At 36.5% G+C, this 61,634-nt stretch overlaps 5 protein-coding genes across 7 annotated transcripts; 2 read left to right on the top strand and 3 right to left on the bottom strand.

Moving 5' to 3' along the window:
* Positions 1 to 2,750: 2,750 nt before the first annotated feature.
* LOC137947916 (heat shock protein 83) lies at positions 2,751 to 5,819 on the bottom strand. The gene is made up of 4 exons (XM_068793757.1): positions 5,460 to 5,819; positions 5,218 to 5,359; positions 4,555 to 4,835; positions 2,751 to 4,443 (listed from the first exon to the last, which is right to left on the bottom strand). Exons 1-4 carry the CDS (start codon positions 5,598 to 5,600, stop codon positions 2,902 to 2,904), a joined length of 2,106 nt encoding a protein of 701 aa, XP_068649858.1. The 5' UTR covers positions 5,601 to 5,819; the 3' UTR covers positions 2,751 to 2,901.
* Positions 5,820 to 16,517: 10,698 nt separating this feature from the next.
* On the bottom strand, positions 16,518 to 20,587 carry LOC137949112 (uncharacterized). The gene is given in 8 exon segments (XM_068795386.1): positions 16,518 to 16,796; positions 16,902 to 17,021; positions 17,103 to 17,222; positions 17,526 to 17,951; positions 17,954 to 18,085; positions 18,172 to 18,231; positions 20,367 to 20,434; positions 20,534 to 20,587. Coding segments are annotated over 7 exon segments (927 nt in total). The 5' UTR covers positions 20,370 to 20,434; positions 20,534 to 20,587; the 3' UTR covers positions 16,518 to 16,730.
* A 1,687-nt stretch (positions 20,588 to 22,274) lies between these two features.
* On the top strand, positions 22,275 to 24,086 carry LOC137948594 (probable xyloglucan galactosyltransferase GT20). The gene has a single exon (XM_068794691.1). The coding sequence runs from the start codon at positions 22,275 to 22,277 to the stop codon at positions 24,084 to 24,086; it is 1,812 nt and encodes a 603-aa protein (XP_068650792.1).
* Positions 24,087 to 27,080: 2,994 nt separating this feature from the next.
* LOC137948765 (eukaryotic translation initiation factor 5B-like) lies at positions 27,081 to 36,052 on the bottom strand. Its single transcript, XM_068794927.1, has 12 exons — positions 35,937 to 36,052; positions 32,462 to 35,688; positions 32,255 to 32,362; positions 32,032 to 32,132; positions 31,853 to 31,943; positions 31,533 to 31,643; positions 31,371 to 31,436; positions 28,852 to 28,911; positions 28,208 to 28,765; positions 27,870 to 27,989; positions 27,669 to 27,788; positions 27,081 to 27,571 (listed from the first exon to the last, which is right to left on the bottom strand). The coding sequence occupies exons 2-12, from the start codon at positions 35,630 to 35,632 to the stop codon at positions 27,506 to 27,508; spliced, it is 4,572 nt and encodes a 1,523-aa protein (XP_068651028.1). The 5' UTR covers positions 35,633 to 35,688; positions 35,937 to 36,052; the 3' UTR covers positions 27,081 to 27,505.
* A 1,221-nt stretch (positions 36,053 to 37,273) lies between these two features.
* On the top strand, positions 37,274 to 59,814 carry LOC137948683 (uncharacterized). 3 transcript variants are annotated; one of them, XM_068794811.1, is made up of 14 exons: positions 37,274 to 37,755; positions 38,909 to 39,114; positions 39,519 to 39,589; positions 40,673 to 40,761; positions 40,977 to 41,027; positions 41,216 to 41,311; positions 41,620 to 41,696; positions 50,037 to 50,223; positions 50,755 to 50,829; positions 52,644 to 52,894; positions 53,156 to 53,225; positions 53,310 to 53,405; positions 59,086 to 59,157; positions 59,480 to 59,814. In XM_068794811.1, the coding sequence occupies exons 1-13, from the start codon at positions 37,459 to 37,461 to the stop codon at positions 59,143 to 59,145; spliced, it is 1,626 nt and encodes a 541-aa protein (XP_068650912.1). In that variant the 5' UTR covers positions 37,274 to 37,458; the 3' UTR covers positions 59,146 to 59,157; positions 59,480 to 59,814. The 3 variants fall into 3 exon arrangements, with proteins under 3 accessions (XP_068650912.1, XP_068650911.1, XP_068650913.1); XM_068794810.1 differs by having other exon boundaries at positions 59,082 to 59,157; XM_068794812.1 differs by lacking the exon at positions 37,274 to 37,755 and having other exon boundaries at positions 38,397 to 39,118; positions 59,082 to 59,157.
* Positions 59,815 to 61,634: the final 1,820 nt, after the last annotated feature.

The raw sequence follows: 61,634 nt of genomic DNA, 5'->3' as shown, positions 1-61,634 counted from the left end.
TATGACATCTAGGTCTTTTGGAAAAAAAGAGACCACCAGCTTGAGGGAAAATATTGGAAGATATAATGGACTACATCTAGGTCTTTTGGAAAAAAAGAGACCACCAGCTTGAGGGAAAGTATTGGAAGATATAATGGACTGCCATTTTATATGGGAAGATCTTATACACTCTTTTCTTCAAGCTGGGCATTTATGATGTTTTCTCACTCCCACCTTGAGGGGGAAAGTTGGAAGATGGGTGCAAGCCCACACGACTAAGGAAGGCCCACACGTCCAAGTGTGTGGAAGGCTCAAGCCCATAGGTCCACACAGTGGTGGCATGATGGTAAATAAAGAGTCATCTCATAAAGATGGCACTGATGTAATTAGTATATGATTTATGTCTCTTATTCACTCTTATTAGGATGAAGGGTATTTTTGTAATATTAATATTTTTGATATCTATAAATACAACTTAAGGGGGAGGGTTTGGACAAGTCCATTACCCTAATCTTCCTCTTCTTTTCTCCAAATTCGTTACTCTTCCTTTTATCCTCCTAAAAGCTTTTCTCCACAACTCTTATTATTTTTCTTCTTCTTCTCACCCCTTAATCCTTTTCTAGTGTGATTATACATCATAAAATCATGAGTTTCAATATTAAAAGAGCTTCATCTGTGCTAGAAGGGTGCCAACTCAGCCAGAAGGTCTAGAAGGATTTAGAGAAAATTTAGATGATTGCTTGCCTCTCAAGCAAGGCCACACCAACTCTTAGTCCCACGTAGGAGAGTTTGTAGTATTTGCTCCTCTCTCCTATCTATAAATTGAGAGCTTCAAGTCTCGTAATCATCTTTTATCAATACAATCATCTTTATTGGAGTGATCCAACCCAAGGTGTCTTAGCTGACAATTTAAAGGTCACTTAGGTGGCTAGCCCTCGATCAAAGGGTATCTATCTTCACCGAGGACATTCTACCCTTGACAAAGGTAAGCAAATTCAGTTTTCTATTCCTTCATCTTTATTTTAGCTTTAGTCTTGTAGAGTAACTTGTGACTATATTAGTTAGATAGAAAGTAGCTTTAATGAGTTCAGGTGCAACAAGTTTTACTCACTAAGTAAAGCCTATCTTGACTAATTAATTTCAATTGTCTTCATGGTTAGCTTGGGATACTATCTAATGTCCTAGTTAAGTACCTTATTGTCTACTTCAGTGAGTGATGTTCATCTTGAGATTTACACATTAATGAAGGATTTCTCAGAGTGAGTCTATCACACAAGTTATTTGTTAAGAGTACTTAGTCTCCCAACGTTCAAACCTATTATCACAAAACCCATTAAAAGAGTCAAAAGTCTTTTCTACCATAGTGTCCACGAGTTTAGTATGAACTAAAAGACTACCATTTTCATGAAACTTGGCGAACTTCCTGCAAATTGATTAATTCGTTATTTAAATGAAACTCTTGAGTCTAACCCTACTTGCCTAAGCACTAATCAAATAATGCTTAGTTCTCATACTTCCAATCCTCAAATTTTCCCAAAACCCATACCATTGTTGTTCTAAGCCGTCCCTCTATCTACCCATAGTTTTTTTCTTCCAATTTGAGTCCAATAACTGGATAGTTGTTTTCTAAGTCAAGTCCTTAACTTACGTCATGATCTCAAAATGTTTAACTTTCAGCCTTCTACCATTCAAACCCCAAAGGTGTAAGTGACCTAACATTGTGTTAAACAAAAAAAATAAAAAATTAATGCATAACTTTCAGTATTATGGACCTATTTTTTCCCTAGTTTTGTAAAATAATAAACTTCATTTTCTAGCTCTAATGGCTAGTTTTTTGAATGTTGAATAGACTTATTTTTAAGAAGATCTCGAGTATCTAGGAGTATTTTTAAAAAACTCTCCTCATTCATTTTAGTATTTCTAGGAGTATTTTGAAATCTTGAAATCTTTATCTAGTTAGTATCTCTTGTCCAATAAGCATTAATTTCATACTTTGAAATCATAGTATGTACTCTAACATTCAAAATTGAAGAGATTTTTGTGTAGTAGGAATTTGGGGGATAGTGTTTCAAAAATTCATCTATATGCTTTTACTTTGAAACTGATTGATTAGCTCATAGGCTTTCCCCTTCATCTAAGATTTACTTAGAGCTTATATTTAAGTCGTCAAAGGCTCTTTTGAGTTGTTATTACATAGATAGACACATAGGACTGGTTTTGCTTATCATTTGCACTTGAATTTTAAAATCGGCCTAATTTATTTGATATTATAGAGGTTGTAATGTAAGCAAATAACTCTTAAAACACTTTCGTCAAGCCTTTTGTGTAAATAAAATCGTCATCATCTCAAATTGATTCAAAAAAGTCTTAGTCTTAGTTGAGGAGTAAAGACTGAGAAATCATATTTAGTGCCATGTGAGCCAAGGTCTTCTATAACTTATGGGGAAATCCCTTTGTCCTTGTAAATCTATGTAAGGGAGTAGATTGTAAATCCTAATAACGAAATAACATCTTAAAAGAAGAAAAAACAGAAACAAGGAAAGAATGATTGCAACTTTTGGCAAATCGGACTCTCACTTTCCATAGCTACCATCGAAACTGATTTTTTGCTTATTTCTCCCACCAGAGCAACAGTTGCTTAATAGTTATTTTCATTCTGTCAAAAAGACAACAATGTTGTTTCACTCTACATTCAAGCGTCAAAAGATTCACAGTACCCACAATGTACAAAACACCAAGGAAACTGATTTTATACTCCGAGACTACTAAAATCATCACCGAGACTACAACCTTTCCATTACATTGTAAACAACGGCACTAAATAGACAAGGACGACCTTTGTATGACACCACAACCCACACTACCTTCGTTGTCCTGCAGGAAATATCACTCAACCACAAAGAAATCCAGGCAAATCCCAGATTAGTCCACTTCCTCCATTTTGCTCTCTTCGTTGTTGTCTTCTTCAAGCGGTGGCATGTCAACATCATCAGCATCCGCCTCCTCGTCAATGTTCAGACCCAGTTTCAGCATTCTGTGAATCCTGCCTGCGAAGGTGTTGGGATCTTCCAGATTGAACCCAGAAGTCAGTAGAGCAGTCTCAAATAGTAGCAGTACAAGATCCTTCACAGATTTATCGTTCTTATCTGCCTCGGCTCTTTTCCTGAGCTCCTCAATAATGCCGTTGTCAGGATTGATCTCCATTGTCTTCTTAGAAGACATGTAAGAGCCCATGCTGTTGTCCCTAAGCGCTTGGGCCTTCATAATTCTTTCCATGTTCGCAGTCCAGCCGTACTCACCGGTCACCAAGCAGCAGGGTGAATCGACGATTCTGTCAGAGACCACAACTTTCTCAACCTTGTCACCCAGAATGTCCTTCATCACTTTGCAAAGGCTTTCAAATGCAGCCTTTTTTTCTTCTCTCTTCTTTTTCTCCTCCTCATCCTCGTCGAGTTTCAATCCCTCCTTGGTCGCTGAAACAAGCTTCTTCCCATCGTACTCCTTCAGTTGCCCAACAGCGTACTCATCAATAGCATCGACCATGAAGAGGACTTCGTAGCCTTTCTTCTTCAGCTTCTCCAAGAAAGGAGAATTCTCGACAGCCTTCTTACTTTCTCCGCTAATGTAGTATATGTCCTTCTGACCCTCCTTCATCCTTGTGACGTAGTCCTTCAAACTGGTCATCTCCTCTCCACTCTTAGTTGAGTAGTAACGAAGCAATTCCGCCAGCTTGGCCCTGTTCTGACTGTCCTCGTGGATACCCAATTTCAAATTCTTTGAGAAGGCATCATAAAACTTGGCATAATCTTCCTTATTTTCTGCGATCTCCATGAACATCTCAATGCATTTCTTGACAAGGTTCTTCCTAATCACCTTCAAAATCTTGTTCTGCTGAAGAGTTTCTCGGGAGATGTTGAGCGGAAGATCGTCAGAGTCAACAACACCTTTGATGAATCCGAGGTACTCAGGAATTAGCTCCTCGCAATTGTCCATAATGAAGACCCTGCGCACATAGAGCTTGATGTTGTTCATCTTCTTCCTTGTGTCAAAGAGATCAAAAGGAGCCCTTTTTGGGACAAACAGGATAGCCTTGAATTCCAGCTGCCCCTCAACAGAGAAGTGCTTCACAGCAAGATGGTCCTCCCAGTCATTTGTCAGGCTCTTGTAGAAGGAGGCATACTCCTCCTTGGTAATTTCTTCAGGTTTCCGCAGCCAGATGGGTTTCTGCTTGTTAATGAGAGCCCATTCGTGAGACACTTCCTTCACCTTCTTCTTCTTTGATTTGGACTCTTTGGCTTCATCTACGTCTTCCACTTCGCCTTCCTCTTCTTTCTTTTCCTCCTCTTCGTCATCGCTGACCTCCTTCTCTGTGGTCTTCTCGGTCCAGAGGTAAATTGGATAGCTGATGAACTCAGAGTGTTTCTTTACCAGATCCTTAATTCTCCTTTCCTCTAAATATTCCAACTGCAGCGAAGGGGAAAAAAAATGGGTCAGTTTCACTCCTTTTCTGCTGTTTTCCACAGAAAAGTTAGACACGTTAACTCAATTGTAAGGTACATTAAAACCGCATCTTACCTGATCTTCTTTGAGAAAGAGAGTAATCTTCGTTCCCCTGCCAAGAGGCTCACCATTGACATCCCTAGTAACTGTGAATGAACCTCCCGCCTGAGATTCCCAGATGTACTGCTCGTCATCGTTGTGCTTTGTGGTCACAATAACTTTCTCTGCCACCAAATAAGAGGAGTAGAAACCAACACCGAACTGTCCAATCATGCTAACATCGGCACCGGCCTGAAGAGCCTCCATGAACTCTTTCGTTCCGGACCTAGCAATGGTTCCCAAATTGTTCACCAAGTCTGCATCGAGGAATCCCAACTCAGAGCCATTTCTAATTAGAAAAATTCGGAACAACTCCCGATATGAAACCACAATCTACAATGATTTCGCGGATACAACAGCACTCTTTTAACTCTTCTTGTCCTACCTTCGAATATCGATCCGCATTCATGCTATGCAAAGCAGAGCAAATCAGAAGCAACGAAGAAAAGTACAACAGACAAAACATAGATAGCTAACGACAGATCTCCCTGCCCCTTCGAATTCGAAACTCGATGCTTGGCATTCTTCTTATTCTATGAACGGTCGACCTTCCTTGAAGGTCTTAAAGGATTTGAAGAGTAATGGAAACTGTCCCGACTTAAAAACACCAAAACGAACATATAGTGATCGACGACTTACCCGCCTTAGTCATCCCAATTCCGCTGTCAATGATAGAAAGCGTCTTGTTCGCTTTATCGGGAACGATCCTAATGAAGAGCTCCGGCTGGGCATCCAACTTGCTCTTGTCCGTCAAGCTCTCAAAGCGAATCTTATCTAAAGCCTGAAAACAACCAGAAGAGAGAAACGCTTTAGTATCTCACAAAAGCCTGGCAAACCATCACAACAGATGTCGTCCCAGGGTAGGCCTAGATGGTACTCACATCAGACGAGTTGCTGATGAGCTCCCGAAGGAAAATCTCCTTGTTGCTGTAAAAAGTGTTGATAATCAAACTGAGAAGCTGGTTGATCTCCGCCTGGAAGGCGAAGGTCTCCATTTCTCCAGCCATCTGAGCGTCCGCCATTCCTCGCTCCAACCTACGGAAACCGAATCAACAGAGACAGAAAGAGTGCCTGCACAGGAAAACTGATTTGCTCGGATTTCTCTCTTCGAATTATAAGCAGAGTTGTTTGCACTAAATGGGATGCGCACGAGGGGAGGAAGAGTATTTATACAGGAGAGGGGGTAGTGGCGTTTCGAGTTGCTTCGGGCAGCCAAATTGGGATGAAAAGGATCCTTGGAGGTGCTCGGGGCTTCTGGAGAGTTCTCACATGCGGCTTTACATTTTTCCGTTTTTTTTGTTTTCTGATCGAGTAGTTTAATGGACGAAATCCAGAAACTTCTGTGGTGGCGAGGGGTCCAGAAGGTTCTCCGCTTCAATGGTTGACGGCCGGAATCAGAGAGGCCGTCCGATACCAATAAATAATATTTGAAAATAAGAAGATGTCGACTGGTTCGACATTAAAAATTATTTTATGTTAAATATGCAAAATTATTATCTCAGCCATAATCAATGGCTATCTTAACCATCCAAGGATAATTAGATGGCTGAGATAACATGTCTCACACCAAATTGAGGTCATGTTTTTTGTTTGAATTCATTTTTATCACTTCCTAGCCTAGGTGCTCCATAGGGTTAAACTCGGAATAATAAGTTAAATAATTTTAATTAGAAAAATTTAAGTTTTACTAAAAATTGATTCTTTAGAATATTAATAAAATCTTGAGTTAACATTTTAATCTTCAACTTCTCATACTGAACATTTTTGTCATAGATAACTCAAGGACATGTTCAAATGTAAGTGTCTAATAAAACTGACAAAATCGTTAGTAACACAATTTTAAATTATTTTTTAATTAAAATCAAATAATAGAGTCCAATATGATTTGAACCCTTGTCGATATGTACTACCTGCAAACCTCTAAAATAAGCATAATTGCTCCTTAAAATTTCTATTTATACTTGTATAACATTGTTATAGTAAATTGATTGCTTTTTTTTTCTCTTGAAGGTTATCAAATTATTCTCATCTCATTATTTTTTTAAAATAATATAAAATATTACTTTTAATATTTAAATATGTGACCCACATGAATTTCGTTTGTTATTAGGGTATGGGGAGCCTCCTTCCTTGTTAGGTGGGTCAATGCCCCATGACTTCCCCCCAACACTTCTCTAATGTTGAATAGTAGATATGAAATAGTCTTACATGACTCTTATAGTAAGAAGTCTCATGAAACTAAAATTAATATGATGAAGTCTCATGGAAAAAGGTCTCCTAGAAGAATCTCATATATTTTAGTTATGTTACTCTTCTATTTATTTTTAATTATTCTAAGATTTATCTTTTAGTGTTTTAACTTTGGATATAACAAGGATAAAGGTAGTTTAATTATAATTAGATTCCATTTGTTTCTTCTATTATAAATAGAGACTCATTTTACTCAAATTACATATGGTTAATGAAAGTTTTTTTTTTTTTTTTCCAGAAATTCAACATAGTATTAGAGTGGGTTTTGTGATCCTTTTCTGTCTCTAATAGTTTATGTTCGTATTTTACCTTTTTCTTTTTTCTTGTTCCAATATCCATTGTTTCATTGGCATTCTTACCTTTATACTGAACTTTACATATATTTAAAATTATATATTAACGGAAATATATTTAAGTATACTTCCCAATGCAAAAAAGTTTTTGGTAATCAGAGTTTTGAAGCAATAAAGGTCAGATTGTAAGAGAGGTTCAAGCAGTAGCTGAAAGCTTCAACTTTCGAGACAATTTATACCATAAAAAATGAAATTTTATATGAAGAATTATATATCAAAATAAAAATATGTAAGTTTATTTTTTTACTTATCCAGCCAATACTCAAACAATGTTTACTAGAGGGATATATCAATCTTGGAAGAGTCAATGGTCATGTTGGCCAAAGAATAAAGAATACTTAATTCGACCTGATTAAAGAGTCCAAAATATATAAGATATTTCTCTCAAAATAAATATATTTTATGAATAAAAGCTAAATAAGGATGAAAGGTATTAAAGTCTAGTTTTAGAAAGAAAAAACTTCATGTCAATCTCATCTGTATTTAAAGAGATATTTGTATTGGAGTCGACAAGGTCAAACTACAAAACAAAGGAAATCAATAGGTCATAAAAGATTCAAGAACGAAACTTTTTATATCAAATTAGGTATCAATTTAAAGCCCTTTGAATTTAGTTTCTTAACTAACAAATTTTTTGAGATTTGAGTTATATTTTTTGAGATATTGATATCAAAAGTACCAAAGGTCAGTTCTGCCAAAAATCTCTTATTTTTTCCTATTTTCTCTCCCATTATCTCTCCATGCATTGACACGAATCAAATTTCCTTTTCTCCTAAAATCCAAAATTTAAGCCAAATTTCTCTTATAATCTGACAATTTTGGCCAAACCTAATCACTCCATGATGTTCTTATTCAATGTATGCAAATTTTTTTTCGCTTTTATGTTGTTTTTAAGTTTTGTGTTTTTATTACTTGGTGTGTTTCTTACGCATTGTCCTCCGAAAATTATGGTCACCTAAAAAAAAATTATACTTGGTTAAACTTATTATGTTCTGCCATTATGATTGCCCCTAGTTTTTTTTTTAAAAAGTACATTCTAGAATTCATTTGGCAGTATGGGTGTTGCATAATCACCTCTTTCTAGTTAAAATTGTTTTCCTATAGTATTTCCTCAATTTATCTTCTTGTGTTTTTCATCACTTCAAAACAATGCCTAGACCCATTACCTAAAAAGTATAGTTGTGTGTCCCAATATCCAATTTGAGTCAAGTCTTTTATTCTTTACCAAACAAGTAATTTGTGTTTGAGCTACCTTAAAAAGTGAGTCATCTTTTTGTTATAGCCTAAGGTTGGGCCGTTTTTCTGACTTTAAAATTCAGTGGAGTGTATTTCAAACTATGACCGTTTTAATTGTTGTATAGAGCTTTGTCGTAAGACTGAGTAATTTTCTTCTCCCATGTTGTGTTTTGTCCAAGTTGGGTCTCTTCGTTATTTTTATCCCCAATTTGAGGGGGAGAAGTAGAAGAAGAAGTAAAAGAAGAAGTAAAAGAAAAAAGTATTTTGTTCCACATATTGTAGTAATTTTAATGTAACAAAAAATATTCAAAAAAATGGGAGAATAAATTATGAAAATTTAACATCTATAAAAAAATTAGTCAATGAAAATTGAAGACTAAGGGGGGGTTAGTGCACAATGTAAGTTCAGGGGGAAAGTGAGAGGGAATGTAAAATACTTGTTTGTATTAGTGTGCTCAATGGAATGTGCAGTGTAAAGTACTTGTTTGTGTTAATGTGCACAATGGAAAGTGTGGTGTAAAGTGCAGATAAATTATGTATTAAATAAAATATTTTGATATATTTGACTTTCAAAAAATTAAATTAATATTAGTTAATAAATAAAATATATTAAATATAACAATTAAATAAATGCTTATTTTTATATTATTAAAATTATAATTTTATAATATCTAAATATGAAATAATTATACAAACATCGTACTACACAAACATCATAATAATAAAAATAAAAATAATATAAATATAACTCAATCACTTATTTAATATAAAAAAATTACAATTGTATATATAAAAATACAACACACAAAATATTTGTCAAATTAGGGCGGGGAAACAAGGTGGATCTAGTTCTTTTTTAAGCCTTTTTTTTTTTTTCAAATTAGAAGTAGGGGTTTAAGGTTAAGGGTAAAGTTGAGTTCTTAAAAATATAGCTCGAGGTTAGGTTGAGTATTTAAAAACTCCACTTGACCCAAACATTAAACAAAGTTAAAATTATTTCAAAAGGAACAAAAGAAAATAAAAATAAATTATTAGTTTTAATTATACTTTATAATTAAAAAATAAAATTGGGAAGTAATTAAATACTAAGTATTGCATAATAAAAAGTCCAAAATATGAATATAAAATAAAAAACAGAAAAATGAGATTATAAAAAAATAAAACAGAACATAAATAACAACAATGGTTATTTAAAATAAAAAAATTAATAATAATAATTATTTCTGTAACTCGTCTTCCTTGCTCAACGAGTGGAACGAATAACAGTAACGAAGGTAGCAGAGAGGGGAGAGAAGTCGTCGGTGCAGGGGACGACGAGAGGAAGGCAGAGGGGGCGACTCAAATCACCAAAGGTCGCGAGCGAGAGCAGAGCCGGAGAGGTTGCAGAGAGGGGAGAGAAGTCGCCGAGGTCGTCGATGCTAGGGACGGTGAGAGGAAAGGAGTCAAGCGCCGGAGATAGGTCGCACAAAGGGCGATTGAAATCGCCGAAGGTCGGTCGCGAGCAAGAGAGAAATTTTTTTTTTCTGAAACCCTCGTTCTACATAGCCCTCCCGACAACCCCAGCCCGAGCCCGGTGTAATTGAGAGAGGGAAAGTGAATTCAGAGCTCGACCCCTCTAAATCCACTTTCCCTCCCATAATGCCTAAAACAAGGGAAAGTGAAATACAATTGTATTTTACTTTCCCCTTGCATTTACATTGCACACTAATAGTTTTTGGCATGTTTTACCCAGCGTAAGTGAAATACATTTCACTTACGTTGCACACTAACAAGGCCTAAGAATCATTTTTTTTGCAAGATGAAGTTATAAACTCCAGTTTGAGGGAAAGTGTTAAAGAGTAAATATAGAAAAATCTTACATGAGTCTCACAATAAGAAATCTCACAAAGCCAGAATTAACATGGTAGAGTCTTCTTGTTATGTTCAATTGTTCAACTATTCTATGACCTATCTTTTAATGTTTACTTTGGGTGTAATTGAGATAGGGTAATTTAACTGTAATTGAATTATACTTGTTTATGTTATTATAAATAGATGTTCATTGTACTCAAATTACATTAAATTAGTAAAAATAAATAAAATTTCAGTAATTCAACATATAAGCATTATTGACAATGTTGGAGAAGGCAAAGGGTGTGCACATGGTAAGAAAAGAGACATTGCTACCACACTATCCATTGATGGAGGAGGATTAGGATAGGCATAGCCTACTTCACTATGGGTCCTATGCCCCTATTACGAAAATATGAAAGAGAAGTATATATAATATTAGAAGACGATAATAGGTAAGAGAAAATAAAGTTTGAAATCAAGGGAACAAGAGAAATTAATCATTTCCAATGGGGGCTAAAGCAGTTTAAATCATGGTTAACCCGGATTTTTTAGAAGGCACGTTGGGTTAGACTCAAGCTCAACCATTTGACCAACCCAGCTTTTAAAGAATCGAGGTTGTTATATCAAGTTTATAAACCTTGATTTAACCACTTTTGAGTGCATGCAAGGGATATAAACCCGAACGGTTTTCTTTAATGCCATACTTGCATCTTTTGGGAAGCACTGAGAAAGAGACGTTGCCATCCTGCAAATACAAAATGTTGTGAATGACAAGAAGAAAACAGCTTTTAATGTTTATTGTTTAGTTAATAAAGTAACAAATTCTGCTGAAACCATGAATTCATGAAGGCTAATGAACGAATAAAACGAACCACCAAAGGCTGGTTTGGAGATCTCAGAACTTTGATTTTCCCACCTCGCCCATCTGCCCCAACAGCTATAAGATCCCCACTAAATCCTGACGAAGACACTTTGTTCTGGCCAAGTATCTATTAGCACCTGCAGGGCCCAGAAGAGCAGGAGAAAAATAATTCTCACCTGCAGATCATAAATGGGCAAGAAGAAACAAAGAAACATGTCACCAAGTTGTAACTGAACTCGTAAATCAAGAGCACATAGGTAAAGACTTTTCATGGGAAAGGAAGAAATGATCTACCTAAAGAGGTCACATATACTGCACAGGCCATTTGATTCAAATTAAGCTATCTTATAATAGTCTAAAAAATATTCACCTGGCTCAATGACAGGTTCATGATTTTCCATCTTAATTCCAAGAGGTGTTTTACTTGTAAATCCCAGAATTTTAAAAACATCCGCTCCACCATGGATGAAGGGAGAAGCTATGTTACATGTTCAGATTCCAGTTTTAGTAATTGATTTTTTAGCAACAATAAAATTTCACATGTGACAAACCAACAAATATACTGCTATTAAACTTATAAAAAAAAATCCTTCCAATCCTAAAATATAATACCAATACTAGTAACCTTTAGTATGGACAATAGAAAATATTTTAAATTTTGAGGAACCACTGACTAAAAATCCATTATTTCTTGATGCTACAGTTAAAGCTTCTAGGACTATAGTTTTCCTGGGTTCTCTTCTCCACAAATTCATGACACATTCTCACCATATTTTCCATTTGCTAAAGAAAATTATTAAAACTGCTAATGAGATCAATAGGTTAAGAAGTAGATTACCCCAGCCAGCCTGAATAACTAAAAGTGGAGAACAAACAAAATCATATGGCAGAAAAGCTGATGAGTCCCATGCTTTCTTCATTATCACCATCTATACAAAAGAATTGCATTTTTTTTTAAATGAAAGAATTGCATCCCTTTTGTTGAAGAGCAACTTACATAACTATCACAATAAGAAGTCTTATAGAGTCAAAATTATTATAGAAGGAGATCTCACAAAAGAGTTTCAGTTTAAAGGTGTTTTAGTTATTATGCTAGGACTTATCTTTAAGTGTTAAATTTTGGGTATAATTAGGCAAAGGATAGTTTAATTGTAATTGAACTTTATTACTTTCCTCTATTATAAATAGGGGCTCATGTACTCTAATTACAAAAAGTTAATAAAATATTTCTCTTTTCCAAAAATTCAACATGGTATCAGAGCAGGTTCAGTGATTTGACTCGGTTAACCCACAAAGATAATGTAATCTTTTTATAATATAGTATTTCTAGTGGTTTAGATTCGTATCTATTTTTTCTCTCTTTTCAATCCCTATACTATTTGTTTGCTTTGCATTTTCACCTTTATACTGAACTTTTAATATTGCATATTCTATATTGGAGAAAAGATATTTGAATCTACTTTCAAAGAAAAATAAATTGTTTTTTAAGTCAAGTCCTTAAGTTACGTCATGATCTCAAAATGTTTAACTTTCAACCTTCTACCATTCAAAACCCCGAAGGTGTAAGTGACCTAACATTGTGTTAAACAAAAAAAATAAAAAATTAATGCATAACTTTCAGTATTTTGGACCTATTCTTTCCCTAGTTTTGTAAAATAATAAACTTCATTTTCTAGCTCTAATGGCTAGTTTTTTGAATGTCGAATAGACTTATTTTTAAGAAGATCTCGAGTATCTAGGAGTATTTTTAAAAAGCTTTCCTCCTTCATTTTAGTATTTCTAGGAGTATTTTGATATCTTGAAATATTTATCTAGTTAGCATCTCTTGTCCAAGAAGCATTGATTTCATACTTTGAAATCATAGTTTTGCACTCTAACATTCGAAATTGAAGAGATTTTTGCGTAGTATTGGAATTTGAGGGATAGAGTTTCAAAAATCCATCTATATGCTTTTACTTTGAATTGACTGATTATACATGTACATTAAGCTCATACTACTACACTTTGAAATTATTCATTGAAGTTTAGCTCATAGGCTTTCCCCTTGATTAAGAAAACCAATCTAAGATTTACTTAGAGCTTATATTTAAGTCGTCAAAGATTCTTTGAGTTGTTATTACATAGATAGACACATAGGATTGGTTTTGCTTATCATTTGCACTTGAATTTTAAAATCGGCCTAATTTATTTGATATTATAGAGGTTGTAATGAAAACAAATAACTCTTAAAAAGCTTTTGTCAAGCCTTTTGTGTAAACAAAATCGTTATCATCTCAAATTGATTAAAAAAAGTCATAGTTGAGTGCTCGCCCGCATCTATCGTCGTCGACAGTTGCTCGCCCGCCGCCTCTATGGCCGTCCGTTAGAATTCTTCCTCTCCTCGCCGTCGCCTTTGTTTCCGTAGCCGCCGCTTTTGTTGCCGTCGTCGCAGTCGTCATCCCCAACGACAGGTCCTCCCCGGCACCGTAACCCCCTTCCCTCCGCGTCGTCACGGCAGAAAACCAGAACCAATAAGTAGGGAGAAATTAGGGGAGAAATAATCTCCCCCCTCCCCTGCGCAAAGATGATTTCGCACGTGCGAGATCATAAAGTAAACAAAAAAAAAACTTTTCCTTAAACTCTCCACATTTTATAGAAATAAGTTTCAATGAACTATTAGTATCTCATGTTTTTTTTGTAAATATTTTTCTAGTTGAAAATTCTTATTAAAAAATCATATAATTTTCTAAGTAAGATTTTCCTACCAAGATGGGAAAGAAACCTGTATAAAAAATTTTTAAATAAGTATTTAACAGTCGATGCTGTAATACTTTTAACATGAAATAATTTTCATTGTAATTTTGTGTTTGACATTTTATTTGATTAAAAATGTATCGATAAGTATAAAATATATTAGATTGATTATTAATTTTTATTTATTTCCCTAGAAGAGGCAATAAGAGGTCTATTTAACTTTCCTAAGAAAAATTTAAAATATTTCTTGTAATTTTCTAATAAGTCACTAATAGTAATAAGATTTTATTTAAAAGATTTATAATTTTTACTTGGGTGATTGTAAATTGATATTGATATTTCATTTAATTTTGTTGTGTTTGATTATTGTATGGAATTTATTCATAATGTTATGCAATGTATGAAGTGTTTAGACTATTTTATGAAATTTATAAATAATTTCATGGAGTGTTTATGAAATATAAATACAATTTTATGGAGTGTTTATAGAATATTTATGGAGTGTTTATATAAATATTATGTATATAAACTAAACCCAATTTTAAGTAGAGATCATGCCGAATTTTATATAGGTATTATATACATAGACTATGTTCAATTTTAAGTAGAAGTCATGCCCAATCTTATACATGTATTATATATATAGGTTATGCCCAGTTTATGTAGAGGTCATGCCCAATTTTAAGTAAAATGTATACATAATTTTATAACCAATTTATTTTATATATATGTTTTGAAAAATTTTAAACGTATGTTGAAGCTCGAGCTCAGCTCGAACTAGGTTAAAATTTTTGGGCTCAAGCTCGATAACAATTTTAGGTTCGAGAGGAGGTTAGGCTCGGAGCTCGGCTCGAACATAGGTAGGTTCGGGCTCGGCTCGGCTCGATGCCACCCCTACTTACAACTTCCTTTTGGAGAGATAGTCCTTCTCCAAGTGAGATCCAAACCCCCACATCTTTAAGCACATGATACAAATTGTTTGGAGTTTGATGGATCTATGTATACAAAGAAATTTGAGAGAAGATGGGGGATTTGATAAAATGCAACATTTTTCTCTCAAAAAGGGTAGAATGGAAATTTCAAACACAAAATAATTTAATTAATGTTTGATATGCTAATATCAACTCAATTCTTAATCCTCTACAAGTTTGAAGGCCTATTTATAAGTTTCTCATCCAAACTAGTCATTTTTTGGCCTTCACCAAGAAGCAAACATATACATTGATCAATCAATGAAAAATATGATCGATCAACCATGCGCACCAATTGTATTTTTATGAAACCTAAGGTTTATTAATCAATCAATACATTTTCAAGTTCTCAAAATATTAAGTTAATCAATCAATGATGCTTGATTAATTGATCAAGCATTGAATCCCTGGTTATGCAAAAGTTCAAAATGATCGATTAAGACAGTGGGTATGATCGGTCATACCTTACATTACTTGCCAGGCTGCTCTTTGGATTATCAATCATAACAATAGTATGATCAATCATGTCAATTACAAAGTATTCTAAAATAGCTTCTAAGCAGAATAAAAATTGTCATCAAATGTTCTATCAAGTTTAAATCTTTAGTATACAATGACTAAACATAAATTTGAAAACATTTATACCCTAAAACTTCATAACATAAATGTGCTTAAAAATTAAAATTTGAATTCCTATCTATTTACATTCTAGAGTAATCAAGATGTTCTATTTGACTTTGATTCTAATCTTCAATTTTACATTATTCTTTTTTTTAATTTTTCTTCCGAACAACAATCTTCAATATATTTTTGCTTCGGATCTTGAATTGTAATTTCAATGATCGTTCTTTTGTCTTCAACTTTTGGGATAAACCTCATAATATATGTGTTAGAAGGCATGTGTTTAAAACACCTACCCATTTTGTTATCATCAAAATAAAAGAGACCAACATGATTTTACTATTTAGTCAATTAAGCCTTCTTCTTAATTAGAAATTGCACATTGCATTGTTCACCTCCTCCAATTTGAAGTATAGGTATTGCTATTATTTGAGACAACAAAAAAAACAATCTACTTTGAAGAATTTCTAAAATAGCAATAATTAATACAACAAAATCTCACAAGTCTCATAGGAGTTTCAAGTATTTTAATTTTCTATTTAAGTTCAATTATTTAATCATTCTAGGATTTATCTTTAGGAATTAAGACTTGAGTGTTTTAAAAATTAACAGTGGAGAGCCGCCCACATTTGACACACATTCTTAAAAGCTCTCATATTTTGTGCCATCTTTCCCTTCCTTCAAGCCTGGCCAACTAGTTCAAGGAGGCTTTCCGGCTTCAATTCAGGATTTCTCCTTGTGCGAAGATAAGTGTTTGAAAAATCTCATTAGTTTTAACCATCTTCTGCTTGTATAACTCAGCTCATCAGATATGCAAAGTCACTTTTGTCACAACATCACAACGCATCCAAGGTCTGCAGCACTCACAAGGCAAATAAAAAAACACGGCACCACTGGGCATCTTTCCATGTTGAAAATTCTTCAAATAGCTCCGGAAGCTATCTCAATGTCACTATACCCAGTTACCGACCAATTAAAAAAAAAAAGAAACAGAATAACTTACTGCATATTTAAAAAAGAAGAAGCAAACGAAGAGAACTCATCCACTTGCATCCGAAATGCAGCAATCTGGCGAACAGTCCTTGGTCACAGTGGAAATGTGATGCATCCTCCAGAGCCAGCTGAAAACTTACCCTACCAGAAAAGAACTCATCTACTTACAACAAAATCTCGCCCACTGGCCAGATAACATGGGGTACCATGGAGAGAAACTGCACCAGATCAATCTTGATGTCATTTCCAAAATTGAGCAGTTGCTAAAATGATGGCTTCATTAGCACTGTGTCGGGTTCATCATTGTATCTTGAACAGATTCTTCAATTTCACTACCAACCTCCATTCATCATTAGACAAATCTTCCTGTACCAAAAGAAATTAAAGACGAAACACTTAGATAGGAACTGCATCGATTACTCAAGATGAGACAATAATGCTTTGGCATCTGTTTGAGCATGGTTGAGTTACCCGATAATTGGTTTTCAGTACGTCAATTGACCGCCTCGAGATATGACTAACAAGTTCATCATCTATCTCAAAATGCCGGCCAAACATCTTTTGCTGTTCTTCAGGTGTGGCACCAACAATCTGTGGAAGAAATACAGCATGTGGGAAAAACACAAGAAATTTTAGGCGAAGCAGGAAAAAAAGCTTTTGTAAGTTAAGTACCTTTAGGGCAACCTTCTGCCCTTTTTTGGCAATATCAACCTGTTTGTGATTAATTTCTATGGATACTATGCGTCCAATGTCAATGAAATCTCTGGAAGGCACACATACTGGAGTGCCCACCTGCATTCCAAACTCAATTTTTTGAGAGAGCATTCCAAATTCATTCAATAAACAAATCATTCAAAACACAATTACAGTCAATAGTTAATCCCAAATAAAACAAGTAAAGAGCAGCTAAAAATAATAATTCAAATTAATTGATCTGACAAAAAAGCCACACTAAATTTTTTATTTTTTTTTGCAAGTCATCCGAGGTAAGCCGTAGACATATATATTGGATGTCAATGATGCAGATTTTACCATGCATCCATCAAAAAACCACAATAACATATAGCAAGGTAAATCAAGAGGAGCAGAGACAACCTTAGCAAGGTCTTCAAGAACATCAACTCCCAAAACAATTGGGTCTTTCTTGTTGAAAATACAGTTAGGCATAATTTTTAGCACACAGGGGAAGACTGCTTCCTCAGCAGCTTCCTTCTTCTTCTCTTCCTTGAGATTGTCAATATATACCTTAAATTGGTCAAACAAATGATAGATAATATCTGCACAAAATATCTTCACACCCATCTCATCAGCTAGTTCCCTAGCCTTGGGCGTTACTTTAACATCAAAGGCCAAAATGGTAGCATACTCTTTATTTTTTTGACGCATAACGCTGGCATGCATTATATCTTTCTTATGGACAGGCCCAATGCTTATCCCACTAACTGGAATTCTCACATCCGGATTCTTCAAGAACTCCAGTAGTGCTTCAAGTGAACCAAGGGTAGAGGCTTGGACACACACACACCCTCCCCACTCCTGTCAATCCTGCTCATGACAGACTTCATGTCTTGCATTGCAGTGTCCTTGATGTCTTCAACATCGTCACCAGGTCCCACTACATACAAACCTGTTCCAGCAATTGCATGTTCAAGGCCCTGCAGAAGATGAAAGCACAGAAGCGCCTCAACAATACTGTCCCAGACAAATAAAGCCTATAAATGAGATCAGAATCCAAAATTACCTGTGCACTTATCTTCACACCCTGGGCAGCCTTGAATTCCTTATGATGCTGATAAGTTCCCTATGTCAGAAAACCAGAAAATTAATCACAGAAGATGGACCATGTCAAGTTTTGAGGGACTCCTAGCCTAAATTATCAAATTATTTCTTAAGGGTCTCCAGTCACTTAAACAAACTCAATCCACGCATTTGCATCAGATGAATTACAACTTTTTTGAGAAATAAGAAGAATTATACTTCTTAAAGTATTAAATAATTGTATTATGTATTTGCCAGACAGCATTCTTATGCCTAAGATGAATTAAAACTTTTTTGAGAAATAAGAAGAATTATACTTCTTAAAGTATATTACATAATATACTTTAAGAAGTATAATTACTTTAAGAAGAATTTGAAGCCTCCCAGAAATCTCTCATTGTTTGGGACAGTTTCCCCTTCCTATATAATCTTGCTCTTCTGAGCCTATTAATATAACTCGGCATCATTTCAAAAAAAAAAAAAAAAAAGTACATTACATAATTATATTATGTATTTGCCTGCAGCATGTGTCAAGATCTGCAAACAGTGTCTCAGATATGTTAGCTAGAGAAGAGGTAACCCAGTGTCCGTTGTTGTTCCCTTCTCTTGTAACTTAGGAAGGGTTTTCACCTCCCTTTGGCTAGTACTTGAATAAAACCACTAATACAAAGCTTTCAATGTTTCAAGAAAATAGATTATGAAAGTTACTTAATACTTCTCTAATAAAATAGTCACAGGGGAAACATATCTCTTTTTATATTTCCTGCATCACTTATCTATCCTGTTGTGGTACATTTCTTTGGACTATGAATGATTATCAAGAAGGATATGATATCTATTTCCCATCTACTATCTGGACCATTCATTTATCTTCAAGAAAACATGTTATTAATCGACCACAAGGGAAAGGGATATTTTTTACTATTACTATAAAGGAAAGAGATGCTTGGTTAGAAACATGGACACTCCATTGGGTTTAAACCCTAAACTGATATCCACATAAGACAGTCTCAATAATCTCAGCTAACCCAGGAGATAAGAATAGAAGTTGACTTATTTGCCTATAACTCATCTTTTTTTTTTTTTTTTTTTTGAGATAGTAACTTAGCTAGAAATTACTTTCCAGTTAGTGTGGTAAGCTAGTTAAAGCAAGACCTATAGTTTCACACACATTAAAATTGATGATATGCTCCATTTAAAAATAAAATAAAATGGAGCAGATATCAAAATACTTGAAGAGAAATCAAGTTAGGGCAACATTAGAAAATTATAGGATTTCCAAATGCAGAATGAGCTAATTCAACAGATGATAGGAAGTCCTCAAAAGATATTCTTTTGTTGGAGGAAACCTGGTAACTTGGAAAGTAAGAATAAAAGCATGGTAGCAATGTTGAGTGAAGAAGCACAATAGAAGGCCACAAACAATTGGTTTTCATTAACTTGGGTATGTTTCTTATTGACATCTTTAGGATTGTTGAATCAAAGATCCATTGTCATCTATTGCAAGGATCAATCAGCTAACCATACAGCCACAAGTCCAACTTCTCATGAGATGACCAAACATATAAATGCTGTCATTTTTTGTAGAAAATGCTACAGGTAAGAAGTTGATCGCTGCTATTCCAAATCAATTCATAGATATAACCTCCCTCAGACACTAGATTGAGCTTCACTTGATCATATATCTTCCAAGTTGAGTCTAAATGGTATCTATTTGTCAACTCAAGGAGAAGCATTACTCTGAGTTAAGTAGTGCAAGATTAGTTTTGGTGCTTGAGCAAGGAAATGCTTTATAAGTGAATCTAGATGGGCCAGGAAAGACCATGTTCAGTCATTCAAATGAGATACTGATAAATCTCTCTCACCAGATCCCTTAGTCAACAGCTGCATTGGTTAATAGTTGGATGCAGAAGTTCAACCCAAAACCAGCCCATTTATAAATGCAATTCAGTAAGTCAACTCGTTTGGTAAGGTTAAAGATGGCCAGATTTTGCCACCAGAATTGGTTTATGGTAGGCATTCATTGATAGATATGATGTTGCAGATGCACATACTTATGGTAGCAGGCTGGAAAAAGACAGCATAATTTATAACAATCACCACAATATACCAGATATCAGATAAATAGACCATATTAATAACAGTTATAGAAGAAGGGAAGAAAAGATGGTTATATACCATATATACCAAAAAAAAGGCGATTAAAATTTTTTCCCCTCCAATTTCTTCACCTCTTCTCGAAGTTCCTAAAGTAACAATGGGAAAGAAAAGAAAACAGCCATCAGCCGCAAGAGAGGCAAAAAGTGGTTCAGACTCGCATAGAATAAAAGTAAGCAACGGAATACCACATAACAAAATGCCAAAGGGGAAAGGAGTTGGACTTGTCTCGGCGTCAACATTGGAATTGGAGGGCTTTTTGAGGACTAACGGACTGTGATGCCTCGTTCATGGACTGAAAATAAAGCGGAATGACGTTTTTGTTTGAGCAAATCTGCTTGCACACCGGGCAGCTGTTCTTCTTCCCGGATGGGCAGTAATCGAACCACTGCTGGAGGCTGAGAACGGAGAGCAAGACACATATTAGATGAGACACGAAATGATTAAAGAAAAATAACTGGACGATCAGGACTCGAGGGCGGGAAACGACCAGAGCTCGTGAAAGTCCTCTTAGATCTGTCCAAATGAAGCGACATGCCCCAAATTGCTATTCTTCTCGGTCATCGTCCAGTTACACGCCTTCGGCTACTACCGAAAGACAGTACGAGAAAGGCTGGCGACTACGCCTTCACCAAGACCGTCTGTTCAATCTGCTACGAAGACCTCAAGCCCATCCATGACGACCTCCAGGCATAGTGACGGCTTGGAGGTCCTCATGGATAGGCTTGAGGTATTCGTAGCAGATCGAACAATGGTCTCGGTGAAGGCGTCGTCGCCAGCCTTTCTCATACTCTCTTCCGGTAGCAGCCGAAGGCGTGCAAGTGGAAGATGACCCAGAAGAATAGCAATTTGGGTTCATTTGGACAGATTTAAGAGGAAGTGTGGAAAAGCAGTGCTCGAAGCGGAAGCGGGAAGGCTTCGACGTCTCTTTTCGAAGCCAACGGACCGGAAGCAGTGGAAAAATAAAAAAAATAAAAAAGAAGAGGAGAAGAATAAAATAAAGCAAATGAGGATGAGAAGAAGAGGAATAGAAAAGTTGACGACGAGTAAAGGATGACATGTTGTAGTTGTTTGCTCTTCTTATTTTCCTCTATAAAGTTGATGTAAACTTTCAGCGTCCTACAGTGGACAAAATGACTCCTGTTTCAATGAGATCCCTTCCGAGTCAAATTGTAAAAAAATATAGAAATTCCCGAAACCGAGTACCATTAACGAAGGTTGCATTTGCGCGCTGGCAAACCACTACGGTGCAAGTTAGTTCTTATCAGCAGTTACCTCTGGAGTCCGCCATTGACGAACCCAAAAAAGCTACAGTAGAAACCAATAAAGCAATACGTACCGAGTAGTAAACTGTTATTTTCTAATAGAATAGTGATTTATGTACCTTGAAACCGTAGTACATTCTTATATGGAAGTTGATCTAACCATTAATTGAATAATTAGTTTTAAAAACTAATGATAAGATCAACGCTAACGATAATATACAGGTGCTTCTGTGATTACTATAAAAAAACCCTTTACCTCTGTCAAAATCTTGACTCGACGTTGTTTTGGGTGAATACGAAGCAATCAAAAAACAAAGTCAAAGCTCAAAGTTTCTTTTAGTACTGCTTTTAAGTCATAATCCGCCCGCTATTCGATGTTAATTGAAAATGCCAGAAACCTTTTGTTGATGATAAAGAAAAGAAATCACAGCTAGCATGTCCATTAATTAGTTGACATTTAAGCTTGAGAGAGATCTCCTTCTCATTCTTTCGGGTATTTAATACTAATGTAAGCAAATTAGGAAACATAATGGTTGAAATGGAGGGACGTGCAGTCCTTAAAGCCTGGGAGTACCCAGGACGTGACCTCCATTGTCGTCTGTGCCTTCCTGTTAAAAAAGCAGCAGCAATGCAAGGGATTCGGAACGCCTTGAGAGCAATCAATATGACCATTACGGTGGTTCGAAAGCGAGGCTCACAGGTCAAGAAAGCGGTGAAGAAGAGCGGCTTGTTCAATCTTCTCGTCCGGCGATCTATCCCAATTCCACCCGTTATTCTTCTCTTAATCATTCTGATCATTTGGTGCTCTTCCACTTTGTTTTCTATCTCCTTTTTCCATGTCTGCATCTCCTCTCGGAAACTCAACTTATACTGCGTTACTGCCGGAACTCGACCAGATTTCCCAGGAATCCTATCTCAGAAGAATTATGTTGAGAAAAGCACCGCCGCCAACACCACCAATGCCACTGGTGCCGGAAAGTACGAGTATGCCATCACGAAGAAGATTGATATGGCAAGCATCAAGGATGTCGCAGAGAAGGAGAGTATCTCCACCACCACCGCCACCACCACGGATACCATTGCGGCTGCCATCAGTACTACAATCAACCCAGATGAAGTCGATAAGAAGAAGATTACGCATGTGGTCGACAGGATTGATCTCATAAAAGCGGATATTGAGGGTGTGGCCAACAATGTCAACAAAAGCTTAGAAGACGAGATCGTATTTGCGGTAAATACTGTCAAAGAACAACTGCGAACGCTCAGATCGTCATCCACTTCGGGATCAAGAAATGTCACACGATCATGCGATGGAAGGGGTGTCTTTGTTTACGACTTGCCACCCAAATTCAACAAAGATTTGGTTCAGGAATGTGGGAATTTGTTCCCTTGGGAAGATTTATGCGATTACTTGACAAACGATGCCATGGGAAAGCCAATTCCTGCGCTCGGTAAGGGATGGCATAACACTCATCAGTACTCGCTTGAACTGATCTTTCATTCGAGAGTTTTAAATCACCCCTGCAGAGTCTATAATACCAATGAAGCCAATCTCTTCTACGTCCCATTTTATGGTGGGATGGACATCTTGAGATGGCACTTTAAGAACGTTTCGAACGAGGTGAAAGACGAGCTTGGATTGGAGCTGCTGAAGTGGATGCAGAGTCAGAATTCCTGGGCAAGAAATTCTGGAAAAGATCACGTCTTTGTGTTGGGGAAGATCTCGTGGGATTTCAGGAGGAAGCAAAGGGATGCATGGGGGACCAACTTCCTGGAGCTCGATCAATTGCAGAATCCATTGAAGCTGTTGATCGAGCGGCAGCCGTGGCACATGAACGATATAGGAGTCCCCCACCCAACCCACTTCCATCCGCACTCCGACCAGGACATCATCCAATGGCAATCGAAGCTCATCAACTCCGAGCGCAGGCACCTAGTTAGCTTCGCAGGTGGTGCACGCCCAGAAGCACCACTGAACATACGATCGGTTCTGATCGAGCAATGCAAAACCAGCGCCGGGCACTGCCGGTTTGTCGACTGCAAGTCCGGGGAGTGCTCAAAACCCGAGGCAGTGATCGACTTGTTCATGGAGTCAGAGTTCTGCTTACAGCCACCAGGCGATAGCCCGACGAGAAAATCGGTGTTCGATTCTCTGGTTGCGGGCTGCATCCCAGTGCTTTTCGATCCATTTACAGCTTATTACCAGTACCCATGGCACTTACCGGAAGACCATACTAAATATTCCGAGTACATAGACCAGGAGGAGGTGAGGCAGATGAAGGTGGATGTGGTGGAGAGACTCAGCCAGGTTTCCATAACGAAACGGGAAGAGATGAGGAAGTACATAGTTTATGAGCTGATGCCAGGTTTGGTTTATGGAGATTCAACGTCAGAATTTGAGAAGTTTGAGGATAGTTTCATTATATCCATGAATAATCTGCATGATCGAGTCAGAAGATCAATTTACTTAGACTAGTTTTTGTTCATTTTTTCCCCAAACAGTAGAAACAAGAAAAATGAAGAACACGATTCATGGTGTAAACTGTGCAATTCTTTCATTACGAAAAAAATATTGAACCAGTCATGGTTGCGTCCTGGGCAGTAGTTGGCTTTGACGTGTTTGTAGGACACCTGAACGGATTATATGGGAAGAGTCTGTTCAAATTTTAGCCTTAGGTAGTACAAATTCAAAGGTTAAAGATTGTCTCGGAAGGAACTTTGAATCTACATTTAGATCATCGTAGACTCTTCAATAATGAAAAAATGAATAAAAACACAAAAAATCCTAGTAAAATTCTAGTGGTATTACACAATTTGTAGGTCTTCCCTCCTTCAGAGCTTCCCCTTTTCGATTATGGTTAGTGACAGGAAAAAGCTTCCTTCCATGTTCTTCCAAAGTTGTTGATGTGGATCTCTGTGTTCAAGGATGCAACTTTAGTGCAAATTTTTATTCCCTTTCCGTCGAAGGGCAAATATGGTCCTGGGCATCATTGCTCCTTGCTTCACAAAAAAAAAAAAAAAAAAAAATCATTTTTGCAAGTTTCAACTATTTTTGTTTTATGACCCATTTTTTTTATTTTTTGAACCTTTGTCTGATTGAGTACTTATCATTGGGATACCTTGATAGAGGAGATAATTACTACAACTAATTTTTTGTTTCAAACTAGGATTATTATCATTACCTACTAGAATGAGGGAGATAATAGTAGGAGCAGTACAAAGAATTCTACAAGGTGAATCAAATTTAGTCACTTTAGTTACTCTTCTGATTTGATGTACATTTTTTTCTTATCTTCTTTACATATGCAAATTCAGTTTGATTGAGCTTTGCATTATAAGCCTCCATCCAACTCATTTATTATGGATAGACAAAAAATCTATAAGCACTCTCAATTGTGCAAACAAATTAATTAGATAGACAAATGACAAATATGCACACATGACAAAAGAACACAAGATTTTTCTTTCTCAATGTTCCCCTGGTAGTGCTCATCACCCAAGAACCCTTGGTTGGGAAAGTTTTACTAATATGCTCTATTAGCTGAAATTATAACTCTAAAGAGATTCCTACTCTCTTTAAGCCACGTGTAATTCATAATTACATGATTTCAATCTCTCCCTAAAAGCTCCAATGCAAAGACCATTGACACTTCTTTTCTAGAATACAGGCTCTAGAATGCCAATTGATCTAGCTTTAAGGTACTAAAGAACTTCAACAAAGAAAATGTATAAAAATGCAAAACACAAAATCAAACTTACAACTTCCTTTTGGAGAGATAGTCCTTCTCCAAGTGAGATCCAAGTCTCCACATCTTTAAGCACATGATACAAATTGTTTGGAGTTTGATGGAACTCAATGCAACATTTTTTTTCTAAAAAAGGGTAGAATGGGAATTTGAAACATAAAATAATTTTACAAATGTTTGATATGCTAATATCATCTCAATTCTTAATCCTCTACGAGTTTGAAGGCCTATTTATAAGTTTCTCATCCAAACTAGTCATCTTTTGGCCTTCACCAAGAAACTAACAAATACATTAATCGATCAATGAAAAATATGATCGATCAATCATCTGCACTAGATGTATTTTTATGAAACCTTAAGCTTATTGAACAATCAATACATTTACAAGCTCTCAAAATATTAAGTTGATCGATCAATTTTGCTTGATTGATTGATTATGCATTGAATCCCTAGTTATGTAAAAGTTCAAAATGATCGATTAAGACAATGTATGATCGATCATACTTTACATTACTTGCCAACCACACTTTAGATTATCAATAATAACAATAGTATGATCAATCATGTCAATTGCAACTATTCTAAAATGGCTTCTAAGCATAGTAAAAACTGTCCTCTACTATTCTAGCAAGTTTAAATCTTTAGTATGCAATGACTAAACATAAATTTGAAAACATTTATACCCTAAAATTTCATAACATAAATGTGCTTAAAAATTGAAGTTTGAATGACTATCTATTTACATTCTAGAGTTCTCAAGATGTTCTATTTGACTTTGATTTTAATCTTCAATTCTTCATTATTCTTTTTCTGTAAATTCTTCTTCCCAACAACAATCTTCAATGTATTTTTGCTTCAGATCTTGAATTGTAATTTGAATAATCGTTCTTTTGTCTTCAACTTTTGCCATAAACCTCATAATATATGTGTTGAAATACATGTGTCTAAAATACCTACCCATTTTGTTATCATCAAAATAATGGAGACCAACATGATTTTACCATTTGGTCAATTGTGCCTTCTTCTTAATTGGAAATTGAACATTGCATTGTTCACCTCCTTCCAATTTGAAGGTATTGCTATTATTTGAGGAAAAAAAAACAATCTATAATGACGAATTCCATGTGTTGTGGTAATAAAATTGTATATACCCAAAATATCTAAGTCAAGGGGAGTACAAATGAAAAACTTTTTCAACCAAAAAAGATTGAAGACCTAATACTTTTTCTCTTGTAAGTTGAAGTTACAAAAACCAACTTGAAGGGGACGTTGAAGAGCAAGTATAAAAAAGTTTTACATAAAACTCATTGAAAAAATTCTCATTTAGCAATAATTAATACAACAAAATCTTACAAGTCTCATAGGAGTTTCAGGTATTTTAATTTTCTATTTATGTTCAATTATTTAATCATTCTAAAACTTACCTTTAGGAATTAAGACTTTTGAGAGTTTTAAAAAATAACACTGGAGAGTCTCATTTGAAACACATTCTTAAACGCTCTCATATTTTGTGCCATCTTTCCCTTCCTTCAAGCCAGGCCACCTAGTTCAAGGAGGCTTTCCGGCTTCAACTCAGGATTTCTCCTTGTGCGAAGATTAGTGTTTGAAAAATCTCATTAGGTTTAACCATCTTCTGCTTGTATAACTCAGCTCATCAGATATGTATAGTCACTTTTGTCACAACATCACAACGCATCCAAGGTCTGCAGCACTCGCAAGGCAAATAAAAAAATACGGCACCACTGGGCATCTTCCAATGTTGAAAATTCTTCAGGAGCTATCTCAACGTCACTATACCCAGTTACCGACCAATTAAAAAAAATCACTTTTCCCAGAAAAAAATAATTAAAATAAAATAAAAAATAAAAAAGAAACAGAATAACTTACTGCATATTTAAAACAGAAGAAGCAAACGAAGAGAATTCATCCACTTGCATCCTTGGTCACAATGGCAATGTGATGTATCCTCCTGAGCCAGCTGAAAACTCACCCAACCAGAAAAGAACTCATCTACTGACAACAAAATCTCGCCCACTGGCCAGATAATATGGGGTATCAGGAGGGAAACTGCACCAGATCAATCTTGATGTCATTTCCAAAATCGAGCAGTTGCTAAAATGATGGCTTCATTAGCACTGTGTCAGGTTCATCATTGTATCTTGAACAGATTCTTCAATTTCACTACCAACCTCCATTCATCATTAGACAAATCTTCCTGTAACAAAAGACGAAACAATTAGATAAGGAACTGCATCGATTACTCAAGATGAGACAATAATGCTTTGGCATCTGTTTGAGCATGGTTGAGTTACCCGATAATTGGTTTTCAGTACATCAATTGACCGCCTCGAGATATGACTAACAAGTTCATCATCTATCTCAAAATGCCGGCCAAACATCTTTTGCTGTTCTTCAGGTGTGGCACCAACAATCTGTGGACGAAATACAGCATGAGGGAAAAACACAAGAAATTTTAGGCGAAGCAGGAAAAAAAGCTTTTGTAAGTTGAGTACCTTTAGGGCAACCTTCTGCCCTTTTTTGGCAATATCAACCTGTTTGTGATTAATTTCTATGGATGCTATGCGTCCAATGTCAATGAAATCTCTGGAAGGCACACATACTGGAGTGCCCACCTGCATTCCAAACTCATTTTTTTGAGAGAGCATTCCAAATTCGTTCAAAACACAATTGCAGTCAATAGTTAATCCCAAATAAAACAAGTAAAGAGCAGCTAAAAATAATAATTCAAATTAATTGATCTGACAAATAAAGTCGCACTAAATTTTACCATGCATCCATCAAAAAACCACAATAACATATAGCAAGGTAAATCAAGAGGAGCTGAGAGAACCTTAGCTAGGCCTTCAAGAACATCAACTCCCAAAACAATTGGGTCCTTCTTGTTGAAAATACAGTTAGGCATAATCTTTAGCACACAGGGAAAGACTGCTTCCTCAGCAGCTTCCTTCTTCTTCTCTTCCTTGAGATTATCAATATATGCCTTAAATTGGTCAAACAAATGATAGATAATATCTGCACAAAATATCTTCACACCCATCTCATCAGCTAGTTCCCTAGCCTCGGGCGTTACTTTAACATCAAAGGCCAAAATGGTAGCATACTCTTTATTTCTTTCAAGCATAACGCTGGCACGCATTATATCTTTCTTATGAACAGGCCCAATGCTTATCCCACTAACTGGAATTCTCACATCCGGACTCTTCAAGAACTCCAGTAGTGCTTCAAGTGAACCAAGGGTAGAGGCTTGGACACACACACCCTCCCCACTCCTGTCAATCCTGCTCATGACAGACTTCATGTCTTGCATTGCAGTGTCCTTGATGTCTTCAACATCGTCACCAGGTCCCACTACATACAAACCTGTTCCAGCAATTGCATGTTCAAGGCCCTGCAGAAGATGATAGCACAGAAGTGCCTCAACAAATCTGTCCCAGAAAAATAAAGCCGAAAAATGAGATCAAAATCCAAAATTACCTGTGCACTTATCTTCACACCCTGGGCAGCTTTGAGTTCCTTATGATGCTGATACGTTCCCTATGTCAGAAAACCAGAAAATTAATCACAGAAGATGGACCATGTAAAGTTTTGAGGGACTCCTAGCCTAAATTATCAAATTATTTCTTAAGGGTCTCCATTCACTCAGACAAACTCAATCCACACATTTGCATAAGATGAATTGCAATTTTTTTGAGAAATAAGAAGAATTATACTTCTTAAAGTATTAAATAATTACTTTAAGATGAATTTGGAACCTCCCAGTAATCTCTCATTGTCTAGGACGGTTTCCCCTCCCTATAATCTCTCATTTAAAAAAAAAAAAGTATATTACATAATTATATTATGTATTTGCCTGCAGCATGTCTCAAGATATGCAAACAGTGTCTCAGATATGTTAGCTAGAGAAGAGGTAACCCAGTGTCCGTTGTTGTTCCCTCCTCTTGTAACTTAGGAAGGGTTTTCCCTCCCTTTGGCTTGTACTTGAAGAAAACCACTAATGCAAAGCTTTCAATGTTTCAAGAAAATATATTATGAAAGTTACTTAAAACTTCTCTAATAAAATAGTCACAGGGGTAACATATCTCTTTTTCTATTTCCTGCATCACTTATCTATCCATTTGTGGTACATTTCTTTGAACTATAAATGATTATCAAGACAGATATGATATCTATTTCCCATCTACTATCTGGACCGTTCATTTATCTCCAAGAAAACATGTTATTAATCTACCACAAGGGCAAGGGATATTTTTTACTGTTACTACAAGGGAAAGAGATGCTTGGTTAGAAACATGGACACTCCATTGGGTTTAAACCCGAAACTGATATCCACATAAGACAGTCTCAATGATCTCAGCTAACCCAGGAGATAAGAATAGAAGTTGACTTATTTGCCTATAACTCATCTTTTTTTTTTTTTTTTTTTTTTGAAATAGTAACTTTGCTAGAAATTATTTTCCAGTTAGTGTGGTAAGCCAGTTAAAGCAAGACCTATAGTTTCACACATATTTAAATTGATGATATGCTTCATTTAAAAATAAAAAAAATAAAAAATGGAGCAGATATCAAAATACCTGAAGAGAAATCAAGTTAGGGCAACATTAGAAAATTATAGGATTTCCAAATGCAGAATGAGCTAATTCAACAGATGATAGAAAGTCCTCCAAAAGATATTCTTTTGTTGGAGGAAACCAGGTAACTTGGAAAGTAAGAATCAAAGCATGGTAGCAATGTTGAGTGAAGAAGCACAATAGAAGGCCACAACTCAATTGGTTTTCATTAACTTGGGTATGTTTCTTATTGACATCTTTAGGATTGTCCAATCAAAGATCCTTTGTCCTCTATTGCAAGGATCAATCAGCTAACCATACAGCCACAAGTTCAACTTCTCATGAGATGACCAAACATATAAATACTGTCATTTTTTGTAGAAAATGCTACAGGTAAGAAGTTGATCACTAATATTCCAAATCAATTCATAGATATAACATCCCTCAGACACTAGATTGAGCTTCACTTGATCATATTTCTTCCAAGTTGAGTCTAAATGGTATCTATTTGTCAACTCAAGGAGAAGCATTACTCTGAGTTAAGTAGTGCAAGATTAGTTTTGGTGCTTGAGCAAGGAAATGCTTTATAAGTGAATCTAGATGGGCCAGGAAAAACCATGTTCAGTCATTCAAATGAGATACTGATAAATCTCTCTCACCAGATCCCTTAGTCACAGCTGCATTGGTTAATAGTTGGATCCAGAAGTTCAACCCAAAACCAGCCCACTTATAAATGCAATTCAGTAAATCAACTCGTTAGGTAAGGTTAAAGATGGTCAGATTTTGCCACCAGAATTGGTTCATGGTAGGCATTCATTGATAGATATGATGTTGCAGATGCACATATCATGGTAGCAGGCTGGAAAAAGACAGCATAATTTATAACAATCACCACAATATACCAGATATCAGATAAATAGACCATATTAATAATAGTTATAGAAGAAGGGAAGAAAAGATGGTTATATACCATATATACCAAAGAAAAGGTGATTAAAATTTTTCCATCTGTTCTAACTTCCCACCACTCCTATCCTCACAATCAATTTACCCTTATTCAAAAGAAAATGTGATGACAAGTAGACATCTACACAACAGAGCACCAGAAACTAAAATAATTAACTGCTGTCCTAAAGGTATCACCAGAAAGCAGTGTTTCATGTACCACCAATATATCTCACTTACTGGCAAGATATATCAGATTCCATGATAAGCAGGACGAATTAAGGAGTCCTTGTTGAGGACCCTTATAAGGAAGAAAACTATATCACAGTAGGATCCCTCACTTGTCAGGAAAGATATCTCAGATCTTGTACTGGATTTGACATGATCCAGTTCAAGGTCCGATGCCAAATTGTGATTCCCTGAGTGAAAATGTTAGCATTGAACCTTCATAGAAATCTAGTAAATTGAAACCCCAAAGTCTAGTAAATAAAGTCCCCTCACCTTTACTCGAAGCTCTTTCATTGGATGAGGTGTCAAGAGGGCTCTAATGGTAGTAACAATAGGACCCTGAAAAGCAAAATATTATTAATAAGTTGGAAAATGTTGTGTAAACAGGTTCAGATTTTGTGCAGCATTTGGTTGAGATGATCAGCTTTCACTTACCTGCATACCACACACAACAATCTGGTCTCCCTCATGCAGCATTCCATTGACAAGAACAACATCTATAGTTGTCCCCAGGCCTTCAACAACTTTGACCTCTAAGACTGTGCACTGCAGAACAGTGTCCAAACATCAAGAAAGATATGAAGCGGGCACATCAACACAAAATACAGTTAAGAATTATAGAGACACATAGTTAATCATTACCTACAAACAGCTTCCTTTTTTTCTGAAACGTCATTTACAAAAAACACAAAAAACACAAATGACAAAGAAAGTTCAAGGAGAAAAAATGTTCCTCAAATGAAAAAGAATCACACCTCAACTTCATTAGAAAACGTGAGTTTCTTTTCCATGGTTTTCTGTGTCCATTGTACCAGTAGCAAAAGAAGATCTGGAATTCCTTCACCTCTGAAATTATCACAAAATGAACACCTCAGAAATCTAAAGCATATTAGAAAACAGTTTCTTACCACCAAAAAGTACCAAGCATACATACGTGATAGCACTAGTGGGGACAATACTGAATGTCTGCCCCATTTCTCTATTTTTATAGTAGAGCTCTGTGTTCACGCCCTGCTCCATGAACTGTGTGATAATCTGAAATAAAATGATGATAATAACAAAAGAATAAATGGGTAAATAAAATGGAGAAGACATTGGTTCACAGCCTGGCAGAAAAAATAAAATAAAAAACTAAAAGGAAAAAACAAGCAAATTACTTGCTTAAGCCTCATTTTGAATTCATTTTGTACATCAGGGAGCTGTTGCTTCATAGCCTTTACAATAGGTGCGTTTGGAGATGTCTTCCATTGATACAACCTATCCACCTTTGGAACAGTAATAGCATCAGCTAAAAGACCCAAAAAAAGTACCAATCTCTAAATCAACCAAAATTTTCAAATATGCAACGAATTTCAATTTCATACCTTATTCAAGGCAACAATAAATTCTGTATTCCGCATCTTCAAAAGGTTAAGTGATTCGATAGTTTGTGGTTCTAGCCCATGCATTATGTCAACAACCAAAATTGCAATATCACATAATCCTGACCCACGAGACCGTAAATTGGCGAACGACTCGTGTCCTGGAGTATCAATAACCAACAACCCAGGGACCCGCAATTTTGCATCCGCCTTGAGCTCCTTAGTTCTTTCCCTAATGTTTTCCGCCGGGAAGTAGGTTGCACCAATTTGTTGAGTAATTCCTCCGGCCTCTCCCTCCTGGACATTAGTGCCCCTAATACAGTCGAGAAGCTTTGTTTTGCCAGTATCAACATGACCTAGAATGCAACAAATGGGTGAGCGAAGATTATCAGAAGACTTATTTGAGTCAGGTTCAGCTGTCCGCGCATCACGATTCATGGTGGCTTCTGTTCTTTTATCTTGCTTCTCTGGAGCTTGAACTTCTGTTGTTTTGTCCTGCCTAAACGAGGCTTGAACTTCTCTTTCTTTGCCTTTATGTTCAACAATTTGACCTTTCTGAGCAGCAGTAGGAGCTGCCTTCTTGGGAGCCACTTTTACTTGCTCTGCTTCAGGGGCCAGGGCCATATCTACTGAAGCAGGCGGGGCAACACGCTTGGTGGTTGTTTTCTTCATTGTGAGGTTCTCCTCTTCTTCTTCTTCTTCCTCCTCCTCAAAAGCACTCTTAACAGGCAACACAACAACTTTTTCATCATCCCAACTCTTTGCATCCCACTCATCCTCGTCATCATCTTCGTCCACAACTCCATCCTCAGCCACTTCTTCCACCACCTCCTTCACCTCCTCTGCAACTGTATCTTCTTCCACCTTTTCCACTTCCATAAGCTCCTCACTCTCAGGTAAAATTTCCTGTTGTGCTTCTGCCTCCACGACTTCCTCCTTTTCAGTAGGTTCCCCATTAGATTGACCAGCACCAGGCTTTGACTTCTTTCTTTCATATTTGGGCTTTTTTATGACAGTTTCAGAACTGAGAACCAGCCCACTAGCTAGAAACTGATTCCTCATGGCTTCCAATCTGCGGGCCTCTTCCTTCTGTTTGCCTGTCAAAAGTTTACCCTCCTGCTTCTTCTTCAATAACTTTTCCTTTTCTCTTTCTTTTTTCCTCCTCTTTGCCTCCTCTGCCAGTCTCTCTGCCTCCTCTATCCTTTTACGCTCCTCTTCCTCCTTCCTTACCCTTTCTTCTTCCTCTCTCTTCTTCCTCTCTTCTGCCTCTTTACGTCGTGCCAATGCTTCTTGCATTTCTCTCACATGCTTTGGGAGTTTCTTGTCTGAAATTTTGCTCTTCATGTCTTCCATTTTATCTTCTTTAGCTTCTAGTGCAGATGCTGCTGCTGCCGCTGCCGCCTTTTTCTCTTTCTCTTTTTCCTTCTTTTTTTTCTTCTTTTTTGCAGCAGCAGACTCACCAACTTCAGCTTCACCTTCCTTCTCATCTGGAGCAGCCTCATTGCTAACAGCCTCAGGCTGCAGCTGAACCTTCTCCTCCTGCGGAGGGGTCTGTTGATCACCCTTTGGAACAGGTGGATCCTCCCCAAGCTCTGCAAGAATGCTGTCTAGGTCTTCCTCCTCCTGAGCTGTTCTTCCACTCTTTTTCTTATTCTTTTTCTGCTTCTTAAAAGTTTCAACCACATCTTTACCATCTTTGGAACCCACTAACTCATTTTCCATCACTCCCTCATTAGGCTTTTGGTCAGTGTTGTCCTGTACATCTTCCTCCGAAGGAGCTGTTTCAAAAGTAGATGTTCTGGACAACTTATTATTATTGCTCTTTTTAACATTTTTAGATGGTTTATTTTTTCCTGAGAAAGCAATTGTTACAGCATCGCTTTCTTCACCTTCATTTTCATTTTCATCACTAAATGCAACGGATGGATCCTCATCAACAATAGGAAATTTCTTTGATGCTTTGGCAGGCTTCTTTTTTCCAGAGAAGGCAATTGTCATTTCATCCTCATTAACAGAACTAGAGAGGCCCTTATCAAGAGAGGGACTCTTCATAGAAGTTTTGGAAGACTTCTTCTTGCCAGAGAATGAAATTACAGGTTCATCTTCATCTTCTTGTTTTTCTGTCAGATCAACATCCTCCTCAAGAGCATGAAATCCAGAAACTGGAGTCTTCTTAGACGACTTAGAAGACTTCTTCTTACCAAAGAATGAAATTACAGGCTCGTCCTCATCCTCTTGTTTTTCTGTCATTTCATCATCATCATCATCCTCAAGGGCATGGAATCCAGACCCTGGAATCTTCTTAGAAGACTTAGAAGACTTCTTCTTGCCAGAGAATGAAATTACAGTTTCATCCTCATCCTCTAGCTTTTCAGTAACTTCATCCTCCTCCTCAAGAGCATGGAATCCACTGGTGGAAGTTTTATTAGAAGATTTGGAAGACTTCTTCTTGCCTGTGAATTGAATGACAGGTTCATCCCCACCCTCCAGTTTTTCTGCCTGTCTGTCATCATCATCATCATCATCATCATCATCATCATCATCAAGGACCAGGAATCCAGTAACAGGATTCTTCTTAGAAGTCTTGGAAGATTTCTTCTCACCATAGAATGAAATTGCAGGTTCATCCTCATCCTCTGATTTTTCATCCAGATCATCACTGTCCTCATCAAGGGCGTGGAGAGTAGCAAAAGCACTATCAGCCTTCTTTGAAGGTTCTGATGACCTTTTTTTACCACTAAAAGAAACCACAAGCTCCTCATTGTCATGTTTTTCCTCATCTTCAGCTTTATTGTCATCACCCTCATTACTAAGGGCATCAAAAGTGGAGGCAGTAAAAAGGCTTTGACTAGTTCTCTTGGATTTCGGTTTTTTCTTACCAGCAAACAGAATTGGAGCAGCTTCTTCCTCATCAGGATTCGACATTTTATCTCGATCATCATTATCCATAGAGTGAGAATCAGATGTCGGGACTGCTTTCTTACCCTTCTTTTTCCCGGTAAATGCAGGAGCTATCTTTTCCTCATTTTCTTTCACAGAATTCTCCGGACTATGAGCTTCTTCAGTTACAAGGAAGTACTCGTCGTCGTCGATAACGAGATTCTTCTTCTTGGAATTGATCACCTGAGGTGGATTATCATCGTCACCACCACGGTTGGTCTTCTTCTTTCCCATAGGGATTAAATCCTCGATGGCAAATCAGATGCCAGAAGAAAATATTGAAACCCAGCCTGCAAAATCGTCTCGACCGAAATCCTGAGTCACGAATTGATACACTTCAAAAAAAACAGTCCTAACAAACTGAAAAGAAATCCACATGTAATTATAGCACAAGAAAACTTAAAGCCATCGAATCAAAATCGTAAATATAAAAACACACGCACACAACAAAACCAAGGAGAAAGAAAAGACGCCAAGCAAGATAATCCTAGGAAGAAACATGGATACAGAAAAAAGTTCGGAAACATAAAACGATTACCCAAAAACGAGAAACAAAAATTCCTCTCCCACAAGACGTTTCAGGTTCAAGCGGTGAAAGAAAGAAACTAGCACGGATCCAAGTGCTCGCAGAAAACCTTCCGATGAGAGGAGTGACTGTTATTTTATTTTATTTTCCAGAAGAAGAGAATAATACACGTTACCGGGTCGCAGCCGGACTTTAGGGTTTTGGGTAAGGCTGCGATTTGCGCAGTACCAAGATTTGGAAAATGGACCAGTTCGGTCGGTTCAAGCTTTGCCATTGGATAGAGGAAAGAAACCATCCTTACTGCCTTTGTCGGCTATGTCCTTAAATACGGTCAGTTACTGTAGTTTAAAGAAAGGAAAATTACCCATTAGAGTTTAATTGATGTTAATACATAATTTGTAGATCAAATATGTAAATTCTTTGGGACAAAAATGCCCCTAATTCGGTTTAATATAATACTCCGATTTGATTATAATTTCTGTAACCTAACCATTCTTACAAACCAAAACCGAATGGAGCACGACTCCTTTTTCGAGCTAGCATAACTAGTAAAGGTATGCTTCTCTCACTCCCTACCTCTTACATTCTCTCTCTGCTTGTTTTTCTTTCTTGAATCACATTTTTGTGACAATGCCTTTCTCTCACTAATCTCTTCTCTCTTCCTCTTTTGTTCTCGTTTTTATCTTCTCTGTTTATGCTCCCTTCTCTTGTTAATGCTTCTTGTTAAATCCGTAGGTTTCAATCTTTGGATTTTCAAATTGAATATATGAGTGCCAATGGCATAACCCTTTTGGAACATAATCTTTTCTTGAGATACCATGAAATCTTTTCTTTTCTAGATTATAGTTTATAGAATATCAATTATTCTAACTTTGAAGTATTAGAAAACCGCTATTAATGAAACTAAAAAACCAAAAGAGTACAACCTCGAGAGAACCATTTTCCTAATGAGATCCAAGCTTCCAAAATTTTAAACACATGAACTGAAATATATAAGAACTTGATGAAAATTTGAAGAGAAAGTGAATAGTTTAGGCAAATTTAGAGTTTTTCACTTCAAAATGATAGAATCAAAATTTCAAGTCCAAAAACATTCTTACAAAGGTTTGAAATGCCAATGTAAGCTTAACTCATTGTCCTCTATAAATTTGAAACCTTATATGTAAGTTTTCCTGTTAAACTAGCCATTTTTTTATTGTTTACAGAATATTATGAGAATGGAATTGGTTTGTTAAACCGGGCTTCCATTTAACCCGACCCGATGCCCGCCCTGGAACCCGATATTTTCAGTCACTGCTTGTCAACGTTAACGACTGCCTTAATGCTTTTCACAACCATTCTCAGGCAATTATGCACGTGTTACGGCTGCCGACAGATGTTTTTCCTCTGCTGCATGTAGCTTGGAGATGGAAAGCCAAAAACGAAGAGATACGAACTTGAGAGTATAGTCCATGTGCGACTGGTGAGAACTCCTTCAATTTCCAAAACGTGGAAAGCCAGAAGCGAAAACGAGAATCAGGCAAAAGTTTCGTAAATGCAATCTTCCGCAGTATTCGCTCCCAATGCCGCTCCATTCTGGGTGAAATTTGGTCTGATAAGTAACGATGAACTCCACTTTCTTCCTTTTCAATATCCGGTGATCTCTAAAACTAGCCATGGTCGCCTCGTCTCGATCAGTCACCCCAGATGCGCAGGTAAGGTTGGTCCGGAAGAGGCCAAGTGGGCAGCTATGGTTGGTCCGGAAGAGAAAAAGCAGGGCAGAGGCTGGATTCACTTCGTCGGTATTGGCGGCTGTGGTCTCTCCGCCCTTGCCATGCTTGCTCTAAAGCAGGTTTTTTATACTGGAAATCGTCTTGTGATGTTTCAATCTACATTTATACTTTATTTGATTTAGTAGGTTGGTTGATTTCTTAGTTGGATGTAGCACTTCATGTTGTATGATGTGAGCTTATGCAGCCAATTCCATTGTTGCGTGAGAGAGTTACCCCATTGTTCAACCGTTCGGTAATTTGATAATTGGCATTTTTGCAGTATGTTGCTAATTTGTAAAATCATTACAAAATTTATACGCTTGTCAACTGTCGTTTCTATTTGCCATAATAACTCCGTCCCTGTTCCACTTATGTTTGTATTTACAGGTAAACAACTTTCTTCTTGTTAGTTTATTATTGCCTGCCCATATTCTTAAGCTTTGGGGAACAGTTTAAAATGATAAGGAGATAAAAAAATATGAAATGGGATAAGTGAGTCGTACGGGTTCAAAATTAGGAAGCAAACATGAAAATTTTGGGGAACCTTCATCAGATGCTGGTGAACCAAACAAGAAGCCATCTAGAAAATCATAAGATAACTAGAGAACATTAGTTGACATTTGAAAGAATTCATAATGATTTCCAGTTTCTAATTCAAAGGACTTATTAGAGTTTATTAATTTTAATGGTTGATAATTTTCAAATATCACAAAATGTAATGGGTTTGATTTTATTTGATTGGAACCCACCAGTTTTCTGTTATAATATACACAACATTTTTCCTATTTAGAACTTTCTGATGCATTTGATAAATGTTCCTGTGTTTTTTAATGAGTCATATGGGCCTAGGTGGATAATCAGGTATTTGTATTGTGAATTACAAGGGAATTTTTTCACTAGGTCTTTCCCATATTTATGCAACTGCTGTGTTGCCTCTCCTTTTACAAAGATCCATGGAATCAGGGCCTGCTCGCATTTTTTAATAAAGTTATAGGCATGTCGTATTTCAGCAAAGTTCTGTTGAAGTTCTTGAAACATTTCAAACATTTTCTAAGACTTCAAGATTGAGTTGTCAAAAGGAGCTATTGTCGAAATATTTTGAATACTTTTTGAAAGGTTCTCTGGGATCCATGGTTTGGAGCAGCTCTTCCATTTTCTAGGCTTTGGTGGAATTTATTGATGGATTTGATAGATACTTGGAATAAAATTGTCTCTTCTCAATGCCTATTGCAGGGCTTTAAGGTTAGTGGCTCAGACGTTATGTGGACCACATTTATGGATGGACTACAAGAAGCTGGGGCCCGATTATTCGTAGGTCATTCTGTATCTAATATACAGAGTGAAAATGGATCATGTCGACCTACAGAGGTTGTTGTTTCCAGTGCCATACCTCCAGACAACGAGGAGATTCTGCATGCAAATTCTGTTGGAATTCCAGTGTTTGTACCACAATATTTTCTTTCTCCGTTTCTTTCTTTGTTTGGTTCTGTGTATTTTGCTACATTAGCAATCTGGCTGAATGAAGTTATTGGGTTTATTAAGTTCAGAAGGTATTTGTGTTTGCCTAGAATATTCTGATCTCAGCACTTAAAAAGTCTTACCACTTGAAGAATGTCTCCCAAAAGTAGTGCATTTCTCCAGGAATCGCTTTGTCTAATGTTTCACTTCTTTTTGCACATCTTTCAAAGAATCTAAAGATTTACAAATTGTTGTAGTATTTCATGGGCTAAGAAGAACTCTTTCCATTTTCTTATTTTTTGCATGTAAATTGCCTGTTATTATTGATACATAAGTTTGCATTTTTTTACCAGTTATTAGTGTTTAATGCATGTGTGCTATTCAGGTATAAGAGAGACCATTGGTTGCAAAAGATAACAAAGCAGTACAGACTTCTGGCTATCAGTGGGACACATGGTAATCATGTAGTCCTCGTGGCAAAGCATTTTCATTGCAAGCTTTTATAATTAAGCTATTTAAAATATTTAAAAATAAAAAATAAAATCTCATTAGTAAGATCACTTATGTCAGTTGTTGCTATTACATGTGGACTCTTGATATAACAAAGCTTAATTGGAATGAAGATCTTTCTCTCGGTTTTAAATGCTGTTTGGTGTTTTTGCATAATGTGCTTATTGTGCTAGAAGTATTAATACATGGTTGTTTGCTGATTGTGCTTCAGTATTCATCTATTAGTTCTGACCTTGGTGTATCAGTGTTGAAATTATGGTGCTGAAGCATTTATGTGTGGCCTGCTTCGGGTTTTATTTATTTATTTATTTTTATCATGTGAGCCTTATGGAGATAGTTCTCTGAATTTACTGCTGGAGTGTTTGTTTTGAAAGGCAAAAGAAGTGGGGATTCAGTATTATGTTATGAGGGCTATTGATGTAATTTACTCAACAATCACTTAAAGCTGTTTAAGTAGAAGAGTCGAATTTTTTACCCTAACGAGTGCAGAACCAGCGTGCTCTACTCCTTTCTTTCCTTTCTATTCTTCTTCTTTTCTTTATCTTCTACAATTTTATATTCTTACTATCAAAACTCATAAGGTTCTAAACCACACAAGACTCCATATAATCAAACAATTACTTTGGGTTTTATGGACCTCCCTGTCCAAACTCTTTTTTGATACATAGATTTCATTACATGATGGCACTAGGAAACCTCAAACTCTAAACCCTAAGCTATTCTACCTCTTAACACAACTATCTTGACCCTTTTACACCCAATTTTTCTACACTACCCCTACATAAGGATAAATAAGAATACCTTGGAACTCTTCTTGCATGGCATCTATCACTGTTGGCTTATCCATTGTGAGTCCATCACTGATAAATATGTGATATATGACTTTTTTTCGCAAATCTGTGACACGGTTATGGGACTGTCAGTTGGCTGTGTTGTTCATCCTCTTTAGAGGATATTTTTCAAGAAAAAAATAGGGAATACAAAAAGTTGAAAGCACTAACAAAATGTCTTCTTGATTGATGCCATCAGGAAAGAGTACCACAAGTGCTCTGCTTGCGTATGTTTTAAAAGCAATGGGAGATAATCTCACAGCTGTAATTGGGGCCCATGTGCCACAGGTATCTCTTTTTATTTTTCAATGTTACATACCTTTCGAAAAAGAATAAAGATTGGTAGTGTCTACTTTTGGTTTGACATTCTATTAAGTATTTCATCCCGCTAATAGTTTTGCATATAAAATGGCACCAGAGTTATCTTGCTTGTATGAATGTGGTAGATAGTGAAACCCTTTAATCTATATTGGCAACTTAACAGACTGAGATTTTGTTTTCAGTTCTCAGGAGGGAATATTATCTCCGGGAGTGGTCTCAATTTTGTCTTAGAGGTGCCTCTATCTTCTCTAGTTTGTATTGAAAAAAGATTTAAGTTTGCATGTCATATTGTTTTCACTGTTGAACCATAGGTACAGGGACGAGCATGGTTGTCAATCACCTTTTCAGCATCTTTCCAAAAAATAAAATAAAACAATGTCTGACGTAAATGGCAATCTTGAATGTTTATCATACAATACAGGCTGATGAATATGATGGTTGCTTCCTTGGCCTGTCACCTTATCTTGCTGTCATAACAAGTGTGGAATGGGAGCATGTTGATCTCTTTCCAGATGAGGTTTGTTATCTTCTTTTTCTTTTGTCTTTCTTCCACAAAATTTCCGTGTCTGTAGATGGCCTGACTAGAAAGTAAAGGGAAACCAAATATGACCGTGGAGGAAAGACTTGAAGAAGGTTGACTCAAAAATGAAGATAACAAATGGTAGAGCAGAATGGAGAAAAGGGATTCCTTCCCAATACGGCTGGAGTAAAGGCTCTGATTATACTTTTTTTAAAGGAAAAAATACTGAAATTGTTCACATTTTATTTCTCAATACTTGCTTTTGCGGTGATAATTTTGACTAAACCACATTTGCCATTGACTAGGAAGCAGTAAAAGATGCATATAGGAGATTTATTCAGAAAATAAGGGTGGGCGGGCATCTCATCTTATGTGGGGATAGGTATATCTCTCCTTTTGTCATCCTTTGTGTTTGTACCTACATATTTCAGTGGTCTGAAGAACTGTACAACTAGCACAATTTTGTAAGAGAACCTTAAAATCCAAGGGTTTCTGCAACTTTGGCCTCAAAGGATCTTTTAATTTGGAGTTCTCTCTTTTAGAAAAAGGGCTTAAAAAGCTTGTCAAAATGTCCTAGTGACTCTTATTCAGAAAGTCAAATTCTAATTCTATTTTCGCTTTAGGCTAGGACAACAGCACAATTTTCATTCCAAAACTAGTTATCAAAGCTTTCTATCTTTAAAACCCCTTATAAAGCTTGTTGTGAGAAAATAATCTTAGGAGTATTTTGGTCATTTCGTATGATCAGATAATTTATATTATGGCACTATCTTGTTCAGCATATTTGATTTAGTCTATGTACAAACTTTTATATTCATGGGCAGAGTAGAATGGGAGTTACAAGAAAATAAATGTTTTCTATGTAAGAGGGGCATTTTTTTTTATTTCTGTAATTTATGACTTAAAACCCAATAAATAGCATTTGGGGTCGTGTACAACCCAACGCAGTTCATTCAGAGCTTTGCCCCCTTTTTTCTCTTTTTTCTTCTCTTTCTCTCTCTTCCTCTTCTCTCTCTATAGGTTTTTTACACTTTTTACGTGGTATCAAAGCAGTAATCGTTGTTGGGAGTGCATCTTAGCCAGAAAAACCTCTCTTTTTATCTTGACGACTTCACAAAATCAGGGTTTTTCAAATCTCCTCAGTGAGTTATTGGTAAAAATTCAGTATTTCTTCTTTTTCTTCTGCCATAACCCTAGGGTTACTGGTTCTATCATCCTTTAAAGGATTATTCATGACCTAAAAAGGGTTCTTTTTGAGTGATCTTGGGATGTGCATCAACTATCCCTAGACTAGTGCCTGCATCATCAACTTGTATGCTGATGTCAACCCTAATTGTGGTTTATTCTTGAAATATTTTTTATCTGATTGTTGTATGGTGTTGATTTGAGCACATACTACTTGCACACATCTCATTCCTGCCCTTACCCTAATTTTAACGAAGTGGGGCCCACATCTTTGAAATTTGTGAAAGTGTTTGAATATATTGAAATTGAATATTTGGTGACTCTATAGTTATTATATGGCTGATTTGGGTGAAGTTTATGTACCATCTAGAGATATGGGTGAATCTGATGGTAAAGAAGTTATCTTTATGACATCTGAAAAGTTGACAGGATCAAATTATCTCAATTGGACCAGATTAGTGAGAATGTTCTTGAAGGGCAGAAGAAAGACAAATTACATTCGAGATGACCCTCAAATCCCAACAACTGATGATTGGGAAGCTGAAGACAACCAAGTTATGACTTGGATTGTCAAAAGTATTGATTCAACATTGAGGAATCAAGTGATGCATTGTGCAACTGTAAAGGTTATGTGGGTTTCTTTGGAGTACTTGTATGCTCAAGAAAGCGACTTATCCAGATTGTATGAATTGTACACCAATTTCTTTGGTCTTAAAAGGAGTAACAAGAGCATTTGTGGGACTCTAGCAGGAAATTAACGTGTATTATCCATTCACTACAGATGAGTAGGAATTGAGGAAACAACATAACCAACTACTTTGGCGAAGTTCCTTGATGGTCTAGGTGGTGAGTTTGACAGTGTTAAGGCACAAATCCTAGCTTTCGAAGAAGTACCTTCGTTACCATCTACTTTCAATAGAATTGTGAGGGTTGAAACAACTTTGGTATCCAAAGAAGAAAAAAGGGTGTAAGGTGACAAATGCTGTTGTACTTAATACTTTGAGCCCTAGTCCTAGCCCAATAGACTCATCTCGAGGCTGGACATGTTTTGGGAGAAGTAGGGGTAGAGATAGTTCATGCAGATGTCGAGGCAGAGGTGATGTTAAGTCCGAGAGGAAGTGTGTCCATTGTGGGTAAAATAACCATTACTCTGATAGGTGTTGGATAAAGTTTGGAAAATTTGTCTGGGTACACTCTACTAGTCATGAGACCAGTGGAACAGTATCAAAGGTTGTTGCTCCTCTCTCTTTAGGGGGAGTTGATGAGATACAACAACTATTTTAACAACAAATTATGTAGTGCCTAGCTCAATTATCAGTTGGTTCATCTTCAACATCCATAGTTCATGCTCCTACTCCTACTGCTACTGCTATTCTGGCTACTTCAGGTATGTCCACTCTTCATATGTCCTCTTCTCCTGCCTGGGTCATCAATTCCGGAGCTACTGCTCACATGTCAGGTATGCTATCCTTGTTTTCTAACATGAAAGAATCATCACATATAAAACAAAGTAAACTCAGCTGATGGGTCCGTTTCCTCACTTCAGGGTGTTGGTATTGTTATCACTGCATCCTTCTTGTCTCCTTTGTCTGCTTTACTAGTTCCTAAATTTCTCTTAAATTTGTTGTCAGTGAGGCAGTTAACTAAGTCTATGAATTGTTCTTTGACGTTTTATCCTACTTGTTGGAAGATATGATGTAATTAGGGTGACACTAATGTAATTAGTTTTTTATGGTTTTTGTCTCTTCTTCACTCTTATTAGGGTGAAGGGGATAATTGTAATCTTAGTACTTTTGATATCTATAAATACAACTTAAGGGGGAGGGTTTGAACTAAGTCCAAGACCCTAATTTCTTCCTCTTTTTCTCTCATGTATTCTCTTCTCTCTGTTCTCTCTTGGACATGTATCATATTCTCTCCTCTCTCTTTCTTTTCTCTCCTCTCTCTTTCTTTTCTCTCTTCTCTCTTCTTTCTTCTTCCTTCTCTCTTTTGCCTAAAGTTATTATCTATGGAATCCTGAAAATCAACATGGTATTAGAGCAGAGAAAGATCTGAGCTGAAAAAGGAGATGAAGATGGAGAAAAATAGGGGAAATTAGCGTCTTGGACTTAGTTCAAACCCTCCCCCTTTAGTTGTATTTATAGATATAAAAAATACTAATATTACAGTTATACCCTTCACCCTAGTAAGAGTGAAGAAGAGATAAAAAACATAATCTAATTACATCAATGCCACCCTAATTACACCATATCTTTCAACACTATGCATTGTCTATTTCAAGACCACGTGACGAAGAGGACGATTGGTTCTGCTCATGAGAGAGATGGTTTGTATTATTTGGAGAGCCCCTTGTCAAACATGCACTTTATACATCTGCTACCCCATTCTAGTGGCATATGCAATTACATCATCTCTTGCCTACAAAACTGATTTCAAGACTTTCCAGAATTTCCTTCTAGTCTTACTTTTCAGTGCGAGTCATGTCAGCTGGGCAAGTATCATCGGAGCTCCTTTCCAACCTCAAATCATAAGACGAGTCAACTTTTTGAGGTAATTCATTCAGATGTTTGGAGTCTTTGTCCTGTAACTAGTTTGTTTGGTTTTAAGTACTTTATTTCATTTATTGATGATTTCAGTAGGTGTACATGGGTCTACCTCCTTTAGGAGAAGTCTGAAGCTTTTGATGTATCAAAATTTTTTTACAATTTTTTTTGAAACAAAGAATCAGTTTTCAGCCTCTATTCATATTCAGCATATTGATAATGGTCTTGAATTTATGAATCACTAGTTTGATAAGTTTTGTCAAAATCAAGGGATCATTCATCAAACTTCATGTGTGTTTACTCCATAACAAAATGGAGTCACATAGCATTAAAATCATCATCTACTAGAAGTAGCTCGCATTATGATGCTGCGAATATGAAGGTTCCTAAGCACTATTAGGGTGAACAATGCTTACTGTTAGGAATTAGGCGGCCTAATTCAATACTAACGAGAGCAATAATAATAAAAAAAGAAGTAATAATCAAGCACGAAAACACAAGATTTATACAAGTTTGCCTCAAGGTGAGACTACGTCCTGCCTTCTACAACTGCAATAATTTTGCCGATCCACGTACCGACTCTGTGTAAGGAGTTAATTAGACTCCACAACTTAACTCTTATTGCATGCTACTTGATCAATAGGATGCCTTCATCTGTCCTTGAAGGTAAAATTCCCATTTAGATTTTGTTGCCTTCAGCTCCATTGTTTTCAATTTTTCTTTGTATCTTTGGATGTGTTTGTTTTACTCATGTTTTGGGATCATCCAAAGACAAGTTTTCTCCTCGTACAGTTAAGTGTTTTTGCCCATCTACTAGAAAAACTTTTGTATTCACAGATGTCACATTCTTTGAAGATACTCCATTTTTTGAGTCTACTACCTCCATTGATATACCATCTTCTTTCCCAGTTTTTGAGTCAGTTATTCCTCTGCCGGTTGATGATTGTCTTGGACCTAAAACAAAATTCCATTGTTGAGAAACCCTTGCAATTATATCAGTGTCGACAAGTGCATCCCTCTCAATCTATGTCTTCCTCTCTCATTCCAGATCATGACTCATCTCTGTCTCATGATCTTGAGGTAAGTGATCTACACCTACCAATTGCTTTAAGGAAAGGTGTTCAGAAAGGTACTCGTCATCTGTTGTCTCATTTTGTATCATATGATCATTTGTCTGACAACTACAAAAACTTTGCATTTTGTATTTCTGCTTGCACTATTCTTTCTTCAGTGTAGGATGCTATGTCCTCTCCTCAGTCGAAGCAAGCCATGGATGCTGAGATGGTTGCTCTATTAGAGCGAGGAACCTGACAACTATGTGAGTTACCTTCAGATGCTGCAATGGTTGGTTGTAAATAGGTGTATACAATCAAATACAAAACCGATGACTCGGTTGAGAGGTATAAAGCTCGTCTGGTGGCCAAAGGATACACACAAATTTATGGTGTAAATGTTTTTGACACTTTCTCTCTAGTTGCTCGATTGTCTTCAGTACGCATTCTTATATCTATTGTTGTTACTCAGGGTTGGCCCTTATGCCAGTTAGACAAAGAATACCTTTCTGTACGGTGATCTTGAAGAAGAAGTTTACATGGAGTAACCTTTGGGGTATGTTGCTCAGGGGGAGATGCACATGGTATGTAGACTCAAGAAAACAATTTATGGCCTGAAACAAAGCCCTTGTGCTTGGTTTGTAAATTTTAGCCAAGTAGTGATATCTATGGGTTTCTCTAGGAGCCACTGCGATCATTCACTGTTTGTCATGGAAAGGCCTTCGGAGATCAATGTTTTGATTGTATATGTAGATGGTATTTTATTGTCCGCTAGTGATTCCTCTGGTATTGAAGAAGTTAAAAGGCTACTTGCTACTCACTTCCAAATCAAGGACTTGGGAGCATTAAAATATTTTTTGGGTGTCAAAGTTACAAAAAGCAAAGGACCGATGCTATCTCAAATAAAGTATATAACCAATATGCTACAAGAGTATGGATTATTGGGAGCTAAACCGGTAGATACTCTAATGGAAATTGGACTCAATCTGCACGATGACCAAAGTGTAGAATTGAATGATAAAACATTGTATAGGAGACTAGTTGGGAAGCTTATATATGCCACTGTTATGCGCCTAAATATATCTTTTGCAATGAGTGTAATAAGTCAGTTTATGGAACACCCATGGAAGATCCATCTCGAAGCAGCTCAGAGGATCTTGAGATATCTCAAGGGAGCACCAGGGAAAGGTATTTTCTTTAAAAATAATGGCCACTTGAAAATTGAGGCTTTCTCTGATGTAGATTATGTTGGGTCAAAGCTAGACAGAAAATCAACTATAGGCTATTGTGTCTTTCTGGGTTGCAACTTTATCAGCTAGTAGAGTAAGAAGCAAAATGTGGTAGCTAGATCCAACGCAGAATCGGAATACAGAGCTATGACACATATTGTTAGCGAGCTCATGTGGGTGGGATCAGTTTCTAAGGAGTTAGGCTTCCATCAGAATGAAGCCATGACTATGTTTTGTGATAACCAGCCCACTATATTTATTGCCAGCTATGTAGTTTTTCTTTTTTTTGAAATGATGCTGAATTTTATTATGAGAGCTCAAACGAGCTGATTACACTAGGGGAAACCTTCCCAAACAATGAGAGAATGCTGGGAGGTTCCGAATTTTGCCAATTTATCAGCCAAAGAATTGGTTGATCTAGGAACGAGGTCCCAATTACAATAAATGGATGACACAATGTCAGCAATATAATCAATGATTGGCCAGTGGCGCCAAAGAGGGGAGCTTTCTTTTGAACACCAGCTGATGACAGCCTTTGAATCACCTTCAATAATCAGCTTGCCATGGAACCGTTCTTTAAAGATTTGGAGGTCGAACAGAAGAGCACTCACTTCAGCAGTATTTGAATCAGCGATACCCTCCGGCCCTGCATAGGATAAAATAGGGTCTCCACTGCTATCTGTGAAAACACCACCAGCAATCTAGTTTTTCATGAGAGAACAAAACATATAAAGGTAGATTTGCAATTTTGTTAGAGATGCTGTGATGAAGAAAGATGGGATCACCCCCTATGTCCGATCAGCTGATCAACTTAGAGATGTTTTCACCAAGGCATTAGGGAAGCGTGAATTCATAAACTTATGTGACAAGCTGGGCCTCATGGATATGTATGTTCCAGTTTGAGGGGGAGTGAGAAAATCATCTTAGGGGTATTTTGGTCATTTTACATGATCACATAATTTATATTATGGCACTATCTTGTTCATCATGTAGACACAGTAGAATGGGAGTTATAAGGAAATAAGTGTTTTCTATGTAAGAGGGGCATTTGTTGTCATTTCTGTAATTTATGACTTAAAACCTAATAAATAGCATTGGGGATCGTGCACAACCCCAACACAGTTCATTCAGAGCTTTGCCTCCTTTTCTCTCTTCTTCCTCTCTTTCTCTCTCTTCCTCTTCTCTCTCTCTAGGTTTTTCACACTTTTTACACTTGTCTTCCTTGTCGGTCGTGTCTTGCATTACACCCAAATTTTGTAGTAAATTGGAATTGAAAGACATAAAATTTCTAGCTAAAAAATATGTGAAGTTTGGGAATCATAGCAAAGAGACTTGAAGATGGTCTTTACCACCTTTTAAGGATCTACATCAGACATTTCTATAAAATAGATGCTATTCACCATAAATTATGTTCTTGTTAATTATACTTTCTAAGAATTTTCTTCTAGAAAATTGTTCTTGGTTAGTTATGCTTTTATAGAATGTTCTTTTGTAGAAAACATGTTTCTTAGATATTTCAAAAACTTTCCATGCGTTAAATGGGATGGATGGGCTTTAGTGTAATTCTTTGTTTAGGAAACCTTATCCTAAACAATGCAAGAGTTTGTTCCTATATATCCTTGAAATATAGCGTTGATACCTAAATATCCTTGTATTGTCAGCATAACTGTACTTTGTTTGGCCAATTGCATGAAAAAGACTAAATATGCCTTAATATTAGGACTTTTCTTTGTCGTAAACTTATGAGCCATTCAATGTGTGTCTATACAAGTGATGTAGGATTCACCTAATAATCATGTTGTGAAATTGGGTCCAAGGCCTATCCCAAAATGACTAGCCATCTTAGGAAACTTCTTTCCCAACTAATAAACTCAACATATTTGTTCTCACTAATCCATTTGGGACTATTCTTTTAACATTCCCCCTCACATGTAGGCCCTTTGGGCTCTTACATGTGGATAATTTGGGTGGGGTCCCACATATGAGTATCTGCTCTGATACCATGTTAAGTTGGGTTCAAGGCCTATCCCAAAATGACTAATCACCTTAAGAAACCTCTTTACCAATTAATAAACTTAAGATATTTGATCTCACTAATCCATGTGGGACTATTCCTTAACACATGTAATAACATACTACTCATCATTTTGATGGTGGTCATTAGATGGGTTAGATGTCACTTTTGTACCCCAAATCAAATTAATTGCCATTCCACATCAAAGAAAATTCATATTTTATGGGGGTATTTTTGTCTTTTCTCATGCCAATGATAGAGTAAACTAAAGGAATCTAATGGTAGGGATATGTTGGTATCTTTTGCTGATATGTGAGAGTATTTAGAGGTCATATAATTTACTGAGCTTTTCTCATAAAAAATATATTTACAGAGTTATATAGGTTTTTTTTGCAATATTTCAGAGGTATGTTAGTGATTAACCTAATATACAAATACGTCCATCTTGATATTCCTTGAAGGTTATGCATGGGATGGCAGGATGGCTGAAATATGCGATTGTTGGCACATTGCTTATCTATTATGATATCCTTCAGTTTGCCAAATCGTGTCTCTTTGCATATGACAACTGAGGGACAAGGGATCACATCCAGTGCTTGTATCCTGGCTTAGTAGGCATATGTGAGAAGAAATATTATTATTCATTTAGAGAGTTTAGTCTGATCCCCTAACAAGATTTTGATTGAAATGGAGCTTCAGTGCTGTGGCAATGTCTTTGTTCTATGAAACGAAGAACAAGGTTTTCTCAGAGAAGGAGCATCCGGTGCCAAGTTCAGAATTATCCAACTTGGGGTATAAGATAACAACGTACGGAACATCACTTCTGCATGAGTGGAGTGCATCTTCTGTCATGCCAAATTCAGAAGGAGGTTCTGATTACGTACTGGTGAGTTTTCTTGTTGTCCTGTATAATCCCACATTGATCCAGAATTAGAAAGATCCTTTGTTGCTTACTTGGGAAGAAGTTTTTAAACTTTGGCTAGCTATTTAGAGATGGACCCAACTTTTGCATCTGCTATGATTACATTATTTGCATCTGTTATGGTTCTGCGTACAGGAGTTTTGGTATGTGCTTATTTGAATTTGCATGTTTTCTGTAGTACATGTGTATCAACTGCAGTCATGACATTGATCAATTACGAAAATTGTGTGATGCAGCCAAAACTGTAATTAATCATATTCCTTCTGTACCTCACATTTCCAGTATGTTATTAGAATAGCTTGAGTCACAATAGAATTCTGATTTCGTCTATTGGACTGGTAACCTTCTCCAGATTATCCAATAAGTGAGGGCTATATTGTTTATATTCTCAAATTATGTACTGCATGCAGTTCTCTTTTTTTGTTTGTATTCCTCTCTGCGGATTATGAAACAGTTAAAAATTTATGAATTATTTCAATTGTAAATTTCCTGCAGCATCACTGGGGATGTCCAGTTGGAGAGATCAGCATTCAACTACCTGGAGTACACAACATTCTTAATTCATTAGCAGTTAAGTGTAGAGCCACTGCCACTCTTAATAGTTGTATAATGTTGGACATATGCAGACTTTCTAATTATGATGAAAGTTTTTATTTATTTATTTATTAGTTATTATTAAATACTTATGATGATAATACTATTAAAAAAAAGTTGCAATGACACTATCACCTTTTCAAAAGAAAAAGAAAACTATTGATGACATTGTGAAAAGTGGCTGATAATTGCTGATAGGGGTACACCATACCTTAGATGATGGATTAGGTCCTTTATGTCAAAATAATGAATGTCTGTCCAGTTTGATGGGAGATCATTGTCCTTTTGACTTGCAAATGGATGATATGTGTGGTCTAAACCTAAACCAGGGATCTTTTGTAGCCTTAATGAATTTTCTTTTATCAATATCATGTGGTAAAGCTATACTGCCATGATTTTGTGTTAGTTTTTGCAGAAGTGTCTGATACATTAATATCTAAAATATCCTACTGAGCAAATTGTATCTCTCAACAAGTTTTTTTATATGGGAAGTAATGATGTTATCTTTAAGTTGGTGGACTGGATTTGCTAACAGATGTGACTAACATGGTTCGGGAGCCTATTTCTTTAAGAGTTAGATCTGTGAAGTTCCAGAGATCAAGCCCCTATTGATCATTCAAGAACATTGTTCACTTCTCCGCAGCCCACATTCATTTTCCTTAGTTGATACACTTTATACTCATAGAATTCATCCTTACTGTCCCATCTCTCCACCCCCTAACAATAATAATAATAATAATAGTAATAATAATAATAGTAACAACAATAATAATAATAATAATAATAATAATTAGTATTCATCCTCAAAAAGAAATTTTTTGAAATAAAATGTGAGGGCTAGTGACTAAAATGTCTGTGAAGCTGATTAACCCAGTCATATTGCAGAATGGTAAATTTACAATTTTTTGGGCATAAATTTTTAAACTGTAAGGATGATCCGAACAGCCATGTTTTTGATAAATGTGTCCCCTATTGTATCGCATGATGATTTTGACCCTTACTAGCACAAGCGAGCCACTTGCCCATTTATTAAATATCGGGTGCGCTGTGCATGCTGTTCTTTTGTTGGTTATGGGCCCAGCTGAAATTATCTAACTGAGAAACTATCTTCCAGAAAAGGCTAGATGGAAGTATTGGGGATGGGGCTGGGAGTTTTCTCTGTCATTCTGAAGTTTTTCAATTTTGGTTCAGGATTCTGTAAAGCTTGCTAGATCTCAAGGAAATCATTATTTATCAATCAGATGAATATTTTTTAATCTAACCTTCACAAAGTTTGTGTCTTCAATACATGCCAAGCATACAGTTTCTAAAAGTGTTTATTGTCCTTGTTAAGTTTTGCATATGCAACATCTCCATAGAGGACCAACCTCCAAATTTTTCTTGACCACCTCTCTAGACTCGCACTCATTAGAATTACTTGAATTCTCTTGCCTATGCAATGAACTGTACCACCTTACTTTTCAATTGTGTGCAGGAAACAAATTTTTTGAGGACAATTTTGTATGTCAGTTGCAACAATGAAATGCGGCATACTAAAATTGCTTTTAGACCAAGTGATCATATAGGGCTTTAGTTTAAACTCTTAATATTTACTACTGGTCCAAAGTGCAAAATGAAGGGGGGTTTCCTTCATGTAGGTACACAATGAGTATAAGCTCTGATGAATGATGATGTTTACGACTGCCATATCCTAATGCTTCATGATACTAGACAAACCAGAAAATGTATATATAGAATCTGTGGATTCAATCAGCTACCAAAACTGGCACCATTCTGATTCTGAGTTGCAGGTAATTGCTACTGTGGCAACTTTAGCGGAAGAAGATTCTCATATTTATGAGACAATCGACTCATTAAAATTGCACTTGAAGAGCTTCCAGGGTGTCTCTAGGCGATTTGAGATGATTGGTAGAATCTTTGGCTGCCACATATATGATGATTATGCTCACCATCCTACAGAGATTCGAGCATCCCTTCAAGCAGCACGCCAAATGTTTCCATTTCAGCCTCTATGGGTGGTTTTTCAACCCCATACTTACAGGTTTTTCTCCAAAATATGCATACAAAATTCCTTGAGAAAAATCATGAGAATCTGCATATGGAATATATAGTAGTACCCTTTCCTTGCATTTCTTTTCTTGAAGTTGCATCTCTTTCCCTGTTTGCCATATATATCATCTTTGTATATGAATGTGGAAAAAACCTGAACTTATGAAGCATCCAAATATTTTCTGACGTTGGAATTGTGACGAGAGAAATTGGCTTCCTGTCTGATTGTAACTGAAACTCCTATAAAATGCAGCCGTCTATTTGCATTAATGAAGGAATTTGCCATTGCCCTTCAAGATGCAGACCATGTAATTGTTACAGAGGTGTTTTCTTAGTGGACCTTGCTCTTTTTCCCTGATTATGGCATTCACATTTTTGTTACTTATGTTTAGAATTATGAATACCAGATTTATGCTTCTAGAGAAAGGAACATTTGGAACGTCTCTGGGGGAGACTTGGTAACCTGCATCATGAACACTCCATCGGAATACATTCCAAACATGGTAACATCTTGAAAGCATATTATTGAAAAACATCTACAGGGGTATTTTGGTTATTTTACCTTATCTTTGTTTATATGTCTCGATGTAATCTTGTTCTGTATGTCCAACTATGTCTATGGACCAAGTTTCATTTAAAGAAGATACGTAGAATAGGAGATATAGAGAATTAGGGTTTTCACTTTAAGTAAGGGCATTTTTTTGTAAATTATACTCAACTCTTATTATAAATAGAGGTTGGGGGACGTGCATGTCCCTCAATGCAGATCAGTTTCACTTCTCTCATCTCCACTTTCTCTCCCTCTCATTCTCTCTCCAACCCTCTCTTCTTAACTTTTTCATGGTATTAGAGCAATAGATCACATCTATGAAGATTTTTTGTCAAGTTTTTCATCCTTTTGAAGCAGACGTCTACATAAAGGAATGGTCTTTATCCAATTCTTCGGTCATTGGTTAGTAAAAATCCAATTTTTTCTCCTTTTCTCTCTGCCATAATCCTAGGGTTACTATTTCTACTGTTCTAAGAACAGATTCTGATGTTCTAAACTGCCCAGGAGAGGTTTTTTAAGTTGATCTTGAGATGTGAGCAAACTTCCAGACCTCTCACTGCTGATTTCATCTTCTGCATCTGCTGATGTCAGTCCTAGTGCTGCTCTCAGTGCACTGTATCTTCTGGAATTTGATCCTTGTGTTGGATCTTTTGGATTTCTTGACCTGCACACATCATCTATTTGCCCTAACTGTGATTTTAGGTGGTGGGACCCACTTAAGCTGGTTGATTTGAATCTTTTTGGAAGTTTTATTTGATCTATTTGGTATTCTTATAAATCTGATATGGCTGAATTTGGTGTAGTTTACACTCATCTAAAGAACCATATACTCCTGATGATAAGGATATTATTACTATCACCTCTGAAAAGTTGAATGGTGATAACTACCTTACTTAGTGCAAATCTGTTAAAATGTACTTAAAGAGCATAAAAAAAACTTAAATTCATTAGGGATGACCCTCCTGTCCCTCAAGATGATGATTGGGAGGCTAAAGACAGTCAAGTGAGGATTTGGATTGTCAACAACATGGAATCTAATATTAGGAGCCAAGCTTTGCAACTGCCAAAGTCATGTGGCTGTCTTTGGAAGTTCTGTATGGACAAGAGAGCAATCTTTACAGGGTTTGTGAACTATATACAAATTTCTTTGGCTTGAAAAGGGGTGATAGAACTGTGATGGAATATTATAGTTCTTTTCTGAGTATTCGGCTGGAGATCAATGTCTTTCATCCATTTACTACAGATGAATAGGAACTCCGAAAACAGCAAAGTCAACTCCTTGTGGCAAAATTTCTAGATGGTTTGGGTGCTGAATTTGAACACAAAATTTGGCTCTGATGAAGAACCTAACCTCTCTACTACCTTTTTTTTTTTAAATGATGCTGATTTTTATGAAGACAAGCTCAAAAAAGCCAATTACAGAGGGAAGCTTTCCCAAACAATGAGAGATTGTTGGGAAATTCGGAACCTCTCTACTACCTTTAGTAGGGTACAAAGAGCTGAAAAGACTGTTGCGCCTAAAACTAGAAAAGATACCAAAGAGGGTGAAGGCATCCAAAGGACGCATGGGGACTGGCAGAGGCAGAGGCAGAGATAACTTAGGTAGAGGATGAAGCTGAGGAGATGGTAAATCTGAGCACAAGTGCGTTCATTGTTGATGCACAAGTCAGGTGGCTATGTCCATGAATTGCTCTCTAACCTTTTATACTACTCATTGTTTCTTATAGGATCTTGTGATGAGGAAGATGATTGGTTCCGCTCGTGAGAGATGGAAATTATACTATCTGGACAACCACAACCCAGATAATACTTTGCATGCACTAAACACAACTGATTCACTTCTTCACTGGCATCTCAGACTCAGTCATCCATCTCCTGCAAAACTGATTCAAGTAGTTCCAAACTTTCCTTCTATGTCAATTGGGCAAGCATCAATAGAGCTCTTTTCCTGTTTCATCTCATAAGACAAGTAATTTTTTTGAGTTTGTCCACTTAGATGTCTGGGGTCCTTGTCCTGTAATTAGTCAATTTGGTCATAGGTATTTTATTTCGTTTATTGATGATTTTAGTAGATGTACTTGGATTTATTTCATGCGAGAAAAATTTGGAGCCTTTGATGTATTTTAACTATTTTATAATGAAATAAAGAATCAGTTTGCAACCTCTATCCATATCTTGCATACAAACAATGGTCTTGAGTTTTTGAACCGTAAATTTGACTCTTTTTGTTAGTTGCAAAGAATCATTTATCAAACTTCTTGTGTGTTCACTCCACAACAAAATGGAGTTGTTGAACGCAAGAATCATCACTTACTTGAGGTAGTGCTCACTATGTTAATTCATATGAATGTAAGAATGTTGTCTTCTGCTCTGGATGACATGATTCCCATTTACATTGTTTTACCCACTGCACCTTTTTTTTTCCTGTATCACCTCGTGTGTTTGGGTGTGTATGTTTTGCACATATCTTTGATCCCTCCAAGGATAAATTGTCTCCTCTACTGTTAAATGTGTATTTCTAGGATATTCTTGGAAAAAAAAATGATATAAGTGTTACTGTCCATCTTTCTTCCAAGATGCTTCATTTTTTGAATCTTCCAAGTCTGAGTCAGTTCCACATGAATCTTCTGTACCTAGTCTGGTTATTCCTATTCCAATTGATGAATGTGTTTTGACTTCACGTGATGCTCATGAATGTGTTCCGACTTCATGTGATGCTCCTACTGAGAAACCACTACAGGTATAGCAACGCCGCCAACAACCATCTCATCCTGCTCCAAACCCCCTACTCACACCAAACCATGATTCTTCATCAACTTCTGATCCTGAGGTAAGTGATCTTCACCTTCCTATCGCTCTGTGGAATGATGTTCGCAAAGATATTCACCACCCTTTATCTCACTTTGTCTCTTTTGATACCTTGTCTGTTAATTATCATAAGTTTGTTTTGTCCATCTCCACTTGCACTATTCCTTCTTTAGTGCAGGATGCTTTGTTGACTTCTCATTGGAAGAAAGCCATGGATGTTGAGATAGAAGTGCTAATTGATAGGGGGACTTGGAAGTTAAGTGATTTACTTCCAAGTGCTGCTATGGTTGGCTGTCGATTTGTCTATACTGTTAAATATAACTTTGATGGATCTGTTGAACGATATAAGGTATGTCTTGTTGCCAAAGGATATGCTCAGACCTTTGGTGTGGAAGTTTTTGAGATTTTTCTCCGATTGCCCGATTGTCTTTTGTTCGCATACTCATTTCTGTTGTAGTCCATCAAAGCTGGTCTCTGTTTCAACTGGATATTAAAAATGCCTTCTTATATGGTGATTGAGGAGGAAGTCTATATGGAGCAACCTCTAGTGTATGTTGCTCAGGGAGAGACACATAGGGAATGTCGACTCAAGAAGACCCTTTATTACTTAAAACAGCGGCCACAAGGATGGTTTGAGAAATTTAATCAAGTGGTTATATCCATGGGATGTCGTAGAAGCCACTATGATCACTCACTATTTATTATAAAACAATTGTCTGGAATTATTAACTTATTGGTGTATATAGATGATATCATCCTATCATGGAGTGACAGATCAGGCATTGAAAAAGTTAAATCCCATTTGGTGAATCACTTTCAAACTAAAGATCTTGGGTATTGAAGTTGCAAGAAGCAAGGAGGGAAAGACTCTAACTTAAAGGAATTATGTCACTGATATGCTTCAAGAGTATGGACTTCTGGGGGTCAAACCTGTTGATACACCTATAGAAGTAGGACTTGATCTTCATGATGATCAAAGTCTAGAAATGAAAGATAAAACAATGTATCAGAGACTAGTAGGCAAACTCACTTATGCTATAGTTTTATTTTAAATAATGTTGTCATTTATGCTACAGTTACTAGACCAGATATCTCATTTGCCGTCAATGTAGTGAGTCAGTTCATGGAGCATCCACGTAAGATTCACCTAGAGGTTGCATAGAGAATCTTGAGATATCTAAAAGGAGTACCAGGAAAAGGTCTCCTTTTTAAACCTAATAATCACTTGAGGATCGAGGCTTTATTTGATGTTGACTATGCAGGTCCCAAGCTTCACAAAAAATCAACTATTGGATACTATGTATTTGTGTGAGGAAATCTAGTTAGCTAGAAGAGTAAAAAGCAGAATGTTGTTACTCGGTCCAATGCAAAAGCTGAATATAGAGCAATGGCCTACACCGTCAGTGAGCTAATATGGGTATAATCTATTTTCTAGGAATTAGGCCTCTATCAAAAGGATCCTATGACTATGCATTGTGATAACTAGGCAACAATCTTCATTGCAAGTAATCCAGTCTTTCATGAAAAGACGAAATATATAGAGGTAGATTGTCATTTCATCCAGGATGTAGTAATGAGGAAAGAGGTAACCACTCCATATGTTCGGTCTAGTGATCAACTTGGCGATATCTTAACTAAAACATTGGGAAATTATGAATTTCTGAACTTTTGTGACAAACTGGGACTATTTGACATATACTCTCCAATTTGAGGGAAAATATTGAAAAACAAGTATAGGGGCATTTTGGTCATTTTATCTTATTGTTATTTATATGTCTTTATGTAATCTTGTTTTGTACGTCCCACTATGTCTATGGACCAAGTTTCATATAAAGAGGACAAGTAGAATAGGGGATATAGAGAATTAAGGTTTTCACATAAGGGCATTTTTGTAAATTGTACTCAACTCTTATTGTAAATAGAGGTTGGGGGCGTGTAGGTCCCCCAACACAGATCAGTTTCACTTCTCTCATCTCCACTTTCTCTCCCTCACATTCTCTCTCTTTTCACATATAATTTTAGGTATTAATGGTTATGGTATTTCTCGTTGGTGAGCTTTACTTAAGCTCAAAACCTTACTACAATACAATATCCCATTAGTGCAATGAAAAATCATATGAACTAGTGTCATGGATTTGTAGTCAACAAGGTACCCAGATAAGATGATAATATTATGTATTGCGAAGGCTGCATAACTTGGAATGACAAAACTGTCTTCGGATGGCCTTGATCAAGGAATGCTTTTTTTTTTTTTTTCTGTTAATTTTGTGGGTAGATCATGCATTTTTGAGTGGACGAATTCTCTGCTTTCTTGCTCTTGGGTTCTTTGTGTTTGTTCTCACGATGGTATGCAAAGGCAATGCCTGATTATTATTTTTGCCTAGGTAATTTCTGAATACAGATCTCTTAGAATTCTTATTTTCAGGCAATGCTTGATTATTATTTTTTCTAGGGTAATTTTTAAATATGGCCCTCTTAGGTTCCTTATTTTCAAGTATGACCATCTAGGTGCAGTATTTCCAATGGTTCAGTTACATCTCACTAATGAAGGTTATATATGTCCTCTAAATTTCAATCATAAGGCTATACTTGGAGGCACTCTTATCTTTTCATCTAGACTGCCTTATTTGAATGATGGTGTTAAGTGATCTATATTTGGAAGCTGCCTTTTCATTTATTATGTTTGCTTGTGAGAATATGGTTATGTTTTTATCTTGCAGTTGCTTTCTCTCTGGTCTCATGTACGAGTCCTATCATCTATGATTTATCCTACTGCAAATTTTTGTCTGGTTCTTACTTGAGTTGTGGCATGATTTGTTAGGTAGATGTTGTCAGTAAGTTGGAGCTTAAGATATCCTCCACTGATGAAGAAATCGTCATTTTAATTATGGGTGCAGGTATTCAGTTTCTATCACTGCTGCAACTAGTCTATAAGTGTTAAACCTGACTTGAACTCGATCCATGCCAATTTGCTCTCGTCTTCCAGTTGTCGAGCTTAGGCTTTATCTTTATTTACTCTTCTGTAGATAAACATTATATATTAACTCCACTTGAAAGGACCTATATAAAATAAGCTCTGATACGAGGGCAAAAGTGTAGATTGAACTTTGAATAAAGTCTGTAAATTTCAGCAAGTTCAGCTCTTTTTTGTAACCCAATTTGTTTGACTGTTCCAAGTTCTCAGGATTCGTACTAATGCTTGCATCTGTTGGTGATCAGGTGATATCAACTCTTTAGGCCCCACTCTTCTGAAAAATTTGCAGCAGAGAAGTAAGAAGGCATCTTCCACATAAATCTCCTATTTATTTGGCCATCCTGGTTACGGTCATAAGGCAGGCAGAAAGAGTGCAAAGGGAAGATATTAATGGTATTAAGGTTGTTTTCGTCTTTCTTTTAGAATTGTTACTTTAGTCTTTTTATTAATTTCAAATGTTACGAGGGGCATATTTAGCACTTTATGTAAGGGGAGCGATAGCTTTATTAATTTTAAATGTAATAAGTGTTAGCAATTAGATGTTCTAATTTAATACTAACGAGAGCAATAATAATCGTAGAAGAAGAAATAATCAAACACAAAAAACACAAGATTTATACAGATTATCTATAAGTAAGACTACGTCTTGTCTTATGCCATTGTAATAATTCACTATGATGATGAAATAGTTTACAAGAAAAATTGCACACTTCAAGTGTTTTTCTTTAACCTTTGTTAGTCGTAAATAATGACTTTTCTCGATGATAACCCGATCTATTAGGGCAATTGTAATACTAGTGTGAAATCTTCAAATTATCCTTAATGAAAGGATAATTAATATATCGTGGATTTCTTGGGGTTTTCCCGCCCCCCTTCCAATTCCCACGGTGACCTTACTTCGAAGGTCGATCTGTGTGTGTAAGGTGTTAATTAAGTTTCACAATTTAAGAATAAAGTAAAATATTTTTAGTTTCTACATTCTCCTTATATATGTTTTATAATTAAAAACAGAGAAGTAAAATTATCTATCAATCTATTTCCTAGATGGGTTAGCCAATAAGTTTTCTGTTTGATTGAATTTTTGAATCTATAAAATGGCTTTATATGTAACACATAAATCTACTTTTGCCTAATGAATGAAATTCTAGCGTTTGTTTTTTTGTTAAATAAAATTTATCTTGTATATTTTTCTTCAAAAATTTTACTTTTGGTGTTTCAAGAGGAAGTTTTCAACTTAATCATTCTTTAAAATTCTTGTATGCACTTAAAAAGAGGACGGTACCTTTACACACTTTCCACTATGTAAACACCCTCCATGTGCAAAGTCGTGAAGAGTTTCAACTCAACTAAACCTCTCCTCTCTCTCTTTCCCTCCCTCTTGAGTTTGTGAGCTCTGTCTACAAGAAATTCTCTTGAGTTGAGTAGCTTTCTTGCTCCAAAGAAAATCAAGTGCTTCTAAAATTTTTAAATTAGTTAAACTTCATATAAAATCAAAACATTTTGAATAATAAATATTTGATAACTGATAACTAAGAGGAGTTTTAATTTGTTCAAATGTGTATAAATCAATTCACAATGAACGTGGGAAATCAACAAAGTTGCTAAAAAGTTTGGTCCGTATTTCCATAAAATCAATACACAAGTAAATAAAAGGTTTTTTTTTACCAAATTACCCATTTTAAAAAAACTTGTTTCGATAAATGACATAACTTTGAACTTATTTTGAAAAATACCCAACTTTGACTGGTCCACTGTACACGTGTACAGTCAAAGGTGACACGTAAGCTTTGACTGATTATATGTTGCCATGTCATCAACACTACGTGAGTAGATAGACACATCAAGTGCCACATCACCATTCTGACATGCCATCTGCCAGGTAAGATGCCACATCATCTAGCGCCATGTAAGCCCTCACTTCTTCTTTTTTTTCGTTCTCTCTCCCCGCTCGATCTTTCTCCTCTCTTCTCCTCTCACCCTCTCGCCATGCCAGCTGCCGCTGCTCCCCACTGATGCCCTGCTGCCACCGCTATGCCTCGCCCTCGCCCTCGACGCCCCCTCTCAACCCAGACTTCATCTCAGCCACATCTCTCACTCTTCTTTTCTGTTCATCCTCTTACCGCCCCTTTCTCAAAACCGAAGCCTATCATTTCATCTCCTCGCCGCCCCCTCTCTCAAAACCGAACCCTATAATTTCCTCTCAGCGCCCCCTCTCTTATACCCTATCATTTCACTCTCTCGCCACCCCTTCTCTCAAAATCGAAGCCTTACTCACCCTCCAAACCCAAATTTGAATTTCAGAAGCCGATTTAGCAGAGAGATTTTTTAGGGCTTTTGTTAGTTGAATCTAATTATTGTGTTTAATTATAATGTTGATTTGAATTTAGGTGTTTAATTACT

Source organism: Aristolochia californica, unplaced genomic scaffold, assembly GCF_029961685.1.
Source record: "Aristolochia californica isolate CCGP_79_NKW_82.1479 unplaced genomic scaffold, dmAriCali1.0.hap1 SCAF_13, whole genome shotgun sequence".
NCBI classification, from domain to species: domain Eukaryota; kingdom Viridiplantae; phylum Streptophyta; class Magnoliopsida; order Piperales; family Aristolochiaceae; genus Aristolochia; species Aristolochia californica.
The sequence above is the reverse complement of the archived record's forward strand: the minus strand, read 5'-3'. Positions and strand labels throughout refer to the sequence as shown.

Coding starts and splice junctions, on each gene's coding strand:
- LOC137947916 (XM_068793757.1), bottom strand. CDS start 5,600: ATGGCGGACGCTCAGATGGCTGGAGAAATGGAGACCTTCGCCTTCCAG. Junction 5,360..5,459: donor TCATCAGCAACTCGTCTGAT/GTGAGTACCATC, acceptor GGTTGTTTTCAG/GCTTTAGATAAGATTCGCTT. Junction 4,836..5,217: donor AATTGGGATGACTAAGGCGG/GTAAGTCGTCGA, acceptor TCCTCGATGCAG/ACTTGGTGAACAATTTGGGA.
- LOC137948594 (XM_068794691.1), top strand. CDS start 22,275: ATGACCATTACGGTGGTTCGAAAGCGAGGCTCACAGGTCAAGAAAGCG.
- LOC137948765 (XM_068794927.1), bottom strand. CDS start 35,632: ATGGGAAAGAAGAAGACCAACCGTGGTGGTGACGATGATAATCCACCT. Junction 32,133..32,254: donor TCAAAATGAGGCTTAAGCAA/GTAATTTGCTTG, acceptor ATTTTATTTCAG/ATTATCACACAGTTCATGGA. Junction 31,944..32,031: donor GTCCCCACTAGTGCTATCAC/GTATGTATGCTT, acceptor TGATAATTTCAG/AGGTGAAGGAATTCCAGATC.
- LOC137948683 (XM_068794810.1), top strand. CDS start 37,459: ATGCAATCTTCCGCAGTATTCGCTCCCAATGCCGCTCCATTCTGGGTG. Junction 41,697..50,036: donor CTCATCTTATGTGGGGATAG/GTATATCTCTCC, acceptor ATGGAGCTTCAG/TGCTGTGGCAATGTCTTTGT. Junction 50,224..50,754: donor GAGGTTCTGATTACGTACTG/GTGAGTTTTCTT, acceptor AATTTCCTGCAG/CATCACTGGGGATGTCCAGT.